At 38.4% G+C, this 72,089-nt stretch overlaps 1 protein-coding gene across 2 annotated transcripts; it reads left to right on the plus strand.

Moving 5' to 3' along the window:
• Positions 1-29,209: 29,209 nt before the first annotated feature.
• LOC117411376 (thioredoxin-related transmembrane protein 1-like) lies at positions 29,210-56,402 on the plus strand. 2 transcript variants are annotated; one of them, XM_034018781.3, is made up of 8 exons: positions 29,210-29,451; positions 32,739-32,854; positions 41,096-41,141; positions 41,779-41,907; positions 42,175-42,220; positions 49,192-49,293; positions 50,288-50,351; positions 53,499-56,402. In XM_034018781.3, exons 1-8 carry the CDS (start codon positions 29,216-29,218, stop codon positions 53,765-53,767), a joined length of 1,008 nt encoding a protein of 335 aa, XP_033874672.3. In that variant the 5' UTR covers positions 29,210-29,215; the 3' UTR covers positions 53,768-56,402. The 2 variants fall into 2 exon arrangements, with proteins under 2 accessions (XP_033874672.3, XP_033874671.3); XM_034018780.3 differs by having other exon boundaries at positions 29,211-29,451; positions 53,496-56,402.
• The last annotated feature ends 15,687 nt before the right edge of the window (positions 56,403-72,089 follow it).

A 72,089-nucleotide genomic window follows, 5' to 3' on the forward strand; every position in this document is an offset into this window, starting at 1 on the left:
TTTGTTTGTTCAATCTTTTTATTTATTATTAAACGTGCGCATCAGTGCTTCATCCTGTTGTCTCCACCTCTTCCTGGTCTGACGTCACCCACAAGCCATCTGGGTCACAGCTTCCAATACAGACCAAAAAGTTCTGGCATGGCAAATTGTATTCATAGCCTCCATAAGTGGGAATAGGACTCAAATCAGTGTACAATCTGTTAATTTTTTCAAAACAAAATCCCTTAACACATAATAGCATATTATGATGTTTTAAAAACTATACTTTTACAGACCAAAAGCTCTTACAGACTCATTGTGCTTTATTACACTATGTTATGTTTTTATTATTATTATTATTATTTATTTCTTGGCAGATGCCCTTATTCAGGGCGACTTACAGTCGTAAACAAAAATACATTTCAAGAATCATTTTAGTAAGGGTATTATCATGATCATGTTTGTAGTCATTCATTTAACAACAGTTACAATTAACAGGTGATTCCAAAACGATGTCAGGAAAACACCTGGTACATCATACTCCACTGCAGAAATTAAACATGACTTGTTAAATGTCATAAATCGCATAAGATTTTTGCCACATTCAGAAGTGCTTCTTGGACTGTCATTCTTATTGTCTTGCTGCTGGAGAGTCATGGGTTTTGCAAGAGCAAATAATAATAATAATAATAATAATAATAATAATAATAATAATAATAATAATAATAATAATAATATAAGTACTACAACAACTATGACTATTAAGACTAATATAACTACGACAACTACGACTAGTAATAATAACAAATAAATAATAATAATAGTATTACTATGACTAATATATATTTTTAAATAATAATAATAATAATAATAATAATAATAATAATAATAATAATAATAATAATAATTCCAAAGTAGCCAGCATTATGATTGCAGTATTCACATTCAAAGTTTCAATTTTCATTAAAAGTTAATAGAAATAGTTTGTATGATTGAAAAGCAGCATACAAGATTTAACTTGCAAGATTTATATTGTATATTGATATAAGACCTCTTTGAAGCACCTTATTAAATTCAGTGCACAAAGTAAAATATCTTTATATCATTCCTATATATATATATAATTTATTTATTTCAATGTATGCATGGATTGTATGTTAATTAGGCTGGGTCTGTTTAGAGGGTTTTTGTCCGAGTTTGATTAGCTTACGAAACCTCAATGTGAACTACTGCTGGAATCGGTCAGGTTACCTTGTACAGTTCATAGGAAATGGACTATACAAGCTAACCTGATTCGAAAGTAAACATTTTGCATGTAGTTTAGTTCATATTATGAGGAAACAAATAGAGCAAAAAACTAGATGTCTCCATGAACTAGGAAAATATACTTTTCTCAAATTACAGTAGGAGAACAGTGCAGTGCTGTGTAACTGAAGACTGCACTATTCTGTAGGCATTCAACAAATATATCAATTAAATTAGCAAAGTGCTCCCCCAGTGCTTTCTTCCACAGCAACATGTAAGAATCTAAAACATGCTATTAAAAACCAGAGCAATACATCAAAGCTGCCAACTTTCAAGATACCAAGATGGCTTGCAGGAAATTGTAAACATCTGGTTCACAAGCTATAAATGAACCAAGTGAACTTTCAAACTACATTGTGAACACAAATGAAAAAAAAAATGGAAAAGGAACAAAAAAGTAAAACTTTAGCTTGGATCCAGTGAACTCAGTGCTTTTGCTCACAGATAAGTGTGAACCGCAAGCAAATTGATACATTGTTTCAAAATGACCCAGACTGAGTTTGTTTGAAACAGACCCAGTGTGAACGCAGCCTTAGAGTCTTGAAGGACTTTTTAAACAAGGATAAGGCTTCTATTTTGGCACAATGTAGCACATAACTCCTGTAAAAAAGAAAGTACTTTAAAAGATAATGTTACGTTCAAATTTCAAAAAAATATTTTCTTCAACCTGAATGAGATTTATACCCAGTACTTATCATTTGTATTGATTATTGTTGCCTATTGTGCTGTGGTTTTCTTCCACATTGTAGGTTTCTACACCTAATACTAAGAAAGTTATAACCATTTTTGCCGTGGCAGGGAAAAGTGCTGTGTGGACACCATATCCCAGTATATATACTGGTTTCCTGTGTCCTGAGGCTTGGCCAACCTAGAAATGTTCTTGATGGTCTATAGATATACAAAAGGGGCTAACCTTTGACAGCATGGCCAGCACCCTGGACCCCCAAAACAGACCCAAGTAATATGCAGCTGTCGCCGGTGTAATCTTTTTCGCTGTTTCTGCGTTGTGTTCTTTTTAGTTTCCTTCTGCTCCTGCTCCTCCCTCTCTCCTGCATCACACAAGAACTGACAAACACTGGGAATCCGCGGGTTCTTGAATAGCCAGTTTATTGATGGCAGTAACTCTGCAAAAATCGTGCAGCCCTTCCCAATCGTGCAGTAACTGTAAAATACACCATTCAAATGGCTTCAGCCAGCTTCGTATATCTCTCCTTCCCAATCATGCAGCAGCTGGGGTATACAAAATACAATTGTATTTAGACATAGCATGTTGAAATAAAATACATTTCTTAAAAAATAAAATACATCATTGCATGTTTTATCACGCCATTTATATTGAACCCTTTTCTATTTTCTAACAGTCTCATAAAACATTTAACACAAAAACTCCATTAACATAAATAAAAATAAATGGGAGAACAACATACCTGTAAAATAAACCATTAAAATGGCTTCAGACAGCTTTGTGTATTATTTCCTATCTCCTATACAGAAAATATAAAGTAATGAGTATACTAGCCGAGCAACTTTCAATTAAGTTAGGCCAAAATCTACACATTAGCAACCAGTTGTCGAGATCCAATAATCATAAATGAACAAGAATATATATTTAAAACTGTGTGCACTCATAGAAGTAAAACATTAACGTAAACAGTTATTATACAGGAATATCTTAAGTGTCAATAATGATTTAGCACTTTGACGTTAGTAACATTAAATTATATTGATAGGGAGAAAGACACAAAGCTTACTGCTTCCCAATCATGTAGCAATTGGGAAGAGGTGACCCGGAACAGGAATTATTATAGGTGCAGATTTAGGTGTTACTCCCGATATAGACCACTAGGTGTCAGCAAAGATGACCCTTAATAGGGTCAATAATAACCGTTACACAGGAGTTTGTTAGTGGCTCCAGCAAGCTCTGCTGTTGTTCGAGGAAAACAAAATAAAAGAAAAAAAAGGATTTTTCAAATTGTTGTAATACTGGTAAAAAAAAGTTACACTGATACTATTAGAGACTTAAACGATAACAACCTTATTTTTAAATAAAATAAATAAACAGTATGGGGCAGGAGAGTACTGTAACGGACATGTTGGTCTAAGTAGCCACAGCATTTAGGGCCAAGTCATACCCCTTCTGCTTTCCCTTTTCCCAATGAAAACAGCATTTCTGCACCATCCAAACAGACACATTTTCTATAATTCTGAAATTCATACAGGCACAAATGAGACAACGCTTAACACCTTTACCACCAGGATGTGTCAAAAAAGCTTCCAAGCTGTTACTGCTGCACCACAGCCTTCAAATTGCTCCTCAGAGAAACCCAGTCTTGCTGCCTTAAGAAGTCCTTACTGGTTTACCTAGACGACGCCAACTATACTTCCGAAATGCCAAGCAAGTATTACATAAGATGAATACTTATTAAGGTTACCTAAAAAGAGAGGTGAAGCATAATATATAGAGGTAAAATCTATGTGTGCATGTGATTAGATCACAGATATCTTACAGTATAAATGCTAGTTTAAAAGGTGTTCATTTTAGAGAATGTCTTCTAGTAATACTATAGGAGTTACTTGCTACATGTGATAGTACTGAAAAATATCTTAAATGGGACACTACGAAAGAGTTACCATTTAATTGGTGTTACTTAAGATATCTGTGGTTAAGTAATTTTTAGAGAATGTGTTGTATGTGATATTTTAGAAGTTACTTTTATATCTTATTTTATATTTCAGGAATGCTTTTTAAGAACAATAACTTAATGTTTGTTTGTTTTTTTTCTTGTTTGTTTTTGTTCATGGGGAACTAGAGACCTCATTGTAATTGCATGCAACTTTACAGTTACATTTTTAATCTAAGTGATTTTGAGAGAATCTCTGCTATTTAATTATATAGAAGTTACTTACTTGAATGTTATTATTGATTGTTTTGTCATGTACGAATTATTATTGTTTAAACAAACTAAACAGTCTCAATTGCAAACTTGCTTATATATTTATCAACCTCAGGCCAGAACTTGAATCTATGGGGAATTAATAACCTACTATTTGTTATAGCACATACATCTGATGTTATTTTCAGAGGATGACAGCACAAAGGATTTATATAAGATAATAAATACTTATTGTTAACTTAAATGTAGCCTTATGCTACCCCCCTTACAACAGACTGCTCTATGCATATTTAGAATCCCTTTTTTTCAAAAGGTTTGGATATGGCAAGTAACGAGTATAAACTGGTATTCGTATCGATTATAGAGAATTTTCTGATATACATATAATACACAGGTACATAGCACATTACCTTATTAAGTGCACATCAGTATTTAGCCCTGTCCACAGTGGGAAAGTAAAATACACAGTAGGTCTTCAAAACAATTGAAATCACTGTCAAATAATACTGTGTTTTAATACATGTGCTGTTTTACAAGTACCTGTATGAGTATGACATTTTTTGCAAATCAACTTCCCAAGAAGGTCAGTTGAAATGTATCTACAGCCTTACTCCACCTGGCTGAGTGCACTAGAACTCATGGGTAGGATTTTCAAAAAACAGAGTTATTGTATCGAACTCGCGGTATAGCAACAACAGCTTTAGTAGCAAGTCATTGTCAAACGAATCGTGTTAATAAAATGAATCTGTTAACCCTTTAAGGACCGGGATCGTGTTAACATGATCATACTGAAGTGGGTTTCTAGGACCACAATCGTGTAAATACGATAAAAAGCATGTTGTTTTGATGACTTACAGGGCCATCGTACTTTGCAGTACAGGCTTGAAACACACATCAATGGATAGGGGAGGGACTGACATTCACTTACTGATAGTTTTTTTTGTGTGATGTCACTGAGAGGGGCATTTGGTGTCTAATGGGTGGAGATAGTTTACAGAGAGACATAAGCATAAACAAAACATCACAGGAACTTGTTTAGAGCTAATAAAAAAGGGGAAACACTGTAAATCTGATGTATTTGACTTATAATTAGAACATTTATTCTGTCTCGTGTTTTAATATATATGTTTTTACAACATTTACAAATATCAAGAAACGAGTGGATATAAGCATATACTATTTCATGAACTAAATGTATCAGGTACGCTTTGTTTTTCCTTATTACTGATAATAATGAAATGAGTAACTATTGTTTTATTTATAAATATTTATTTTGAGAAAATTAACTGAGAGTAGTGTCCATTATTGCTTATAAAGACCCTGAGAACAAACATATATTCTTTCAATCGCTCAGGTGAAACAATGTCTTGTAATCAGCCCAAACATCAATATTTTACAAGAAAACTTTCAGAAAGTATTGTAAGGTCCCTCAGGTCACAGAATAACACATTTGTATACACGTATCGCTGAGCAGAATACATAATAAAATTATTAAACTTATTATTGTGTTAAAAAAAGTGAAAAGTTTATATGGATTGTGAAGTACTATAAAATGTTCCCCAGAGTATTCTGAAAAAAGGACACCATTTGCAAGATGCTACTGTAAAAAATAGATTTTTAGTGAATTTTTATAGGAAGAGAGTCAACTATAGTCAACTGCCTTTTTCTGATCACAAACTGAAACTCAGAGCAGCTGATTCAAATTCAGCACCGTTCTGAGACAAGTGGAAGGGGCGGAGCAACCAGCACAACAGAACAAAACAAAACGAGGCAGTTCTTCCAACGACAGCGTGGGAGTGACATTGTGTGCGAAGTGCATTGTTTTAAAAGTGCAGAGCAGGTAGAAGCAGTTTCAAAGCAGATTGACAGCTGCAGAAACTAAACTTAAACTGACAATAATAATAATAATAATAATAATAATAATAATAATAATAATAATAATAACATGGCTTTCAAGCCAGTAGTCTGTGACACCTGCATGTTGTGGAAAATCCGAGAAAACCCAGCAAATGTGTGTAAAGTGCTGCATGATCCAGGATTTGCTTAAACTAGTAAGTATGCTAGATTTGTAGCTGCAAGAAATGAGACAGCAACAGAAGCTTGAGGAGCTGGCACACCCACAATTCTTGGAAGTCTGCACCCCTAACAGACTGAAAGCCACCAGGGAGATGGAAGAGAGACAAAACAGCTGGGTTCAGATAAGCAGAAGCAGGGAAAAAAAGCAACTTCGTCAAACACAACCACCAGAAATCAAAACATCCAACAAATTTGAGCCACTTCAAAATTTAGATGATCAAAACCAACATCAAGAGAACGAAAGGAACAACATCCAGGACCCTATTAACAGTGGTGGCCAGACAGCAAAAAGAAGGGAGGTCATGATTGTTGGGGACTCCATATTGAGAAACATAGCAAATTCAGTTCGCAGTCTGGACCCCCTTACTACAACAGTGTGCTGCCTTCCAGGATCCTTTCTCACACACATCACTGAGAACATGGACAGGCTCCTAGAACGAACAGGAGACAGCCCAGTAGTATTTGTCCACATTGGTACAAACAACATTGGAAGAGACAGGCCAAAATCCCTGCATTTATAATTTATTGGCAGTAACATTACACTGGGTGCAAATAACTGTATATAATTTTAGAAACACAACAAATGTTCTGTAAGGTTACAAATGGTTAAAATAAGTGAATAAATCTCATTAATAACCACAACTATAGAAAAGGCTATAAAATGTAATAACTTCAAATATTTAAACTCTGGTCCTATACACTCTCTCTCTCTCTGTTTCGTCGGCATCACAGCCGCAGTCTGTTAAATTTCTGTTTCGAGGTGAGTTATATACTCTTTTGTTAATTAAAACCCTTGTTTTACAAGTGCAAATTAACTCCTGATAAATTTTGACAATTAACACAGATTTAGTTTTAAATTCCCACACAAACAAAATAAATAGTCGCAAGAAGCACGGCTTGTTAAGATATTAACATTATTTCGTAAATCAATAGAATTTCTGAAATCACATTAGCACGGTTATTTAATAAAGAAATAGGCATAACGACCTCTTGAAAATGCCAAAATCAATGCTACGTACCGATTTGTTAATTGACACTGGAGTTATCATTTACAACCTTTTGAAAATCCTGCCCTATGTTTCCTATACATTTGCTGTACTGTTGCTTCTGTTGTTTCTCTATTGCTATTCTTCTGTTTCATCTCCAATGGTCCCACTGCTCAGCCAAATTAAAGATGCCCTGCCCCATTGCTCCTATTGACAGGTACATTGTACATTTGACCAGTACACTGAAGGACCACAGCATTCCCATTAAAGATTATTTGATTTATTGATTAGAGAATGTGTAGTGGGGTTCCGAAAATTATAGTTACATGTCCCCACGTGTTGCTACAACTGTTTATACTTAAAACTTTAACGTCTGTGTGGAAGGGTGGTGGACAATTCACTGGCATTTGTAACGCCGCTCAGGTGCACTGTTTTATTTTAGCCCGCAGAGGGCGCTGTTGTCCTTGGCCTGAATACCGGCAACGGTAGTCAGGTCCATGGGAATACCAACACAGGTAAACAGTTCACAAAAATCTGAAAATAATAATAATGAATGACAAAAGGTGAAAAAAAGGGAAAATAAAACACGGTGTGACAAAGAGAGAGTGAACTCTTGTTTTAGATCTCCCTCCTAACCGGTGAGGACGCTGGGGAGGAGGAGCAGGCGGAGCCGCGGTGTGCAACGTCACAGACCCGGTCGGGAAGCGCGGTGGCAATCACGCATTGGTTGACGGCGGTTGCCCTCGCTGACCAATGGGGACGGGACGGGGCGTACAAAAGGGGGCGTGGCCCAGGGTTCTGTTCCTTCTGGCAAGGTACCGTGCGTGTGTGAGAGAGAGAGAAAACAAACAGACAGAGAAACAGCGGAAGGGAGTTGGGAGACGGTTCGTCTTTTCGTTTGTGGATTACTGTGCTAACCCTTCCACTTTTTGTATTCTAGAGCACTAACAGGACGCTCCAGGATTTCGTCGGAGGAGTGACAAACCCGGAAGTGCTGGGTTTTATTGCCCCGCGTGTTTTCCCGGATTGTATAAAAGGAAGACGTTTTGTTTTGTTGTTTGTTTATTTTTGGGACTGCAACCCCATTTTTCATTACGTTGTCGGGTTACACATTGTTGTGTACCCCGGCTTCCCTATTGTTTATTCTTATTATTATTTTGAGTGTGTACTGGCAAAGCAATAAAAACCCAGACGCTAAATTAAAAGGACTGGAGTCGATTATTTTACATCACATTCCGCCATCCTGGTCACACGTGGTGTCATCGTGGGATGGACCCAACTTTGTCGACGATCCTGGGGGCGTTGGACAGCCGGAGGGAGGCTGAGGAACGGTGGAGAGAGGCTGAGGAACGGTGGAGGTCAGCGGCGACGGGGCCCGTGCCGGTTGCCCCGATGGCCCGGGCCCAGAAAATGACGGCGGAGCATGACCCAGAGGCCTATCTTGTAGCCTTTGAACGGTTGGCTACCACCGCAGCATGGCCCCGGGAGTACTGGGCGAGCCAACTTGGCCCCTGCTTGATTGGGGAAGCACAAGCAGCGTACCGGGCCATGACTGATGAAGATGCCGCCCAGTATGACCTCATTAAGCAGGCTATCCTCCGCCATCTCAATATCATGGGGGAGACTCACCACGTCAGATTCTGGGAGTTCCGGCGACCCCCGAACACCCGGCCCAGGGTGGTAGCCCAGCGATTATGCGACCACATGGCGCAGTGGCTAAACCCCAGCCAGTAAACTGGGATTCAGATGGGGGAAGTCATTGTGATGGAACAATTCTGCCATGTGGTCGGGGCTGAGACGCAGACGTGGGTACGCCGACATAACCCCACTACGCTGGAGCAGGCCGTGGCGTTAGCCGAAAATTTCGAGGACTCCCTGGTGTCTGCCCAAACCACCCTGCTGGACTGCCCCCCTCCCTCCGCTGCCAAAGGACCGCCATCGAACCTTTCCCCCGGACCCAGGCCCCGTCGGGCCATCCGGCCCCCTTATCATGGAGGCAGAGGTTGGCCCCCAGCTGGGGTAGAATGGTTCCCCCTGCCCCGCTGTCATACCAGCAGTGGGACAAATATGTACTGCCCTTACCCTCTGCCCCACCCGTCTGTTTCAGATGCCAGCAGCCGGGACACATTGCCAGATACTGCCCGGCGGCCATGGAGTGCGACGTGGCTGCGTGTCATCTGGCGTCTGAGACAGGTAGGAAATGGGGAAATGGTCGGGAGGGCCCGTGTATGGTTGATGTTGTATTGGGGAATGTGAACACAGGGTGTGAGCAAACTTTAATTCGAACAGCTCTCCTTGGCGGTATGTTGTGGCAGCCACAAGGCCAGGTGGCAATCTCCTGTATCTAAGGGGATACGGCGACATACCCCACTCTAAAAGTGTATTTATCGGTAGGCCTGATAAAGCTCCACCTAGTAGTGGGAGTGGCCGAAAAGTTACCACATCCAGTTATTCTGGGTTGAGACTGGCCGCAATATAAGGATTTAATAAAAGTATCGGCAGCCTCGACCACACGTGTAGACACGGCAGACCCCCGGGGAAGGGAAGTTATTGGTACTGTTTTTCCTTTCCATACAGAGCTGTTTTCTCCACTTTTTCGTCCTAGAAAAACACGTAAGGAGAGACGGAAGGAAAAGTGGGAAGGCGCATCGATAAGACACGGTTGGGGTCTGGCGGGAGAAGGTTCTGATGGTCCCAAACGTCAATCGAAGGGAGTCGGAACGCAGTGTGACCGGGCGGGCGAGGTTACTGGACCCTCGAGGGTAGAGACTGCTCCAGCCCCTGTCAATATCCCGGACGTGTGGGCCTCAAGCGCGGACCTAGTGTGGGAGCAGAACAACGACCCCACACTGGTGCACGCTTGGGAACAGGTCCGGTCTATTGAGGGTAAGGATGTTGACGGCATTGGGACGCTGGTATATCCCCATTTCATGGTAGAGGGGCACTTGCTATATAGAGTAAACCCAGCCCTGGGCACACAGGACAGCCTGTCAAACAGTTGATGGTTCCCCCGTCCTGTCGACCAGAGGTCATGAGGCTGGTGCATGATGTCCCCTTTGCAGGACATCTTGGTGTGGACAAGACGAGGGACCGAATACTGGCTCGATTTTATTGGGCAGGGCTCTACACCGAAGTGGTGAAATATATAGCTACCTGCCTGGAATGTCAGAGAGTAGCACCGGGTCGAGTGCGCCCCGCCCCTCTGGTCCCACTGCCTATTGTCTCCACTCCCTTTGAACGCATTGTAATGGACATAGTTGGGCCAGTGCTGCCTTCTGATTCCGGGTACACGCACATATTAGTGATGGTGGATTATGCAACACGGTACCCGGAAGCAGTTCTGTTGCGGTCCACTAGTGCCACTGCAATTGCGAAAGAGTTGAGTCAGATTATGGCTAGGGTAGGGATCCCAAAAGAAATATTGACTGATCATGGAACGAACTTCTTGTCGAAAACGCTACAGCAGGTGTACAAAATTCTAAAAATACGTCCCATTAGGACGTCCGTTTATCATCCCCAAACGGATGGGCTGGTGGAACGTTTCAACCAAACATTGAAGCAAATGTTGAAATGGTTTGTGAGTCAGGAGCAGAAACATTGGACTACCCTTCTTCCTTACCTACTCTTCGCAGTGAGAGAGATGCCTCAGAGCTCAACGGGATTTTCCCCCTTTGAGCTATTATATGGCCGGCAGCCACGGGGCATCCTCGACCTGTTGAGAGAAGGTTGGGAAGAACACAAGGGCTCCTCTAAAAATGTAGTGCAGCATGTGCTCCTACTGCGTGATCGCCTTGATTTAATTGGTCGACTGGCTCAAGACAATCTTAGATCGGCTCAACATCGGCAACAGCGGCATTACAATACCAATGCACGAATTTGAACCTTTCGGCCAGGAGATAAAGTAATGCTGCTTCTTCCATCATTGGAGTCGAAACTGTGTGCTAAATGGGAGGGGCCATATGAGGTGATACGGGCCATAGGATTAGTGAATTATGAAATTAGACAGCCTGATCGCCGAAATAAAACAGAAATTTATCATGTCAATTTGTTAAAGCCCTGGAAGGCAAGGGAGGTCTTATTCATAGCCCCAGGCGAGATGGAGGATGACTTAGGACCCTGTGCAGAGACCCCTAGCCCCAGCCAGATTTCAATGGGGAAACAGTTACTTCCAGATCAGCAAGTAGAATTGCGTGAGTTGATTGGGAAATTTGGGGATGTGTTTTCTGACGTGCCCGGCAGGACTAACCTTACCAAATATGCTGTTATTACTCCGCCAGGGGTCACTGGCCCTACCGGATCCCAGAAAGCCGGCGGAGTGGCGTCTAGAACGAGGTGAGGGCGATGCTTGAACTTGGGGTCATTGAGCCTTCCAGAAGCGAGTGGTGCAGTCTCATTGTTATAGTGGCCAAGAAGGACGGCACTAATCGCTTCTGTGTTGATTTTCGAAAGGTCAATGCTATCGCCAAGTTCGACGCCTACCCCATGCCTCGGATCGACGAACTCCTCGACCGACTGGGGACGGCCGGGTTTATCTCAACTCTGGACCTGACGAAGGGATATTGGCAGATCCCTTTGACCTGCGATTCATGTGAAAAAATTGCATTTTCAACTCCAGATGGTCTGTTCCATTTTAAAACCATGCCGTTTGGGCTACATGGTGTGCCCGTCACCTTTCAGAGACTGATGGATAAGGTGTTACATCCCCATCGTGAGTATGCAGCAGCGTATATTAACGATGTGGTGATATATAGCTCCACCTGGAGAGCGCATGTAATTCGACTTGCAGCCATCCTTCAGTCTCTAAGGGCTGCCCGGCTGACAGCCAACCTAAAAAAATGTGCGTTTGCTAAATCTGAAACTCAGTATTTAGGATTTATCATGGGAAACGGACAGGTGAAACCCGTAGCCACCAAAGTCCAGGCTTTGGTGGACGCGGCGGTCCCCAAAACTAAATCCCAGGTGAGGTCACTGTTAGGATTGGCAGGTTATTACCGCCGTTTTATCCCCGAGTATGCCACCGTGGTCGATCCTTTGGTGAACCTCACTAAGAAAAGTGCGCCAAATTTAGTCAGGTGGTCAGAAGAGTGTCAGGGAGCGTTTGAGACCATTAAGCACAAACTGTGCCAGGCTCCTGCGCTAATGTTACCAGACTTTAGCAAGAGATTCCTCCTCCATACTGACGCGGTCTTGTCCCAGAGGGTTAACGGGGTGGAGCACCCCATTCTTTACATCAGCAAAAAAATGCTTCCTAGTGAGCGCAATTACTCAGTTGTAGAGAAGGAGTGCTTGGCCATTAAATGGGCGACTCACTCCCTCAGATATTACTTACTGGGACATTCATTTGATCTAGTCACGGACCACGCCCCACTCAGATGGTTAAGCACTATGAAGGATAGCAATGCTCGGATAACTCGGTGGTATTTGGCATTGCAGCCTTACATGTATCGTATTGTACATCATGCAAGGAAAGATCACCAAAATGCGGATTATTTTTCCCGGGAGGGGGGAGTAATGGGGTTGGTAGGTTTGGCCGAGTGTTCCTTCGGCTCCACTCTGAGCGGTGGGATATGTGACAAAGAGAGAGTGAACTCTTGTTTTAGATCTCCCTCCCGACCGGTGAGGACGCTGGGGAGGAGGAGCAGGCGGAGCCGCGGTGCGCAACGTCACAGACCCGGTCGGGAAGCGCGGTGGCAATCACGCATTGGTTGACGGCGGTTGCCCTCGCTGACCAATGGGGACGGGACGGGGGTGTACAAAAGGGGGCGTGGCCCAGGGTTCTGTTCCTTCTGGCAAGGTACCGTGCATGTGTGAGAGAGAGAGAAAACAAACAGACAGAGAAACAGCGGAAGGGAGTTGGGAGACAGTTCGTCTTTTCGTTTGTTGTGTACCCCGGCTTTCCTATTGTTTATTCTTATTATTATTTTGAGTGCGTGCTGGCAAAGCAATAAAAACCCAGACGCTAAATTAAAAGGACTGGAGTCGATTATTTTACATCACATTCCGCCATCCTGGTCACACACGGTAATAAAACTACAAAATAATAGGTGCTGCACTCTGCAGCTTCACCCCGACCGCATGGCCCAGGTCTACCCGCATGGCCCAGGTCTCCGTCCTACGCTCACTTGTTCCCTCAGTAACTAGGTGGATACTCTCCGGGGTTCTGCCCAAGTCTTTTCCCCGCTACTAAAAATAATATTTCTTTCTTTCTTTTTATTTTAATTTTGGTCCTCTCCGGCTGTGCTTGGTCCGGCAGCAGCACTTCCGCTGGCTCGTTTCTCGTCTTAGAGGGGCAAATCTGAGGGAACAACAGAGAGTTATTTAAAGGTTCAGCAATCCCCCAAGGCCCGCCTCTCAGCCACTCAGAGAGAGGGAAATCCAACACACCCTCTTCCCCACCTCTCCGTGTCATCGCCATGACTGACAGGCGGATCTTACGAGGCTGCTGCCCTCTTCCTGCAGCACCATGCATACAGCAGACAGTCCGTACAGCTCTCCCCTGTTACAGTCTGTTTCAAAGCTCTTTTCAAAATGGCCACTCTAGTGCACTGATAGTGTCAGGATTATTGCCCACATTGTCAAACAGATAACACAGCAATAATGACCCATGATGTGGTACAGAACAGAAAAGCCAGAGCACTTGTTGTTACATTTTTAGTTTTTTAATCACTCTTCCTGCAGTAATTTAGAGGACAGATCTCAAACCCTAGAGCACTAGAGCGGTCATTTTGAAAAGAGTTTGAAACAGATTTTAAAGGTATAAGTGTAAAAAGTTGTCAGGATGTTAACAATAAAAAGAAAAATGACAAGTACGTTATTTTAACAGTTGTAGCAACATGTGGGGAAGTATAACGCTATATTTTTTGTAACCTCGCTACTTACTCTTTAAACTCAATAATGATTACTAGCATTACAGAAGTTGGGATTGAATTTACAGCTGGGAGCGTGCTTCAGTTTACATTTAATCTGGTCTAGCCCCTATTGGCTTGATTGATACTGTTCTCCAGGGGCACTGATGACAAGACAACACTAGACCATTTTAAAAGAAGATAGACACATATTGTTGCCTTGCCTTCCTCACACTCTAGCCTAAATCCACAAAGGAATTGATAAATATGTATACTTTATGAAAAGAAAACTCTGCTTGAAGCCATTTTTAAAAATGATAAAGCCAGCTCTTCTTCCTGTCAGGTTTCATCAAGGCAAGGCAACGTCTGACAGGACAGAGCACCAGTGTTTCGTTCTTAAAATAATCTCCCACAGGGTCTTGTCATTTCTTTTATATTCTACTTGTAAGGCTTATCGGATTTCTGAAGGCAACGCTTCTTTGCTGAAGTAGTTTTCCTTTTGCAGTGCATAACATCTCTGGTTTTCATTTTCTGGTATATTTAATATGTTTGGATGCATGATTCTGTTTGTTTTATCCCCTTGTCATATAGAAAGCATGTTATTGAATCTCTCCACATTCTCTGAATGCGGTACAAATAAATTAAGTAAAGTGTACTGTCACATTCCCAAAGCGCAGCCCGACAACACCTTTAATGCGGTCTGCAGTGTCTCTCCAATTGAACCTTATATGAACTTTGGTGTACAAGCAACGGAAGCAGCGTGAAAAAAACAAGAAGTGCAAGAAGAGTTTCGAACATTTCAAAAACCAGTGGACAGAAAAAATATTTTGTAATTGAGAAGGAGGGCAAACCTCTCTGTCTTCTGTGCAAACAGTCCATTGGAGTCATGAAAGACTATAATGTTAAACAACATATAGCATATGATCAATACGTGGGTAAGCAGAGGAAAGGCGGGCGGAGAGTCTGCAAAGAATTAACACAGCAATATTTTTTGTAAAATAATGACATAATTTACTATCCTTTAAAGTTTAAGATACAATTGATTATTGTTGAGGTGGTGGGTGGTGGGGCATTGTTTATTTGCAATAACTCAACGCTAGCCAGAGACAACTTACTTGACTGGAAATGTAGATACCCATCGCCTCAATAGTAATCGATTGTAGATTAAAGGAGCTTAAAAATCTTTTTTTTTAGTCGAGCCCACATACCGTGCACACAGATGGTAATCATATTCTTCAGAATTTATTGAATAGCTTGTTGTAGTCACTGACAACATGAATAAATGCTAATGATTTAATTTTACAGTTTAGTCAATTGGCTGTTACTGTTACGGGCATTAGCATTGTTAATAAATGCCAATAATTATTTTTTTATGTATTAACTTGACTTAACAATAGTTATATAATAAATGATTGGATACGTTTCATTTATTGAATTGAGTGTAATTGTCACTGGCAACAGGAATACATTCTAATGCCATGGGTTAATGTTTTTACAAGTTATGACAGGGAGAGTAAATACTAAAATTGTTTACATTTATTAAGTTTGTAATTTATTAAACTGAAATATTGAAATGGCTGCAACACAAATAAATGCACTTGAAAAAGGTATTTTAAATTTGGAATCCATGCAATTTAGTCACATTGCAGCCCACGGTCCCACAGTAGCCATGCTATGCAGCCTCTGCTCTGTAAACTTTGGGCATCCCTCTAGGAGAATCAGGGGAGGTTATACAGGAGGACATAAGATTAAATAAACTCCTACAGTGATTTGTTTGTGTACTGGCTTACAGATTTTCACATACTCAGGCAACATTTAATCATGAATCCTATAGCATCATGCTTCAATATAGGTGAGATATATTTTCAAGATCATGCTTACCCTCCGCAGAGAAGCATGTCTTAAAATATAAAACAGAACAAAGAAAGGACAGTTGTCCAAACCAGAGGCTCTTAATACAACACCGACAGTCACCTTCATAAAGAGGTCTTCAAAAGATGGATTCCAAGGTTATTGAATCATGTCAGTGTTTTATGGTTCACTAAACACATCACTAAGCTAACACAGAGTTCTTTGCAATAATATTCTTGCCTTCAACACTTACTCTTTTTCCAGTATCCAGTTCTCTTCCCAGATGTTGGCCTGCTCCCAGCAGGGCTGAAAATCCTTATCCAGCTCTGCTCTCAGAGATTCCCTAAAAGTGACCACAGGGCCCAGGATCCATCGCTGTGCATCGCAAGTGTGTGTTACAGTGTCACATACTTCGTACCTGCGGAATACTTGAACTCTGGTAGCAGGTTTCCTATCTTTGCATTCTAGTTTTCCCAGGTGAGCCCACTTTACTGGATGAGTTACATTACATCCCATACATTAATGTATCCTTACATTGTCTGATTTAATAACATTTAAATGAAAAAAGGGATAAGCCTTGTGGATCATTATACATTTAAACATTATTCTACAATGCTTTACCATATGGGAACATGCAAGACACGATTTTGGTTCTGCATGTGGCAGCCCAGTTCTACACTTTTGATATCTGGGCTCATGTAAGTATGTCCCCTTTTCAGAGAGAGTTTCTCACAGGATGTAATGGTTCTGGACTGATAACTATTTCGTTTACTGAGAGGAACAGTAGTTCGTCGCGCCAAGTTATCAGCAAAGTGCGAGAACTCTCTATACAGCAAGGATAGTTTATGTGTTTTCAGGGTATTGGCGCAGCAAAAGTAAATCAGCCAAAAGCACATTTCACTTTTAATTTGTAGTTCCCAACACTCTTAGGTGAAATTTAGAAAAAAAGTCAGTAAAAGAAAAGTCATATAGTAAGAGAAATAAGTCGCCAAAAAATGTCCTTCTTTTTCTCCAAAATTATTTTTTGCAGACCCCATGCACTTTTATCCACGCATATGTATATTTTGACATCTGTATCATTTATATTAAATGATTTATTTATATTTTAAAATGGACTAGTCGCACATGCACAGTACGCAATTTTTTTTTTAAAGACCCCAGGGAGCTTTATCCATGCATATGTACATTACAGGACATCCGAGTTTTATTGACACTTAACTTGTTTTGTCAACATGGAAACATACTAGGGAACGCACTTATTGTGATGTCAATATCATTTATATTAAATTGTTTATTTCTGCTTTAAAATAGAACATTTGCCTGCAAAAAATATCTTTTATATAAATATAAAAAAGGTCTGGCATGCGTGGTATTTGATGAATTACTGTCAATGCTACATGATTAGTTGAGACAAGCAGTATTTTGAAAGATGAAATCAGCCAGCTGAGAATTCTTGGGACTTTGTTGTATTTTGGAAATTTTTTCGAGTCATCATCATCATCATTCTGAGATTCTGATCTTGAGCTCTGAAAAATGTTGGTTTCCTGTCAGTGTAATGCTCATTGTGGTCCTGTGATAGAGAGAGAAAGGATCGATGCTGTAAATCTCCCTCCCGATTAGAAAAGGTGCTGTGTAAGGGGGAAGGTATGCTGCCTCCGAGATCTACCACCTCGGTGGCCTCGGGAGTGGTGGGCTACCCAGTTGGGCCCCAATTTGATCGGAGAGGCCCAGGCAGCCTACCAAGCCCTGACACATGAGCAAGCCCTGGTGTACGACCAGGTGAAGCAGGCCATTCTCCAGCGGCTTGACATCACAGAGGAGACACACCGCCGCCGGTTCCGGGAGTACCAGCGCCCCCCAGGACTGCGACCCCGCGTGGTGGCCCAGCAACTAGTGGATCATGTGACCCGGTGGCTCTGCCCCGGCATCACCGATGCCGAGAAGATCACCGAGCTGATTGCTATAGAGCAGTTTGTGAAGGTGCTGGGGCCGGACACCCAGAACTGGGTCACCAGGCATCGACCCACCATGCTAGAGGCAGCAGTCCGATTGGCTGAGGGGTATGAGGATGCCTTGGCATCAGCTCCCGTGGTCGTTACCCCCGTTCCTCCCTCCAACTGACCCCGGACAGGACCAACTCCAAGGACAGGACCCCCACAGCACTTCACCCCCTCCCCCCACGGTGCTACTTCTCATCGATACCCCACGAGCGGCCTTCCTCCACCGCAATGGAGGGTGAGGTCGACCCCCAGCGGGGTGAGAGCAGAGAACCCCTCCCCACTGCCGAACCGGCAGCGGGACATACAAACTCCGTGGGCGCCCTTTCACCCCACGTGTTACCAGTGCCATGAGGTCGGCCACCTCGCGCGGAATTGTCCAGCAGTGATGGAATGTGGTGCGGCCTCCCATTACTTATCAACAGAACCAGGTAAGTCCAGGGGTAATGATTGGGAGAGGTCTTGCATTGTTGATGTACGGGTTGGTGATGTGAGTACCCACGCGTTAGTGGACTCAGGATGTGGGCAGACTTTAATTGAAGAAGCTCTGTTGGCGGGGGTACCTTGGTGGTCACGCGGGGTAGTGGTCATTTCCTGTATTCATGGGGATAACAAGGACTACACCCTCACTAAATTAGATGTGACGATTGGATGTCATACCCGCCGCGTAATCGTGGCAGTGGCTGCAAAGTTGCCATATCCAGTTATTTTAGGTCGAGACTGGCCATATTTTGAAACAAGGATTAATAAAACGGTAACGCCAGTCTCTGGTAAGACCATGGGAGCGTCGGGGGAAACTATTGGGAAAACATTCCAGCTGCAAGCTGATTTGTTCCATTCCTGATTTCGCCCGAAAAAAACAAAAAAAGAGCGAAGGGTCAAAAAATGGGAAGGAATGTCAATGAGACAAGGCTGGGGTTTGGTGGGGGAAACTTCAGAGTCTGTTAAATGTAAGGGAAAGGGGATTGGGACTCAGTGTGACCTGCGGGGGAGGGTTACTGGGGCCCCCAGTGCTGAAGCTACTGTAGCTCCGCTCGATATCCCGAAGTTCTGGGACCGAGATGTGGACCTAGCGTTGGAACAAAAAAATGATCCTTCGCTGGCATACATCTGGGGGCAGGTTCGGTCTATCGAGGGGAAGGATGTAGAGGGTAACTGGCCGCTTACATATCCTCACCACATTATTGTCGGGCATTTGCTGTATAGGGTATCCCAAGCCACGAGCACAAGCCAGATTGTAACACAATTACTCGTTCCTCAGTCTTTTCGACGTGAGATCATGCGGTTGGCTCACGACGTCCCATGTTCGGGCCATTTAGGTAGCGATAAGACTCGTGAACGAATATTGGCTCGATTTTATTGGATGGGACTCTATAGTGAGGTGACGCGATATGTAGCGGAGTGTCCGGAATGTCAGCAAGTAGCGCCGGGGCGGGTTCGCCCGGCCCCGCTGGTCCCACTGCCCCTGATCTCAGTTCCCTTTGAACGCACTGCTATGGACATAGTGGGTCCATTGAGCCAGTCTGACTCTGGATACACGCACATTTTGGTAGTGGTGGACTACACGACCAGATATCCAGAGGCAGTACCATTGAGATCCACTAGTGCCGCAGCAGTTGCTCGAGAGTTAGTACAGATTATAACGAGAGTATAAACAGTGTTTGAAAGAATTGTATAAATTGTTGCAAATTAAGTCCATTCGAACCTCTGTTTATCACCCACAGACGGATGGTTTGGTCGAACGTTTTAATCAGACTTTAAAACAGATGCTGAAGCGGTTTGTCACCCAAGAGCAGAAACATTGGGCTAAACTCCTCCCCTACCTGATGTTTGCAGTGAGAGAGGTGCCTCAGAGCTCGACCGGGTTTTCTCCCTTTGAGCTGCTGTATGGGAGGCAACCATGGGGCATTCTTGATCTTGTGAAAGAAGGGTGGGAGGAGCAAACAAAAAGTAAACAAAAACGGGACTTTGTCCGTCCCCACGTTCTCCGTGCACGCAGTGCTCTCGGTCCTGAGAAGCGTGGTGCCGTGAGTGGTGCGGTGCAGTGCTGTGCTGTGCTGTGCAGTGCAGGGATGTGCTCTATATATTGCCGGTCCACTGCTCACTCATCCTCTGCAACACAAAATACATGTAATCCAAAAACCATAAAACAATACAGGCTCCGGCCGTCTGTTTTACATTCTCAGCGCAAGGGGAGGTTTTGACGTAGTTGCTTCCCCTTTGTACCCAGCAAACTCCTCCCTGCAGTCAACGCGTCGCCATGGTTTCTCCAATAGAGGGCTGCCCCGCAGCTGACTGCAATGGAATCGTCCTGAGTACTTGCAGCTACGCGCCCCTCCTAATATGGTCACCTTCCGGTTTCCACCTACCACCGAGGTGGTAGATCTCGGAGGCAGCATACCTTCCCCCTTACACAGCGCCTTTTCTAATCGGGAGGGAGATTTACAGCATCGATCCTTTCTCTCTCTATCACAGGTCCCTATTGGCGCAAGGAAGTATGGTTCCTCTCGATACTGGTTGATGAGAGTAACGCTATTTGTGGTCCCCAATGGACAAAAAGGAACTAGCTATGCTGAAGGATAGTCTATATATTTGGTAAAAGTAAAACATTAATAAATATTGAAATAAATGAATACATACAGTGCCTTGGACTTTTCCACATTTTGTAGTGTTACAACCTGGAATTAAAATGGATTTAATTGGGATTTTTACCATTTGATTTACACAACATACTTAACACTTTGAAGGTGCAAAATATTTTTTATTGTGACACAAAAGTTAATTAAACAAAAAAAAAAAGACATTTGTTGGTTGCATAAGTATTCATCCCCCTGAGTCAATACTTGGTAGAAGCACCTTTGGCAGCAATTACAGCAGTGAGTCTTTTTGGGTAAGTCTCTACCAGCTTTGCACATCTGGATCCTGCAATCTTTGCCCATTCTTCTTGGCAAAATTGCTCGAGCGTAGTCAAGTTGGATGGGGACCGTTGGTGAACAGCAATTTTCAAGTCTTACCACAGATTCTCAATCGGATTGAGGTCTGGGTTTTGACTGGGCCATTCTAAGACATTCAGGTTCTTGTTTTTAAACCACTCCAGTGTAGCTTTGGCTGTGTGTTTAGGGTCATTGTCCTGCTGGAAGGTGAACCTCCGCCCCAGTCCCAGGTCTCTTGCAGACTGAAACAGGTTTTCCTCTAGAATTTCCCTGTATTTGGCTCCATCCATCTTGCCCTCAATCCTAACCAGTTTCCCAGTCCTTACCGATGAAAAGCATCCCCATAACATGATGCTGCCACCACCATGCTTCACTGTGGAGATGGTGTTCTCAGGGTGATGAGCAGTGTTGGCTTTGTGCCACACATAGCGTTTTGTGCTAAGGCCAAAAAGTTCAATTTTGGTCTCATCAGACCAGAGAACCTTTTTCCACGTTTGCTGTGTCTCCCACATGCCTTTTGGCAAAATCCAAATGGGATTTGTTATGGGGTTTTTTTCAGCAATGGCTTTCTTCTCGTCACTCTTCCATAAAGCCCAGCTTTGTGGAGCGTCCAGGTTATAGTTGTCCCATGGACAGTTTCTCCCATCAGCTGTGGATCTCTCCAGCTCCTTCAGAGTTACCATTGGCCTCTTGGTTGCTTCTCTGACTAATGCCCTCCTTACCTGGTCACTGAGTTTTGGTGGACGGCCTTTTCTAGGCAGAGTCGCGGTTGTGCCATATTCTTTCCATTTTTTAATAATGGATTTAACGGTGCTCTGGGGGATGTTCAAAGTTTGGGATATGTTTTTATAACCCTACCCTGATTGGTGCTTCTCCAGAACTTTATCCTGGACTTGTTTTGATAGCTCCTTGGTCTTCATGATGCTGTTTGTTTAGATATGCTCTCTAACAAACTCTGGGGCCTTCCAGAAACAGGTGTATTTAATCTGAGATCATGTGACACTTTAATTGCACACAGGTGGACTCCATTCAACTAATTATGTGACTTCTGAAGGCAATTGGTTGCACCAGAGCTTATTTAGGGGTGTCACAGCAAAGGGGGTGAATACTTATGCAATCAAGACTTTTCAGTTTTTTATTTGTAAATCATTTTGAAAAATATGTAGATTTTTTTCCCCACTTCGACATTATGGACTATTTTGTGTAGATCAGTGACAAAAAATCCTAATTAAATCCATTTTAATTCCAGGTTGTAACACTACAAAATGTGGAAAAGTCCAAGGGGGGTGAATACTTATGCAAGGCACTGTATGTATCCGAAGAAGGGCTTACATTGTACTGAATATAGTAAAAAAAAGAAACAGTTAGAATACAAAAAACAGTTAGACTATGCGACCAGTGCAGTAATTTTTGTCAAAAAGGTGGATATTCCACACTGGAGGAAAACAGTGTCATTATTAATGTTCCCTTTGTTGTTGTCCTGAAGATCTTTGCTTGTACAGTATGTTTACTTTAATTGAGGATACTTCAACATTTGTGTGCTAAAATAAATAATATGTAACAAATGAACTAAAATGTACAACTTCTACTTTTGTGCTAACCAATAATGTCGATTTTTTCTTGATTTTAAAACATATTCAACCTTCTAATAATGTAATGTAAAATGGTCAAATAAAACAGGCCTTGTTGTGTATATTCCAGATAACAGGCCACACTCTGTATGTTTTGATAGATAATATTCAAATGTCATGCAAAAAGCTTCACATGGCATTCTTATCAAACTAGTTTCATAGATAAATTGTTATGGGAACTATGCCTAGAAACACCCCAGTCCCAACTTGTATGAGCGATTAAAAAAAAAAAAGTTTAAAAAAAAATTAATTGTGAAATCCAATGCATCAACTTGACACTTGGATTCAAATAACACATGTTGAATTTGACAAAGTTTAACAATCTAATTGAATCAATGGCCAAATGAAAATGTTTAACAAAGAAATCATCAGGTTTGAAATTATACCAAAGAGTTGGTGATTTAAGCATGAATAAAAAAAAATTAAAAAGGTATATTTGCAATTATATATATATAAAAAAAAAACAGTACTGGCATATTTGTACAATCATTTCTTGCAAAATCTCTAAAGTGTGCACCCAACTACCGACTGGTCATGTATAATTGAATCGCCCAGCGTGAGGCCCGAGCCAAGGTGGAAATTGAAAGAACTTCACATGAATAGAATGATCAGTGTTGATCAATGAATAGTAGAAGTGGGAAGATGGTGAGTTTGAAATGTGAATTGTTATTAATTTCTTGAAGATGTCATATTGCCATTTACATTTTTAATTTAATTAACCTGCTGAACTATTTCAATTTGGCATACATTAATTTGAGTGTTGAGATATACTGTTGATGATGGATGCACTAGCTTTCACAATTTATTTTTTGTCACTTCCACCTCTCATGAACTTGAGGCTTTGTGCTGTTTTATGAATCAGTTTAGTAAATAGTTATATTTTATTTATACGCTGTAAGTTCAAGCTATCCAAGTGATATATATTTTTTAATATTGTAGCGGTCCAGACAACAGTGGAGTTCAAAAAGCAGTGAGAAGTGCTATCTTATTGCCCGTTCTGCAGTGCAAAATGGATGCTCTTTTCTCAATGGATTTAACTATTTCAGACTCCTTACACTCAACAGAGAAACAGTAGCAAAGCACACTCCCTTATAGGCGTAACTCGGCCTATTCTTTCACCCCATCATAACTCGGTACTCCATTTGCTATGCAGGCACCCACTCGCTCTCCATCCATGATACTCTGTGGCGGAGTGTCCCACCCCTATTTATTATTATTTGTATTATTTTGCATTTGTATTAGTTTGCAGCGCGGATAACAGCGCCGAGTATTTCTTATTATTTATAATTTAAAACCTGTGAGGATGCGTGACTGATCAGCTACTGATTATTTAACTAGCTGACAGTCACGCATCCTTACCAAACGCGTGCAGACTGTGGCCGAGGGGTAATAAGATAATTAGCAGCTAGTTAACCCCTCGGCCAGAGTATAAGAACCTAGCTGTCCATGCTGCGGGGGAGAGTGTACAGAGGAGTATGGGAGAACACGGGAGAGCGAGCGAAAGAGAGAGAGAACAAACAATTGCTGTATTTAAAAATATACTTGTTTCTATTTGTTTGGCCATCGCGCCTTTTTGTTTTGTGTTTTGTTATTGTTTAAATCTTTTGTTTTGTTTATTTGATTTATTAAATACGCTGACCGCCGTTGCGTTCAGCTTCACCCGCCCATCCATTGTTTTGATTCAGTTATTTCCTGGTCCGTGACGTCACCACACCTCACCACTGCGAGCCAGCCTGCCACATGCTCACAGACTGCCACATACACAGACACAGGCAGCCCGCAAGCAGGCTAAGAAACAGGGAATAGATGAAAGACAGCCAGTAGAACTCGCTGGTAAGGAACACAACAAGTACAATATAAACATGATCACAGGTAGAAAAGTCCCATCACCTTCCCCAGTCCATAACACAGTCCATAGCACGGCTAATTTTACACAGGTCTCTCGTAGCAGCTGCCCCAGCAATACACTGCCCTCCTCTTAAACACTTGCCTGGGAAGAATGTACCTGGGTTTGAAAGCGAAGGGGCAACTGGATCTGGCAATGTGGTCTCACTCTCGTTGCCAGAGTTGGGTGGTCATGGAGGTGTGGGCAATGATGTCCAGGCGGAGGCGTCACCTACAATGTCGTTCAGGCGAGGGAAGGTGAAGGTGAGGGTGAAGGCAAAGGTAAAGCGGTGGTCGTTGGGTGCTGTGCAAAAGGTTGTAGCTCCCCAGGAGCACTGTTACCTTGGTATGGGGCGAGACAATCTCAATGTAGCAAAAACTGTCGGCCGCTGGGGGGAAACTTCACCCAGTACACTACCTCTCCAAACAGCAGGTCTGCGGGCAGGCCCGGATGAACCTATTCTGAGGCCCTGTGACTCCATAAATGGGGCTCTGTGCCCAGGGTTGCCTGATCTGTATGACGTTTGTAGCCAAAAGCTCAACCAAAATCTGTGAAATATAGCCAAAAGCTGATTAAAAAATAGCCCAAAAATAGCCCTTTTTCTTTTCTTTTTTTTTTTTTTTACTACATTTTACACACTATTAAATTAACGAATTTGCCTTAAACGGTACTAATTTAGGACATATACAAGTATTTTAAATGAATAGTAATAAAGAACAAAATTAAGTAGATCATAAATAACATTTTTTTTAAAGACTTAAATGCTTACTTTACATTCTTGGTGAGATTTGAGAGAAGCTGGCTGGCTGAAGAAGCTGGCTGACTGGAGAAGTTGGCTGGCTGACTGGAGAAGCTGGTTGGCTGACTGACTGGAAGCTGGCTGGCTTGACTGGAAGCTGGCTGACTGGAGAGGCTGGCTAACTGTTTACTTAAAGGGGACATCCACTGGTTTTTGTGTGTGTGTGTGTTACAGGAACATGTAACACACACAAACACAGAAAAATAAGTGGATGTTCCCTTTAAGTGCCATGTATCTGCTGAAACAAACATACTATTTACTTGTTTATCTGTTACTTGCCTGCCTATAGTGTAAAATATCTTACATCCTGCCTGGACCAGGACAGAAACTGAATAAATACTAATGATAATGATAGTGATAATGATAACTAATGATATCATTTTATACAACAAATTCAAATTAGAAAACGATTCAGTACTGTCAGCCAATCAAATTTAAAATCAATCCGCTTGTATACCGTTTTTAAGAGTATGGGGTTGAAAAGCTAAACAGAAAGGTAAAACAAAAATGATTTTGTCAATAAAAACACATTTGTTTTTCTCTTTATATGTGATTCATCTTTGTTTTTTAATCAAAACATATTCAGGACTATTTTCTTAGAATGTCGTTACTCTGTGGAAGGGTACCCAACGAATCAGTACAAGCCCAAGGTAAATCACGGTGAAAATGTTTCAAGGTCAGTGTCTTTTACCGGTTGACTAAAAAATACGCCCAGTTTAGGCATTTTGCTGAGCAGCTCTTTGCCCCTCTGTTGCTTTTCTTTCATTAATTTTCTTTTGGCAGAACTGCTTTCGCATTTTCGTGCAGCAGACATTGTAAAATAAAATATTAATATAGGTTAAAGCAATGCCCATACAACCTGCCAGCCAATATCTGGGTCATAATAATAATAATAATAATAATAATAATAATAATAATAATAATAATAGTAGCTAGGACAACCCCAAAAAATCGAATGTCTTCATTTTATGAAATTTTACAATATTAAAGTCATACCGTAAACTAATCATCATACAGTAAACTAAAGTACACTGCCTTGCTCAAGGGTACAGCAGCAGTGTCCCACTAATCTTGCACTACCTGATGTTAATGTATGTAAACTAGTACATAGTACTAAAAAAGGCATTGAGTAAATTAATGCATAATGCTCTTATTACTAAAATTAATCTTCACACTACAAATGTGTTACAATATTGTGCTTATAATTTTTTATAATTAGTTATAATTGTGTATTACTGTAATTTATACTGCAAGTATAACTATGTTTACCATGAATAAAATGTTCGCTGCAAATGGTTCTTGAGTCTGGTGGAAGCCTGGGCTTAAATGCCTCTTCGGAAGTTAAAAAAATGAAAGCCGCTTGTCTTTCATGTAGTCATGGTTGCGGCATCCAACAAACACACAACTCTCGGCATTGTATTAAAAGTAGGTGGTAACAAGTCTTCAATTAATAAAGGAAACAGTGTCTGTCTTGGTTTGTTTTCAGCGGCTCCGAAGTTGCTATGCGGTTACTATGTGCGTGCGCACCAAATTGTCCGGATGTCCGCGCAAACCTATACTGTGTAAGTGCCTGTTTTTATTTTCACGCACGTAACTAAAATACGGCAGCAGGCCCAGAGGGACAAATGGAAATGTGCCTGAATGCGTATTGTGTTTTTTTTTTTTCCATTATCAGTGACCGGGGCCACCTTTGAGCAGGAGGCCCTGTGCAAGTGCACATAGTGCACATTGTTTAATCCGGGCTTGTCAGCGGGGGTCTGGAGCTCTCTCCCCATCATCAACAGGGCCGGCGTGCAGCTTGTTGACTCCTACACTGCTGTCCGGTAAGCCAGAAGGATGAGAGGCAGCTGAAGGTTCCAGTCCCGCTGGTGGTGGCTGGTAGTGATGGCTAGTTGGGTGGAAAGTGTGCAGTTAAAGTGTTCCACTGTCCTGTCGCTGTGTGGGTGAAGGGGGGTGGTACATGTTTTCTTGATCCCTAATCGGCAGCAGACCTCAGCAAGCATCCGGGACTCGAAGTTCCTCCCTTGGTCAGAGTGTAGCTCCTGAGGGGCTCCGAAACAAGGGATGAACCTTTCAATCAGGGCATCTGCAACGGTGCCCGCCTCCTGGTTCGGTAGAGCGTACGCCTCGGGCCATGGAGAAGTCGTTCATCACTACTAAGACAAACCTGTTGCTGCCGTCTGACATGAGGAAGGGCCCAAGGATGTTTACCCCTACTCTCTCCATAGGTGACCCTACCGCGAATTGTTGGAGCGGGGTGTGGAATTGCCCAGGGAGTCCCTTGGAAGCTGTACAGTCATTGCATCTCTGGCAGTGGTCCTCCACGTTTCTCTGGCAGCAGCTCAAGTAGTTAAACTGTTTCAGGCGTTGCAGTCTTGGCTCCTCCAAAGTGTCTGGTACCGTCCCATTGCGTCCATAGCCATTTGGTGGTAGGGGAGCAGGCTGCCATGAACGCACACGTATACCGCATACCTTTTGCCAGCCACCAAAAGACATACATCAGGGTCCTGTTCTTGCTGCTGTAAGGATTTTCGTACTATTGCCTAATGTTGCCCTGATCTTGTAGCTCTTTAGCTTTGTACGTAGCCCGAGCTACACCCATGCTTAGGAATCATGATAACTCAGAGTACAGCTGTGACCTCTGATGGATGATAACACCTCTGGTTTTTGCATAAGTTGTTTTTCCTTAAAGACCTGTTTTGAGCATATGTACAAACCACAATTAAACCAGCTAAAATTGGCTCTAAAACCACTTACTTCTGCTAAAAGTGATGCACTATGATTTTAGGTAAGCGTCACACACCTACTAACACGCCTCCAGTAAAGGGGGGGCCACCTCTGTTAATTGGTGGAAGTAGGTAATTTCCACTCCTTCTAGATGGAGTTCCACTCCTAGTGGGCAGGCACTTGTTTGGTACATTAGAGATTATAACAGGTTTTTACTGGAGGGAAGAAGAGGCAGACAACAGCGTGAAGTTAAAAAAGCAGTGAGAACTGCTGTTTTTATTGCCCGTTGTCCGTGGCAAAATGGATGCGCTTTTCTCAATGGATTTAACTATTTAAGACGCCTTGCCACAGAGAAATGCCACACCCACACTTTCGCCCATTGGCTCAATCATAACGTGGTACTCACTTGGCTGTGCAGGTACCCAGTTGCTCTCTGTGGTAGAAATAACTTGCATTCACTTGCTGGTAAGGAACACAACAAGTACAATTTGACCACAGGTAGCAGAGTCCCAACCCCTTCCCCAGTCCATTTTACACAGGTCCCTGGTAGCAGCTGCCCCAGTGCTACAATATATTACAATTATGTTCCAAATGTATACCCCAAATCTTTTTGCTCGGAAGAGCCTCCTAAAATATTTAATACTTAATATTTGACAGTTAATGTACTCATTACAGGGGGGCAATAATAACTTGAAATTAAAATGTATGAGAGACAGTACATTTACATTCTTATGGAAGTAACAGCACAGCATGGCATATATATATATATATATATATATATATATATATATATATATATATTTACAATGTGTAGCGCTTTGAAACTAGCATGATTGTTCACTCTGTTTTAATCATCTAGAACTTCAACTATTTCTCAGGTAAAAATACATTTCTAATGGGGTGCAAGCCCAGAGAATGAACTATAGTAATAATAAAATAATAAATAACTAGAATCACAGGTTTTTTTTGTTTTTGTTTTAAACATTGGCAGATGGACTGTAGCGGAAATATATTACATCTTGAAAAATATGCTAAAAGGCAGATCATTTTCGACTTAACCACAATAACTCCCAAACTTGCCAAGTTGCTATCTTTCGGCTGTGAAGTTCCTCTGTTTAGTTGAAATATCTTTTTGTATCCTTTAAATCATATATACAATGGTATTATTAACAATAATTTGCCTGGAGCCGTTATGCATTCTGACCTAGGGGTTTTTAGAAATATTTCCATTGGAAAACCCCTGCTATGTGCAATATATCGTGTACTGTAATTGCAATTGCCCTGGTCCACCTTAAAACGCTGTCAGCATGATATCACTTCCTGGTTTGTTGCTAGTACCGTTGCAGCAGAGTGTAAACATGGCGGGGGGAACGGTGGTGAAAGCATTGCAATTCATTGTAACAAACATGTACTACCATAAACTTGTAATTTCTTTATTAATTAGTACTGTAAGCGGTGCAAACTCGGGATCAGACGGCCAGGTATTGTCTGTCGCTGACGCCAACTGGACGCTGATTCTTCAGGGAGAATGGATGTTGAAATTGTGAGTACTTTAATTTATGAGGAAGTAGGCGGGCTCGACTATATACACTAACAATAAGACCATCATTGAAAAGAAACAAAATGTAATTACTTATTGCATGCATTGTTAATCTTATGAGTTGCCGCTGTAGGCTAGATCGATCCCCCATCTTGTTCAATTATATCGTTGTATTCTCAGGCTAGGCACCAATTGGCTGAAATAAAAATACTTACTCCACCTATACTAGGGCTCTGTTATCAACGTGCTGCTGGATTACCAGACTGCAGTGCATGATCAAAAAAAAAAAAAAAAAAAAACTGTGCATACTGTGCAGTGTAGAACGTTCGTAAATTTCCCCAGAAAAAAGGGTCAACAATATTACACCATTTTATTGGTGTCTAATGGGCACATTTCTAGAGTATAGACTATAAAATCCATTAATAAAATCAGGGACTCCAGGGGCATGGCAATTTGGGATTTCATTAATTTACCTGACATAAAGAAACCAGCAGTATATATAAAAAAAAAAAAAAACATTGTACATATATTACATTATTTGACATGCCTTGCTCTGCCAAAGTACAGAATGTGATATTCAAATGAAAATAAATGAAATATGCTTCCAATACATGGTAGAATGAAATGCCCGTGTGCAGGATTTGGCACTGAACCGTGGTTCGACTTCCTAGTCTTTCATGTTTGTGTTCAAATATCTTAATTTGGAGTACACACCTACAAAAAGACCAATCACCAACCCTCCAAATATGTTAACTTGGTGGCCTCTTTCCAATTTGAAAAGCCTTTTTGTACAAAATGTTTCCTCTGTGGACTAGGCCAATATACAAACTTGGTATGCTGTAATGCCTAACTAACATGCTTTTAAATCCTACCAATGTCTTTTTGGTTGGCACTCGGTATATTTAATGTAATTTACATTTCCACCCATTAAATGTAACATTTGATACATAAACACATTGGCATTGGTTAAATGCAAGTTAACGACGCACACATCAATATAAATGTAATGCTTTTTTATTGTGATACAAATAATGGACCTTGTTTTAAAAGGGCAGTACAAGTACAGTATGCTTTGGTAAATTAAATGAAGTTCTATGGCAGGGGTACTCAATTACATTCTCTGGTGGGCCAGATAAGGCAATGTCAAATCATTTTGGGGGGGCACAGGGCGCTCAAGATGTGAGTACTGGTGGTTGGTTGTTTAAATGGTCATGAAAATCTGACTATCGAATCGTACTTTACATACAGTAATAGAACGTTGCAGCACTACACTTGCACCAATCAACTAATACATGTCAGAAATAACTACTTACAATGATACAATGTCTGATTGCCATTTAATAATAAAAATAGAAAGCAAATATATTTTTTCCTGATATTTTTCTGATAATATTCAAACGACATCTTGCAAACAAATAAGTATACATATCCCACTGTAATACTATTAAAACAGCATGTTATTCATTTTAATTTTATTAAAACTAGAAAATGTTCTGAAAATGACTGCGCAGCAAGCATTCAAGTTAACTAATGAAAGCATGTCAATTAGTGATCGCTTTATTTATGTTTTATAAGCATCTCATTAAGCACCTGATTGAAAGTGTAGCGCTGTGTCTAAATATGCATGTTCTAACTCCAGTGTGTTTAAATGTAAATGAAAAGTTTCTAAATTAAATACACAGCATGACAGTAAACAGAGGGGAAAATAAACTTAAGTGCATATCCAACTTGCCATCTTTGAGAGGCGTGCCGAAGGTACATTTCTTACTGTTGCCAAAAGATCTTTGACAGGCTCGGTTTCTAATGCTAATTTCCTGTGCCTGAACACTTGCTGGTGGCTGCATTGCTATTTTTTCCTAAAAATACTCCTAAAGTTTATCATATGAAAAGTAAAGAACATATAGACATGCACAAAGTTTTTCATGTATTTCTATAATAAAGTCAAACATACAGCAGCCCCTCTCAACTTCCCAAGCCTTTCTATAATAAACTGGAGACAAAAATCTGGTGTTTTGCAAGATTAAAAAAAATGCACTGACACCAGGTCAAATGTAATAGGTTAATCAGTCATATAACTTAATACAATACCTAAGCTGAAGTACATTGCTAACGTATTTAAATTAAATGACTACAAAAACTACTTTCACTTTCTGTTCCAATCACATGCTGCACAATTCCCAGCTAAATCTAGCAAAATTAAAGTGATTTCCAATACTATTTATCCTAAAACTATATGTAAAACTGTAATATTCCAGAATAGGTTGTGAAGGCTTTATTTTGCTCCACTGAATTAACTATATTAGCAGAGGATGTCAAAACTTAAAATTATACACTTTTTCATGTGTGTATTTCAGGCAGAAAATGTTTTTTCTTTCTTTTTATCCCTGCCATTGTAGTTTCTTCACAATAAACAAAGTGGCAAATGACACATTTTCATAAAGTTATACCGTTACTGTTTTTTTTTTTTTTTTTTTTTAAGCTGTGCACACAAGTGAAAACTGTCAAATTTAACTTTAAATAAACTCGTTGCACAAAGAAAAAAAAAACACCATTTTTGTTTTCGTTTATTACTCTCCTCATAACAGAAAATAGGATCACAACAAAACAAAACCTCGATCACTATGTGTAACATTTACCTTGGCCAGTGTCTGGAAAGTGTGAAGCAATTTCGAGTGATGTGCATTACCTGCATCTGTATCCCCCGACTCTCTTGCCAAATCTGAAGCGTCACTTTGTTGATGTTGTGTTAATACCACACATTTGACAGAACGAAATTTATTGAAACGTTTTGCCAAACAAAGTTACAGGACTCAGGCTACTTAAATAATGCACCTTAAAATCAACTGAAAGATAAATTAATTGTCAAATGTAGCCTAATTCTTCCACACAAAAGCCTTCATACCAATTTGGATTGTAAACAACATGTGAAATGCAAGGAAAGATGGAGATATAAAATATATATCTAGATAACTAATCAAACTTGCTGAGGACATTATTTGAGTGTATAAAGTAAAAAGAGACTGTATGTGGCACTTACATTTATGATGAAACTTGAAAAGGGCATTCATTAGCACAATTTATCAAGAGCACCAGAATCTTGAGGTACAAGTTTGTCTCACCGTAAGTCAAGTCTGCACATAAGGTGGATATAGCTAGATCATCAACTTTTCATGTTACCCATGGCTCTAATGTTGAATTTACACTGTCATGCTTGTTCTAGTTCCCCAAAAATTCAACACAGTTTTTGTTAGGTTTTTGGAAGAATATTTACTCTGTGTTTTCACATACAGCTATGCTCCATGGTGCCCAGCTTGTCAACAGATACAGCCTGAATGGGAGAACTTTGCAAAGGAGAGTAAAGCTCTTGGTATCAGTGTGGGAAAGGTCAACGTTACACAGGAGCCAGGTATTGTACTGCTCATGATGCTAATACAAATTTCAAATCACTCTTTATATTGACTGTAGTATGTGTGTGTGTTTGTCATCATTAAGCATCCTCATGAGAAGGGCTTGTATGAGTTTAAAAATCCTCTGCCGCAATGACTACAACGTATTTCATAAACTGTCAGCTAGCAACTTCATATTTTCAGACCTATTGTAACGCCTTGGTCAGAATCTAACAGCACCCTTAATTTGCTCTGTGACCTAAAATGTTCACCATATTAGTCATGTGACCTTTTATATTCTGGAAACCCAACACTTTGAGATACTGGTTTCATTCTCAAGTTTTTGCAGTATAGAGATAGTAATAATGTCTTTATAGTTTGTACAGTGCTGTATTCAATAATTCTTTCAATAAAGTTCCATTACAGGTGGTGTGCAGTAGAAATGAACCATTTCACTGCCATATTGTTTTAACATCTGGACATATACATATCAATACAGATCTTTTTCACGCATCCATTTTACTTCAAGTTTTCCCCTATCACTATGCCCCCAGGGATGTTTTTATAGGGTTTATGTTAGTCTAGTTTAACTATTACTTTGTCACAAAAAAATAGGACCTTTTGAAATGTATCATAATTTTCAAAGATGTTTCCTAAATGTAAAATTAAATATTGTTGTGAATGCTCATATAAAACAAGAGGCATTTTAGGTATATTGTAGCAGACAGAATAGTTTTAAGAATGATATAGGATCAATAATATTTGCAAATGTAAAAGAAAACCAATATAATTAATGTAGAAAACCGTTTTCCCATTATTATTATTATTATTATTATTTATTTCTTAGCAGACGCCCTTATCCAGGGCGACTTACAATCGCAAGCAAATACAAATACATTCAAGTGTTACAATATAAGTCATACAATAAGAACAAGAAATACAATAATTCTCAAGTGTGACAAACCACAATTCAATAATACAGCAGATAATAGTGAAAGTTACATCAGGATATGATTAAATAGTGATAGTTACATCAGGATATGATTAAGTACAAAATACTACAGATTAAACACTTGGCAGATTACAATATTCTGAGGTACAGGATTAAATGCAGTAAAATAGGGGGCAGATACATTTTGATTTGGTCACCAAAATCATTTCTTTGGTATTTATACCTTTTGTATTTCTTCCACTTGTTACTTTTCTAAATGGGGTACAAAGTGCTGACCTCACTTCTTTCTATGCAATGATCTCACCCTTTTGAATGAAACATGGCCCAATTTGTTCACAGACCTTTCACATGTGGTTCGATTGAAGGCTTTAGTGCGACCTCAGATTGGCCACAGATGGTGGTCTGGGTTGATATGACAAGCAAATCGATCTCACTGTACAGCTGTGTGAAACATAAGGAGTTATTCTCTATTGAAACCGCACCAGGAATCAAACTCACGGACGAAAGCAGCAAAAGATGCACACATATTCTAAAGTGTAAGAATCATGTATCCATAATTCTTAAACAAAACGACATCTATACAGTAGGTGTTCCTTATACATGAACAAGTGTACTATAAAATGGTAAGTTTTTAAAAATGATATGTTTAATACAATTAGCCTACATAATCCTGCTTTGAAATGAGATACAGGAGTTTGTTTTTATTTCTTTGTTTTGCTACATTTCGTTGACGGACATTTCTTCACAGGCAATCACAACCATCATTTGCATTGCAGTCAGTGTCCTCAGTTGTCTCCTGCAAATCTCCCTACTATGCATTTTTTAAATAAATGCGACAGTGTTAAAAAAAAAAAAAAAAAACTAATAAAATGACATAAATAATAGCTTTGGGAAAATTGTGGATATTAAACTCAAACACAAGGATTTACTGTTCAAAAGGGAAAGATAAACAAAAGAGAAAGCTGAAATCAAGTGAATAATGTACAGGAAATAAGGCACTGGGCAGCATGCAGGTGAAAAGACCATGGAAGCACAAGACTGCTTGGGGGGAAAAAAAGCTGGCAAACATTTCAACAGCTTGAGTTCCTTAGTATCTTAAAAATGAAAATACATGTTTGCCAGAACGTGTCTGTCAATATTATACATGTGAGACCTATTGTATAGTTAATGGGAGAGCACTACAGTATATTTTAGCCATGCACAGTATGTTTTTGAATTATTATTTTTTTTGTTTGGATTTATTTCAAGTTTGCCTTTAGAGATAAGTTACATTGTGTAATATAGTACTTTTTATCAGGCCAACACTTGCTTTCATCATCATGCAGAGCCCTTCCTCTGCTTTGCCTTTTTAGAAAAAAAATCACATTTAGTTAGATGTAATGCAGCATTTATAAAGATACTCGATAGAGGTAGAATAATGATACTTGTAGTGATAATTTCTGTTTGTGCTGTTGTATAATGCAGTACCTTTAGTCTACTCAACTTCAATTACCGAAACCACTATCAACCATTTCATTCTCAATAGCATTTTTGTCATTTATAATTTAAATGACAAGTTCATTAAATAGAACAGCTGCAATGGGAAAGATAATGGATTTCAGAAGATTCAGAAAGCTTTTTGTAGAACATTTACATTTTTTTATCCAGAGTAATATAAAATCAGTTTTAATGAAATTACAGCAAAAGCATATGGAATGAGTCATAATTCTAATTTCAGCAGTTTAAAATGTAAAGGCTGGAACTATATAGTCACCGGGTCATCTTGATGAACAACCTTGTAAAAACAGCTTTTTGTTCTGCTTTTATTAGTTTCCTGTATGTGAAAATGTCCTTTATAGTTTACTTTACTGGTGGATATTACCTGATTCAGATAATTCTATTTAAATATATACTAAACCAAAGCACCACCAGTCGATTTCTGGAAAAAAAGAAATATTTTGACATGAATTTCATATTTTAAGAATGGTAACCCATTGGGTCACTAAATACTGAATATTACAATGCTGAGACATAAATTATAGAAGCATAGATAGTCTACACATTTAGTTATATCATCCTGGGGCAGGTAAAAATGTATTGTAGATCATTTAAACTTGACATTTTCAAAGGGCACATTTTCCAGTTCATCCCAGGCAGCACTAGTTTATAATGCTCAAAGGCTATGATTATATTAAATTAAACCACACAAGCAGAAAGGTGTTTATGTGCATTGCCCTTTCATCCCTAATCTCTGAAGTAAAGGATTGATTTATATTAGGATACTGTGGGAACAGAAAACAGAGTCAGTGGGCATGGATGAAAAATTACACACACCTATCACAGTGTTCGCGCTAGGCCGCGCCATTGCGCCAATGCCCCCCTGAAATATAAAATGTCCCGCTGAAATTCTCCTAACGCGCCTGTGTGTCCCTTCCCAGACCAGACGCAATACCAATACGCAGTAAATTAATGCACTTTGTATTACCATGACATGTCTGACGACAGCTTAATATTTTTTACTTGTTTGTTTACACTTGCGTTTTCATAATTAAACTCCTGTGCTTTTATTCCCCAGTCCAGTAGAATGCGCTCACACCCTCCCTGGTTACAGTCAGTTTCACAGTAAAGCCTGGACAACATCAGGCTTGTTAACAACGTGGCCCGGCGCAAATAGTATCCCTGTTACACCCGACCATTACTTCTGGAAGAATAAGTAATCACCTTCGGCAGTGACTTTTGAAATGCAGGCTATTATATTTGTGCTTAAAAATACTGTGTGCAGTAGATTTGCGAAACAAAAACCACATCATTGACTAAAAAAAAAAAAGTAGCCTACGGTAACGTTATAAAATATGTGAAATTTGTAATATATATATATATATATATATATATATATATATATATATATATATATATATATATATATATATACAGTGTATATGATTTTATACAGCACTGTATATTTGCCTACAATACAGCTTGCATTGAGAAAACCCCACTGGAATCGGAATAAAGGAAATTATTATGTAATACAGTTCATGTGCAGTCACGGTTTTGGTAAGTAGCATTTTCAAAATCACATATTGCTATGCGCAGTATTAAAATAAGTTAAAAAAAAATATATATAGCAAATCCACAAAACCAACGAAATACATATTGTATATTTGACATTTTATTTTTAGTGTTCTGTGTAACACGGGCCATTGTTTAACCTTGAAAAAAATGTAATACAGAGTACCTGAAGCAGATATACACGTTTATCATATCAACAACACCAACGTGTGTTGTAAAAATAAAGCAACAATTGTTTTGAAAACTGTCCAAAATATTTACTTGGGGGCTAAGAATGAAAAATTTCAAGAAAAAAAATGCAGTTTTTTATATGGAAATTGTCAAAATAAAGGGGAAGCTGGAAGGTAAGAATTTACCAGTCAGGACAATGGCATTTAAATGCTACTACTATTAAACTGTATCTGTTGGTAATGTGGTTTCTTCTAGCAGTTTTCAAACTGGGGTACGCGAGAAAAATTCTGAAATGGCAGACAATGCATTTTATTTAGTACCACTTGCCTAGCTATTACCACTTGCCTTCTTTGCCTTCTTTTCTGTAATTTTATTATCAATAAAAATACATGATTGCCATTTGCTATCATGGAATAGTCCTATTGAGGCTTCGTTGATTTTAATTAATTAATATTTACAATAAAATGATGATGTTTCCAACAACTAGAAACCTGTTTGAGGGACTACTTTTAGCCAAAAGGAAATATAATATATATTTTTTTATTTTATAATACTGTAACTTTTATAATTGTTTCCATCACACACTCCAAGGCTTGTGCGTTTTGTTGTATCATGTTATTGTACAGACCTTTTTTCTGTTTTCATTTTATGACTATCTCAGATGGGGGGATGCGGTGGACTACATTTTTTGGAAACGGGTACGCAGCTTAAAAAGATTGAACACCCCTGTTTTAATGTGATTTGGTACAATGAATATCCTCTTCTCAGTGATACACCAACATCACTGTGACACATTTCCCAATATTTTCCCCAACAGTGACAGTGAGTATTGTAGAGCCACCTTGGTTGTATCTACAGCTTTACAGTTTTATTTTTTGACCGTCAGTCTGTAAGACCTGGAGCAAACACTGCTATCATAATGATGTCAGTCATGGGATGTTTATTATACTTGGGGCTTCTGTTTTTTTTTTATTTATTATTTTTTTAGCTATTTTCAAGTTTTATGTAGATACCCTGACATTTTTTTTGTTCTTTCGGACTTGTTCTTATTGATATTTCTGTCTGGGAATGAATATTACTAACATACTTGTTACCAGTTTTGTTTAAATTCACAAAGAAAAAGTCTGTCTCAGCAAGACCTGTATTCTATCGACCTGGCTGTCCACAGGTCCAAAAAATAATTTGGGCCTAGCTTTGAAGTTATCCATTATGACTTCCATTCTATCCAGAGCTCTGAAAACAGATATAGATTCCTTTCAGGGGGACCTCAGGAGAGCTAATGTTTCTAAATAGACTCAATTGTTCAGGATGACAAGGTGGTATTTTAATATTGTCTATGAACTTGAATAACACAGATGGCAGTAAGGTAATACATTAAAGCAAGCTAGTGAAGCTCTATTTTCTGGTACAGCCAAACAGTTTTGATTATCTTTAGAACTTGGCAGGAATTGTGTTTTTAATTTTGTCCTATTAAACACCTTTGGATCACTTCCATTAGAAACTCGAGGAGAGAGGCTGATATTTAAGGCTGATATTTTGCCCTGAAGACACTGTGGTGCCATTGTCTGTTAACTTGGAGAAAACGTGTAAGCATATACAGATGTTCAAAGTATACCAACATGTGAAATCATGTGAGAAAACACAGTTAACAACCTCCATATATATAGTTTGGTGTGCTGAACAAAAATCTGGTAATATATTCAATACTAGAAGGTCATATGTTGTGATATATTATTATTATTATTTGTTTCTTAGCAGACGCCCTTATCCAGGGCGACTTACAATTGTTACAAGATATCACATTATTTTTACATACAAGTACCCATTTATACAGTTGGGTTTTTACTAGAGCAATCTAGGTAAAGTACCTTGCTCAAGGGTACAGCAGCAGTGTCCCCCACCTGGGATTGAACCCACGACCCTCCGGTCAAGAGTCCAAAGCCCTAACCACTACTCCACACTGCTGCCTATACAGTTGTCCCGCGTTATATCGCCCCCCTTTATAACGCCACCCTCGCATACCGCCCGCTATTCTCTCTGAACAAATGTCACCAATACAAAAACAGTGCTATTTGTACCCATTATATCGCCACCCCGCTGTCCGCCATCCACCAACTTCCCAAGCCAAGCAAACGTAAATATAAGCATTGTAGTTTCCCTCATTGTAGCGCCAGCGAAATAATCTTGGCCAAGTAAAACAACAAAGTTATACAGTTAACCTATGATTCGCTTTCTTAATTCGTTGTTAACTGAACTGTCATACCAATGTCATCAACACTCCCGCTCCCAAAGCAAAACAGAAAGTACAAAATGGCGAGTCGACCCTACATTTAACACCAGAGCAAAATAAAAAAATCTGCATGTATGCATCTGAAAATAAGAAAGCAAGTCATTGCAAATGTTCTCTCGTCTAAGTGAGGCATACTGTTAATCAAAGGACAATTAGAGAGATTGTAATGGATAAAAACAAATAACTTAACTTGATGGAATGGGTCGATTTGTTTAACCTGAAAAAGGCTTGACGCAGTCTAAAATAAGTGACTTTTTTATAAACCACAGTAAAAAAAAAAAAAAGTATGGTAAGAGGTTTGTTTGTTTACGTGCAAGTTTTGCACAAATGAAGGCTGACTTAAACTAAAGCATCAGTTTTGTAAACAACAGAATAGGTTTTTTTTTAACTTTTCGTTTAAAAAAGTGTTTGCCTGTACATATTCAACGTTTTTTTTGTTTTTTTTTAACTGCTTAAAAAAGAATGCTGTTGTGCTTAAATTGCTTTGTGAAATAAATAGATTGCATCATTCAAGGGGGTAATATTCAGCAGGCTTACAGTCGTTTCACAAACACTAAAGTTCAAATGACCAGTACAGTAAAAAAAAAAAAAAAAAAAAAAATCGTATGCTTTGTTTTTTGCCTGGATGCACCACGCTCTGCATTCCCTCTGCCTTGCGGGAGGGCCCGGTTGCTTGCTGCCATGGTGGCCTGTAGGCAGTGCCTCAGGCCACCCAGCGGAGCCATCAGGACCGGGACCGTTCTGGTAATAGTGTGTGCCTGGGGAGGTTGCCAACAGCTCAACCTGCCCTGCACCAAAGGACGGGGAGGGAGTAGGGCGGCCACTTGCTGAGACGCTTTGCGTGGGAGCACTGCAGGATCTCCTTTACAGCTGGCCCAAAGGTATGCCCTGGGGATATCGGTGTGTCTAACAGCGCTGCCTTATCTGCGACGGGGACCCACGCCTGTGACAGCCATAGCTGTCTGCAGCTTTTTCATAGCACAGTTTTTTTTTTTTTAAATACATTTTTTATATAACCTTGTCCCTTTTTTAGAATATCTTGAAACAAAACTCTCTGCCTACAGCAGTTCTGAATAGTGTAATGTTTTTTAATACTTATCATTTAAGGTTTAACTTAAGCATCACATTACAGTACATGACTGAGTGATACATGCAGAGGATACAAAGCTTTCAGTATTTCCAGCTTCCTTGTTTATGGTGAATTATATTTTATCAGTTATTTAAGGATTATTTTGTATTAATAAATGTACCAATATGTATACATTTTAAAAGTATTTATTCATTGTCACTCAAATTGTCGTAATCTTTTTAATGTTAACACCCAGCTGCGCATATGAGTACCTGCACTTTTTTGTTGAGAATTTCACCCTTGAACCATGCTATGATATTTAGCAATATTCATTTCACAGTGTTGACGTAAAGAGCTTCAACAACAGGTTTACATTTGTAGTGGAACTGCATAGTATTTAAAAATGTGGTCCTTTTTTTTATAAGTTTGTCATTGTTCAGCTGTGGCAATACTAAAAGTATACTGACAGCCAAAGCTGGCATGCAAAGAAAAAAATGCTGAAAACCTTATTGACTTAGTGCTTTTTCAGATAATAGCTCCTTTTGAATCGAACTGTAACCGCAGCTAGATTGTCTGTGCAACAACCATCATCATATTACAACTCAGCTATCAAGTAGGCCCTATACTCCCACACAGATTACATTTTATACTTTTAAAAGTAATATTGCAGGCAGGTATATGCAAAGTTTCAGATTCTACTTTTAATGTAATATTGTTTTCCTCTTCAGGTTTGAGTGGACGTTTTCTTGTCACAACACTGCCAACAATCTTTCAGTAAGTTTATGCCACAAACACCTAGAAATTGATAACTCAGTAAATATATATATTTAACCATCTATGTTAGAGTAGACTCAAAGCCCCTATGACTGCTAATATCTCATACAGTAAACCATTTGAGCCAGCAGCTTCAACTTTTCAGTGTTCTGGAACTTAACAAAATCTGACAGCACCCTTCACAATGACCTGTGACCGACTTAAGATGGCCGTCAGATTTGGGTCAAATGGATTTTTGGTTTCTGATGTAATGTAAAATGTACTTATTGTATTGGCACAGAATTCATTTTTGCTGGAACTATTTTGACATGTAGACTTCTTTAAGGAAGTACCAGCATCAAAGAAGTAACTGGGATGTCAACGCCGCTTCTTTATTCAATATACTGTACCTAATTGATAGCATTTATATATATATGACAACAATGTAGAAATAATATTGTGTTAAATATGTATTTATGTAAAGGTTATGCTATGGTACAACAGTACATATTGCACAGTTGTGTGACTTGGATTTAAAACTGCAAACAATTGTTCTAAAGCTAGTTATTTTACTATATGTGTTTATATGTTTGTTGTACATTATACAGTAACATTGATTTTAACCCTTTGGTGTTACATCTTTTTTTCTTTGTTTTAGTGCCAAGGATGGACTGTTCCGGAGATACCTTGCTTCCAGGACTGTGGAGGACCTTCAGAGTTACATTATAGAAAAGAAGTGGGAATCTGTGGAGCCTGTGCCAGCATGGAAAGCTCCATCTTCCATTGTGTAATTGACCCTTTTCTGTCAAGATTTTTTAACATTTATTACACTCATGTCTTTATCACAAGCATACATCAGAATGTATGTCTATGTGTTTATGATGTTTATTTATAGTACCTTGTCAGAGCAAGAGCCTCTTGACTCATAGTTAATCCGCTTGTCCAACTTTAATGCATTTTAGGTAGTTTCAGAAAATAATCACTTAATACACTGATTTTTGTACAATTCTGATTTATTTTTATGCCAGACACCCTCTTATTTTTTTGCTTACAGGATGATGGGAATGTCAGGTGTCTTTCAGCTATCAGTTTGGCTCAGAGTAAGTCAACATTTTACCATTATTTGCTATAGTTTCATGTTTGCTTAGAATGTTTTCAGCAGTCTCAAATGTATTTAATTTTTTTTTTTTTTTAAATAAACCATTTTGTAGTCTATTACCACCTGGGGTAATTAAAGGCATTCTCAAATATTTTAACCCTGCTGTTTATGGCTTGTGATCCTCAAGACCACCTAAAATACTGTGTAATATATCTGAAGAAAGGCTGCTATGATTAAATCAAAAATTGATTTTTCAATCGATTCCATTCCTCATTATATACATCGATATAAATACTGGATAATCATTTTAAACTGCATTTTTGTAACGCATATTAATAACATTATTTAAGTTTATCAACGAAACTGCACCGAACACTATTTATGCCTTGCTATTTACAGTATTTCTGCCAAAGACAAGCAGTGGGCATGCTCATCTTTTCCTGCTCATGTTACCTGGCATCTAATTTGCTGGTCCCATCCTACCAGCGACCAGTTTTGACACAGCCTCTGTGTATTCGATGTAAACAGAAAGCATGCTGCCTTGGATCCAGAGCAGGACGACAGGCTTGTTCCTGGGAAACAACATGTAAATAAATTGTGCACGCTGGCTTCTTTGGAGTTTCAAAGTGAACTGTTAAGCGTGGGAATAATATCGTTTTTTATGTTTTTTTACTATGTATTTTGCAAAGTGGGCTGCATTTCTTGATTGATGACCAAATCTAGTTGATGTAAGTATAATCAGTGCTGCCCACAGCTGATAAAACCTAATGATGTGCACTTGAGGAGATTTTTGGAATCGGGTCTGAACCGGGTATCTGTCACTGGAACCGGGTATTTTCAGTCCAGTTCCTAAACTATTTAGACCGTATGTCAATGTGTGAGCAGGAGGGGGTAGCATCTTATGTACATATAAACAGGCACTAGTGCTACAGTTCTACGTCGGCATAAAAAACATTAGAAAGACCTCAACAATCACAGAGCAAAAAATAAGTCGCACTAAAGCCAAGATCAGACAGTAGTCCAAAACAAGAACAACAAAACGCAAATATATAATCTAACCAAGTGTGAATGTGTCCATTATAGTTATGAAATGTATTATTGACAGAAATTAAAAGTCTTTCATAATTGTAATTGTTTTATGTTTTTTAATAATCAGTTTTATTAAAAACATAATAGTACTCACTGGAACCGGAACCGTCAGTTCCAAAGCAGGAACTGGGTACCCGGTTTCAAAGGAACCGGTTTGCACATCTCTAGATAAAAAAATAAATAAATTATGCCGGTACTCCTACAGTACCGCACGGAAAGCTATACCCCATGCATTCAATTATTGTGCACAAGCTTTTACTTAACAGCAATGATATTAAAATAATCACGTCTCGTGCCGGGTGAAAATTTATGTTGGCGGTACAATCATCAATATTTATTCGAACGATTATATTTTGTATGCCTAATAATTAATTGATTGCTGTTTAGATGCTGAATTGACAGCCCTAATCTGAACCAGCATATTTGAGACACAGGAACTGTAATAACATGTTTTTATTATAAGAATGTGAACAACGTTTGTGTTTTAAAGCACATATCTGCTTTTTCTATACCCAGATTCCAAGGAGTAAATCATAAGAATATAAATATTTCAGTGTTGTTTGATATTTAGTACTTCTTACTCAAGTGACTTTCAATAAACATACCATTTTTGAAAATGTGTGTGTAAAATATTGTGGTTTAAATAAACTGTACTGTATTACACTATTCATAAGCCAAAAACATTGGACACATTAAGGTACCAACCACTTGAAGAAAGTAAAAAGCAAGACAATAACCCAGTTATTAACAACTGAGAGCACATATCTTTATTATCAAGTGCAAAGAAAATATCAATGGGAAACCATGGATTACCTCTTGTGGAAAATACTGGCACTCCACAAGAGGTAATCCATAGCTTTCCATTGCTATTTTCTTTGCACTTGATAATAAGGATTGTGCTCTCAGGTAAGTAAGTGTAGGTCAGTTCAGGATAGATAATATTACCAAATGTATTACACAATCCTGAAATGTAGTGCAGTGGCATAGACCATTTTAGGAGTGGGAATCCCTCTCCATAGTACAACAATTTGCAATCTAGTTTATATATTAGGCTAAAAGCCCTTGTACTTTAAAACAATGGTTGAATAAAATAAACAATCTTTCATCTTAAGACATTAAGCTAAAGATAAATTAGGCTAGTCTTTAATTTAGGTTCCCTATCAAGTATGAAATGTAACCATTACCTAATGGGTTTTTAACCTGAATAAGATATATCAAAGCTGCACGTCAGAGCCTGTGACGGAGTTGTGTCCTCCCCCAAGGGCATAACTGGACTGCAGACACAGACACAGACATCGTCATCATTTATCCTTTCGACTGACCTGAGCAGGAGATACTACGAAGATACTCATATCTGCTTATTCGCTTGTGTAATTACACTATTAAATGCAATTTATTGCTACGTGCTTTAGTATTTACTACTTACATGTATTGTGCCCTCAGCCGTGGTTTTTGGTAGTCTTGTGCCCTGTGCGAAGCCGGTGGCTCCGTCGCCCCTTCCCTGGGATCGGACAACCTTAACCCTTTGCTGTCCTATGTCGGACTAGGTCCAACATTACAATTATTCCTTTCCAGTCCGATGTTGGAATCTGACCGACACCATCAAAAAGACGTCAAGTACAGGTCTCTAGTCATTTTTTTCTCCGGAAAAAAGCCGAGAAAACCTTTCAATGGCCGAGTGAGACCGATAGGAGCTGAGAGAAGCCAAAAAAAAAAAAAAAAAGGGAGGTAGATCTGAGCTGTACACATAGCCCCGGCACCACAGAGATAACACGGACATAAACAAACAAGGTAGCTGCTTCCGCATCCAGCGCTAAAGGAATATCACAGACATTTGCAGAACTAGGGCAGCAGTGTGGAGTAGAGGTTAGGGCACTGGACTCTTGACCGGAGGGTTGTGGGTTCAATCCCCAGTGGGGGACACTGCTGTTGTACCCTTGAGCAAGGTACTTTACCTAGATTGCTCCAGTAAAAACCCAACTGTATAAATGGGCAATTGTATGTAAAAATAATGTGATAACTGTATAATGTGAAATAATGTATAATGTGATATCTTGTAACAATTGTAAGTCGCCCTGGATAAGGGCGTCTGCTAAGAAATGAATAATAATAATAATAATAATAACTTTTTGAGATGTTACAGTAATAAAATAATTACTTGGATCGCATTATTGAGGAGTTTGGTGATAAAACGAGTGATCAAGAGATGATTTATCAGTATGCACGACTATGAAGAGGTATGTGAAAAATACAGTGAACAAGGGGTGGTGCTGGGCTGGAGATGCAGTACTGAGTGTCCTGTTGATATGCAGTCCCTTTTAAACCTGTTTTACTGTGAAAAAAAATACTTTTTAACAACAGCGCGTGTGAAAATAAATTGGACCTGATGTGCATGGGAGGCACTGAATAAATGGACCGCTAAGGGTTAAGTCAACTACTTGTACTTCTCTGAGGCTGCTAGCTTCGTTTTGAAGTTAAAAAATGTAAATTTGTTTTTTGTTACGAAAATTATATAAAAATAACGGTAATCGAGATTGTTACTGTTTGTGTGAGAAAATGTGTTTCTCTGTGTGCATTGTTCTGTTTTTTTCCACAGAAATACAAACGCAGCTGCTGGACTCAGCAGTCCTGCATTTGACCGACACTTGCGCTTCTGGCTAAGCTGCTTGCAGCTTCTACCACAGTGTCTCGTTGTACCGAACAGCGAGCAAGGTTACTATACCGGTACAAGTGTACCGTACTGTGCCATGTGCACTGTGCACCCTGCCGTGTGTACCGTACCATGTCTACAGTACTAGGTGCACTGCACTGTACCAAGTGTACCTCACCGTTGACACCGTGCTGCGTGTACAGCACCGCACCATGTGTACAGTGCATGTGTACCGTACGGATTATACCGTACTTTGTATACTGTACTGTTACCACACCGCACCGCACTGTGCAATACTGTACTACTGCACAGGCACCGTACAGGTTCTCAAGACAAGCGGTTCACCCTGGTTCAGGTCACCCTCTTAGGGTACTATACCTGGGGTTTTAAGGCCATGGAGCCTTACAGGTTCCATGGCCTGTAGATGACACACGGAAACACTCTCAGGTGTCTTCCCCCAGTGCACCCAGACTTTCTTTTATTGAGGTGCATTCATCCTGGTGTCATTTTGCTACAGCTCCTGCTGTTTCACATCCCATGGGGCTCGGCTGATTTTCCTCTGGTAGATGCACCAAAACTAGCGCTCCTAAATAAAGACGCTACCTGCCCGAATAGACAGTGCAGGGTTTCAGAGAGCATTCTCAAGTGGGCTTACTCAGCCAGGGTGTTTGCCGCACGGCTGGGTAATTACAACAGCATCTTGGTAGCCTACCAGAATTGCTTGTTAAAATCTCTGTCCCAGAGCCACCGACCCACACCACAACAGCTCGAGGAGCTGCGATTGGTTAATAAGAACTTGCTCCTTATCTCTAAGTTGAACAGACAGGCGGCAGGCAGGAACCTTGTTGCTTTAGTAACTGCAAGGCGCTCCGCGTGTAGAGCAGAATGCGCTCTATAGTCTGGATGTCGCCGGTTCGCTTCCAGGCTACTCCACAGCCGACTGTGGACGGGAGCTCCCAGGGGACGACGCACAATTGGCCACGCGTTGCCCGGGGGGAGGGAGGGTTAGGTCGGCCAGGGTGTCCTCGGCTCACCACACACCAGTAACCCCTGTAGTCTGGCCGGGCGCCTGCAGACTTGCCTGTAAGCTGCTCGAGAGCTGCGTTGTCCTCCGACGCTGTAGCTCTTTGGGTGGGTGCATGGTGAGTCCACAGTGTGAGAAAAAGTGGTCGGCTGACGGCACACGCTTCGTTGTTCGCCTTCGCTCTCCCGAGTCAGCGCAGGGGTGGTAGCGGTGAGCTGAGCTTAAAAAATAATTGGACATAAAGGGCAGCAGTGTGGAGTAGTGGTTAGGGCTCTGGACTCTGGCTCTGGCTCTGGACTCTTGACTAGAGGGTTGTGGGTTCAATCCCCAGTAGGGGACACTGCTGTTGTACCCTTGAGCAAGGTACTTTACCTACATTGCTCCAGTAAAAACCCAACTGTATAAATGGGGAATTGTATGTAAAAATAATGTGATATCTGTATAATGTGAAATAATGTATAATGTGATATCTTGTAACAATTGTAAGTCGCCCTGGATAAGGGCGTCTGCTAAGAAATAAATAATAATAAGTATGAAAATCTGACATTCTAAATTGGGAGAAAATAATAAAAAATAATTGGCAATTTATTAAAAATAAATAAAAAATTAGGACCATTTATTCAGCAGACTCGGGACATAGGAAATTCAGTCTGTGTGTGTTTGTAAATCAAGCTCCATTGCTAATCTGTTTCATTAAATCAAAGGTTTAGGTAACTGTGAGAGGCTATAGAGTTCACACTGACAACATATCAGATTCATTCAGCTGTGCGCAAGAGCTTTGGTTTAATATGTGGGTCATTTTTTTTATTTTTAGTTGGTCATTTAGCAGATGCTTTTACAGAGATTACGCGGTAAATTATGCATCAACAACTGCTGCTGTAGAGTCACTTACAATAGGACTTCGGTTTTACATCTGATCCAAAGGACAGAGCACAAGGAGGTGAAGTGGCTTGCTCAGGAGCACACACAGTGAGTCAGTGACTGAGCTGGGATTTTAACCATGTTTTTGCTATAGGAGTACAAAAAAAGGTCTTGTATTCAAACACGTTCTAAAAACGTTCTATGGCAAATTAAACGATCTTTAAATCAAGTCTTGAGAAGTAAAATCAACTTCAACAAGCACATTTTGAAAAATGTATTTTTATTGGTAAAAAAAAAAAGTGAAAGAGGCCATTTTATCTTTTGTCAGATCATTTCATGGTGTGACTGACGCATCTATAACTTACTAAAATTGAAATAATTCTGAACATTAATTCCATCTTTAATGTATGCATTTGTTCTCTTGGTGTTTCTTTTAATTAAGGCTGTAACGAAGGGTACATTTTGACCTGCGAAGGTTCGGAACACATTAGCGAAGGAAGGTTCGAACCTTTGATGGTACTAATTTGCATAATGTACTGGTGACGTCACCATAGCTACTAGTTTATATTTGATTGAAAATCTTATTATCTTGCAGGTAATCCGTACAAATGGAATAAAACATTCACATGTAGCAGTGCAGTAGCACGTTATTGCGGCCAATTAAAAGAACCGCCTGACGAACCTTCGAACCTTTGAACACAGCCCTAATTTTAATGCACAATCCATATACTTCTCAACAGATTTTATTTTATACTAAGTGTGTAGAGTTCTAGTTTTAAATAACTTGATTTTAATATTTTATTTCCTTTTGGAATATTTCTTGCATTCATTCATATCCAGTCAGAATGACACTGTTCCAAATTACATAGCTTTTCTTATATGATACAGAGCTGTATCACTATAATGTACGCAATATATTGTACTTGTTATATAAACAGAGTATACTTAGAATAAACAACACTGTTATATAAACAGTGTTGTTTATGTCGATCATGAGGATGGTCATTGACAACACCCTCATCCCCTTGGGGTGCTTGTCAGTTATTCATGGAATAACTGCAGTACTCCATGTGGTTAAGTAATCATAAATTCACAAATGCTTAACACTACCCCATAAAAACAAAAAACACACACTTTAGAAGTATCAGTTTGCATTGCAGCAAGAGACCACAAGCTTTTGAAGATTATTTTGTCAAGTCATAATGCAGGTTGATACAGTATTTGGTATATCAAAAGTCATCAGCTTGGTGACAGATGAATACAGATTTATAGAAAAGGGTGAGACTTTAAGTGGTTTGCATTTGTATATTTCTTGTTTGCTATTAATGTGTGTTTACTTTTTTTACAGCATATCCACAGCTACCTGACTGAGACGCTAGGGGTTCCTGTTTGGGGATCTTATGCTATCTTTGCTCTTGTAACTTTGTTAACTGGACTTTTCCTTGGCCTGGTATGTTAACACATCATTATGATTGCATTGATTGGCACTGCGTCTAGCAGAACTGATGGTGAACAAGAGTTAACAGTACAGCTGAGCTCCAGGTGTACAAGAACACGTCTAAAACAGGAAAAGACAGCTACTAAGAGCTGTGTGTCACCATGCACTTAGGCCAGCACAGTCTCTTTTTCTACCTAATAGTAAAGTCATTTTCTGTTAATGACGGTGGAGATATTTCAAAGATGGTTTACACTCCAGATGGAGAGTTATTTTTCCCTAATGGTCCTGTCCCAGAGAGATCATTACTTTAATGAATGGAAAGCTTATAGATATTTCTGTGTTTTTTGTGTGGTGAATACAATTCTATTTGGGTCTGGATTAGCTTGTCCAAGTAGTACTGTTTCTGTTCTTTAAGTCTTAAAATATCAGTCGTGTTTTACCTTTTTATCAGCATTTCATCCTTAAACAATTCACAGTTTCGTCACTAACAGATAAGCAGTCTGTAGGTTAAAGGGGTTTAATGGATCTATATACAGTTTCTAATATTTATTTCTTCTGTTTGATGTCTTATAACTGTCTATGTAAAGTATATGATTGTCCCTCCCATGAGTGACATTGATCTAGTGTAGGTGCCAGGATCTCACATTTCAGAACTGCTCATCAGATTGTGATAAAACTTGGATGGATATTTCTTAGTTTTTGAGGGTATCAGAATCTAGGTCATGCTGTCCATTTTCAAGCATGTGGGCCTATGATTGGCTGGGATAATATAGGCTGTATCTTCAGAAGTCCACATACAAATTTGATGAAGCTGGAGAGACATTTGCTACACGAATGGGTGTAGAGTAACATATTGTGTGTGTGTGTGTGTGTTTGTGTATAAATTAATAAAAGGAATCCAACAAGCACCAAGGTGCAATTTATAATTGACAGGAAAGACTGAAATGTATGATGCCTGTAAGCTTCTTGGAACCAATATAATAAACTTGCCCTTGTATTTTCACAGATGTTAGTTTTAATTGTTGACTGCCTTTGTCCATCGAAGTCTAGATACAAAGAAGTAACAACAGGTAAGTACTGTAGACTTTTTAAAAAATGTTGTTAAGAACAATACCTGGAGTTAACAATACAATACCAGGGGTTCTCCAACTGTGAGGCGTGTCTTCAGGGGTGGGGTGATGGTGGGGCACAACTGTTCAAGGGGTGGGGCAGTGCATGTCTGCAACATACTAACTTTTTAGATTAGAGCGATTCAGACAGTAAGCAGGCACCAGAGGCTAATACTTACCCAGCTGGGCGGAAACTGTGTTTTAACCCCATTGTGCAAAATGTAATGCCAAGCGGCACAGAACAGCAAGTGTTTGAAATCCCATAGGTGAAGTTTGAGTAAACGAAACCGTGAACCCTATAAAAACTCACGAGACAGAAGACTGGTACATTCCCAAAGACTACCCGAAACAAAGAACATCCTCAGAAGCAGCTACGCACGCACATGTATTTATGTCAGAGAAAGATCCTTGTTGTAGTGAAAAACAATCTTGTAATCCGTAAATAATATAACAGGAAATACACATTTATACGAGGGTTCTGTAATACATTAGTTTTCTTCAGTTTTGTCTAACGTTTGCTATACGTTACTTTGTTTCTTTAGTATTACTGAAGATTTTACTATGTGTGTTTGAAGTTATGGATGTATAATACATTCACACTTCACCGCAATAATAATATAATACAATATACAGTAAAAGGGGCAAAGGAGGTTGTCATCAAGCAGTGAGTACTTCACTAAAACGTAAGCACAGAAAATATGTTAAAGTATTTGGATATTGGATTTACTTGGCTTGGAAACCGAGATGACCCCCGACCTCGGTGTATTGTGAATGCAGAAGTGCGGCCTTGCAAACTCCGCAACTGTCTGGCATCATTTACGTTTGTGAGAGGTTTAAGAAAAACAGCACCCCTAAATATTTTCCGGTTTCCTAACCCCTTGTCAGTGGCGAAAATTGAGCTCACACAAAAGGCAGAATGGAGTACAAATGGACCCCACATACACAAAGCAGGTTAACTTATAAATTATAGAAAAAAAATCGATAACAAAACAAGTTTTTATAAATTTGTTTTAAATGAACACTTTGCTAATAATCAATCTTTATTTTATTCACAAAACGCTTTACAAGATGCAGTAAAAACAAGAGAATCCATAATATTTTAAATACAGAGAAATGCACAATACATGCTATACAGTTAAAAAAAATGCATAATATATTAAATACAGTGGAAAGTGCATAATACATGAAGTAGTACATTAAATACAGTGGAAAAGCACTTTCTAATCTTTTTGCAGTAAGTGCCACTCGCTCGCTATTGTATACAATACTAAATATTTGTATTGCACATGGTAACTTAGCAAATAAATAAACAATATATAAATAACGAAACAAAGAACTTTGTCAACAAGAAATAATTGCCAGTAATGCATGCCTCAATATGAAGGCACATTACCCAGACTCAGTATAAAACACAGATTCTGTCTTTTCAATATAAGCTGGTTAACAGCAGACATAAAACATGATGCCTAAAAATACGGTTGAGTAAAAAAACTACAAAAAACAAAACAAAAATAAAGATAGCCCTCCTTTCTTACCAGGTCGCCACCCCCACCCTCTACCCTTAGTCTCTGTCTCCTATTACATGCAGTGGATGAAATTTATATACAAATGTAGACACATGGTTTGATGCCTCAAAATAAATCAAAATAAATTAATATGTATTTTTTATGATTTTAAAATTATTGTAACTATTTTATCTTGTCTTCATACTATTATCAATACATCTTATGAGAAGCTTTTTAAACTGATTCTTACAAAGACAGTCTTATGTGGCACCTGCACCTCCACAAATATACTTAATTATATGAGTAAACATCTGCTGGTACATTACTATATAAAATCAGCTGGGGGCTGTGGTTGGTCAGATTAGAGATAATACTGGTAGGAGAAACAGGGAAGGAAAAAAGACATGGCAAGTACTGAAGTCAATTCATCTTCATTTGGAAAACCCCAGCCAAAGATATATCGGTGAATCAGAGTTATGGGGGATTTGAAGTAGCAGCTAACCACAAGCAAACTGGAGGTCTACCAGGTTTATAGTCAATGTTTTTTGAAAATAACAGCTAGGTTGTGTAGTTTGCTAGTGTCCTCGCTTCTTTGTTCTGGAGGCCTGGGTTTTAATGCAGTTTCGCAAAATCACCAAATAATTCAGCATAATTAGGCACCTTTGCTGTCAGTCACACACAGCACTGGATGGGCTGCAATTCCATAAGAGGGTCTTTTCCAACTACATTGGCTATGGCAAACATTATCTATGACATGCACCGTATGCGCTCTGGAATCAGATTGTTAGACACTACGTATTAAGGGTGTTGAACCAATGCTATATTTCTAATTTCTGTGACCCAGTCTCTTTTTTTTTTTTTTTTTTTTTTTTTTATAAATGTAGTCGTTGCCAATTATTTTTTATTATTTTCTCCCCAATTTGGAAATGGCCAATTATTTTTAGGCTAGCTCACCCCTACCATCCCTGCACATCATCCAAAGCATGTGCCGTCAGCCGACCGCTTTTTTCACACTGCGGACTCACCATGCAGCCACTCAAGAGCTACAGCGTCGGAGGACAACGCAGCTCTCGGGCAGCTTACAGGCAATCCCGCAGGCGCTCGGCCAATTGAGCACCGCCCCCTGGAAGCTCCCGTCCTCGGTCGGCAAAGGAATAGCCTGGACTCAAACTCACGACGTCCAGACTATAGAGCGCATCCTGCACTCCACGTGGAATGCTTTTACTGGATGCGCCACTCGGGAGCCCCCCCCCAGTCTCTTTTTACACCTTTCACTCCCTTTAAGGATACTGGAGGGGTTCCCATGCAAAAATGAAACAAGTATAATCAAGTGCAAGCATTGAACCACAGGTACTGTTTTCAGCACCTTTAGTGCCTAAATATAGATTCTACATTGCATACAGCAGATGTGTCGCATAACATGTTGACTGACTGCTTCTGCAACTGTAGTTCTGTCCCTGATTCATGTATACATTGGATAAATCTGTCTAGAGCACTTAAGTATTAATTCTGCCCAGCTGTTTCCTTTCATGAGCAGCAAAAAACATCACAAAACATTTTTTAAAAGATAAGTCAAATAACAGTATATCCATTTTTCCAGAAGTGTACATGAAGGAGGAGCTTTCTGATGAAGGACAGGACGGTGTTCCCACAGAAGAGAAGCAGCTGTCTGACGCTGAGGATGAAAGAGAGAGCCTGAGTGACAAGACCTCGGGGGAGGATTCAGCTGGTGATGAGGCTTCCGGTCCTGAGGAGCTGGCAGTAGATGCAATTGATGGCCTGCCCTCTGACAACACAGCCGACAGTGGAATGAGGAAACGGAAACCTCAAGTACCGGAGTCGCTGAATCTAAGCACAGGCACTTCAAGATAGGAAATGAGGACCAAAGAGAAATACCACTAAGTGGTGGATATATAAACATAATCATTTTTTATCATGTATAGTTTTATACAGGATGTAGCAAAGGGAAATGTCTCTCTTTGTATCAAGGTCTTTAAATATATATTTTTAGTGCTTGTTTCTTGCATATAAAAAAAATGACAGGGATGGACACACACTTTTTGCATTCAGTGTTTAAAAAATATAGTATTTTTATTTTATTGTTAACTTCCTACTAATTTACACAAATAATCTCACAGTTAATCTGTTTTAAAAATGTTATACTGAACAGCACAAGGTCTTAAATTGATCCCACTAAGTCCAAATGAATTATAAATCTGCACCATGGATTTTGTTGCTCCCAATTATAAAAATGAAGTCTCCATTTAGACTCTCCACTAAACTGATAAATTACACATTTTAAAGACATATTCTGTCAGCAGTTTGGCAGTGCTGTAGGTCTGGCATAAACCACTGTGGTTGAACACATTAGTAGTTTACTGTGCTCTGTATTCCAGTTCTTTTTTGAGAATCAAATAGAATACTATATATAGGATTTGAACACAGAAACTATAACCTGCCTTGACAATCAGCCATGGATTTCATATTCAGTCCACCATATTCTGTTTCCATGGCTTTTAAATAGAGTTTGATTAAGTAATGGGTGGCATTCCAACTATCCATTTTCTGTACTCCATAGGCAACATTTCAACAGGACTTCACCATAGCTTACATAGTTAAGTAACTCTACAACATGTTAGCAAAAAACATATTTTATGGCAGGTTTTTTTCTATTGCTTTTTTTGGTTTGTTTGTTTTCTGTCATATATGGCTGTATGAATGAAGAAATTACAGTCCTGTTAGCACTCATCATTTTACATGTGACCAGTTTAAATGCCAAGTAGATCATTGTGGCCAGGAAGTTAATTTTCATTCTAACAGCAGGTATGTCTTGAATATTTTACTGTAAGAAATGTAAGATTAGAGTGGAAAAATACAAGACAAATTTCATGCAACTTTATAGTTGTAGGGCAATTCTCTAGCCGTGTTCTCTATGTAAAGATTAAAAGAACAGTATTAAACAGTTGCTTCAGTAATTCCCATGAAAAGGTTGTGTTGTGTTTCAAGCACCAATTCTACGTATTCTTTAATTCTTCAATTCTTCAATTAAATGATCAAGTTAAAACTACCGTGCCGAACTGGCAATCCACCTGCGTTGCTTGAACTACTTATTTCTTGTTAGCATTAAAACAGTCTTCAGATGTGACAGTTTTTGCTGATGTTGATTTGAATATATAAAGTAGTGTGGTGTAACCCTTAAATGTGCATCCTGTTTTAAATACATGGGTTACATCCCATGTATCACATGCACATATTGTATACAACCCAAGCAAAAACACCATAGTACATGATATAGAATGCTATAACCCAAGTGTAGTGTACATTTCATATGTAATGTGCAATCATTATATTGCATGCAAAAATCTCCTAAAACGTTTTAAGCTATTGAGGAGTTGCATACAATAAATCCCATTTGCTGTGTATGTTAAATGTATGAACATGTTTAGCCAGTTTCAACCCTGAATTCCCAAGCTTGGACAAATAATCCAATTTTAGCTACAATAAGTTAAATAAAATGCTGCCTTGGTTTGACAAAAGTAAACGTTGAAGTAAAACTGAGACCCACTTATGGGTGTTTTTTTTTTAGTAAACCTCTGGATAGGAATCCCTTTGTATCTCCCTCTGGTGGTATAAAGTTGTACTGCAGAAATCAATATATTTTTCCAGATATTATACAGAATGTTGCTTTTTACTTCTGGTTAAATTAATTTAGTTACATTTTTTTTTTTTTCTGGGTATAAAGTTTATTTTGGAAATGATATATTCTTGCTATAAACAGAGTGAATGTTTTGTTAATACAATCCAAACAAATATTGCTCTACATTCACCTACTAGCCCAAAAACTCTTTTCCTCAGAAATGTTTCATGTCAAGTGCATGTATTATTATTATTATTATTATTATTATTATTATTATTATTATTATTATTATTGTTGTTGTTGTTATTAGTCGTTGTATTTTTTGTTTCAAAATTGTGTTGTTGCTAGTATATAATATACAATTGGCTAAGATAAAATGTTATCTCCATAATCCAAAGATTTAAAGAACATTTATTTTCTTTTGATTTTTTACTACTGTGACCATTTCCCAGGGCATGGTTCAATTTGGGTCAAGTGCAGTCCACTGAACAAAAGCTATTGAAGTAGTAACAGTTACTTTAAAACTGCTAACTGTTCCTAATTTATTAGCACTGACTTTATCCTTTGAAGTGTTAATTGAGATAGTATTTGTTCAAATCCCCACGCTTTCTTTGCAAAAGAATCCTATGCTCAGATGCACAACTTTTCCTAACAAATGAAGGCAGGCTTACGGTCAAAATAATTGATATTGGTAGGAAAGTGATTATGTAACGATATTTACTGTTCATGTATTTTAATATGTGTATGTTATCAAACCAACAGCACACTTCTATGTTTAAATGTGCAATTCTGCTTTTATTGTTTATTATGATTCTTGTGTATCTTGCCTTGCTACCTTACTGTCCATTTTAATAAATACAAATAAAATTACATGTTTATCTAAGCGTGTTTATATATAAACAATACAGTAGTTCTTTGAAACACATGCTGAATTCTTTTATTTTTATTTATTTATTTATTTATTTATTTAGGCAATTTAATCAATTAACCTGTGGGGAGGCCATGTAAATTACTAACATTTTACTTTAGCCATTTTTGTTAATCTGCACTAATTTTTCAAATAAAATGAGAAAATATTTTTTAAAACGTATCACAGAAATTAAACACTACAATATTGCTCTACAATTCATTTCACACCTGTATTCTGTATTTTGAAAATGATCCAATAACAAAAGACAATTTTCAGGTACATTTCTCTGGTCATATACTGTAAATTATATTACTAAACCTTCTGGTTCTAGAGGTAATGCCGTCAAATGTGTTAACTGTGGTGTGGTTATCTCCTTTGGTTAGTGGTATTAAAATGATCTTACATTTTTCCATATATCCACTTACAAAACACTGTTTTGAGGAGCTGGGGATCCAGCGATTAGTTATTGTGCTATAAGTATATAATCGGGTCAGCACCATATAGAGTGGTGACGGACATTTAAAAAAAAAAATAATTCCACGGACAAACACAATGTAAGTTCTATACAATGACATGTATATGTGTGTGTGTGTGTGTGTTTGTTAGACATATTCACTGCCACAGACTCTTGCCACGGACAAATTGCCGATTCCTGCATATAATACATCCTCCATGACACTAAACATTCATGATACTGTATCTAAGTTTACAGTCACAAACATTTTTCACAAGTGTTTGTTCTGACACTTGACAGACGACAGCTTCAGTAATGGGTCTAATAGTAAGATTGCATCTGTTATTTTACAACATCATAAAACCAGTAATTGTATGTAAAATGAAGTGTTGAAAAAAAGCTATTAACCAGTAACAAGAGGTACTAAACTGTAGCAGACCATCTGTAATGGATGTAGCCCTTTTCAGAGGGGCTAAAAGATGTGTGGGTTACAGAAATGTACAGTTATGTAAACCAACTGATCGCAAAACTGGTAAGTGGTAAAAGACTTATAAATATTAAACATAAGCGACCTACTCGCAAACGAGAATAGCAAAGTAATACAAGTGTTACATACTTCTGATATTCTATATGGATGAAGCTGGTGTTCTTGCCAGTTTGATGGTGGGGGTGGAGACCGGGGGCTAAAATACAACCAGTTAAAATCTCTTTGAATTTGTAAAAGGATTAGACTTTATCCCCGCACAAATGTACTGATGGGAGAACAACTTGTGGTGTTGCAAGCAAGCTAACCAGAAGATTTGCCTGTGGAAAACTATATTGATTAGTTAAACTGCAGTATTCTATATAGGAACTGGGCCAATCTTACAGAGTTCCAAGCAGGAAGTACCTGAGGTTATCGAACACGACCATAAAGACATGAAACATTTGCAGATTCAATACATTTAGAGTTTCCGATATGGCTATCAGTAATCTGTTTGTTAAAAGAGTACATGAATTCTAATTTCAGCCACTAATATACTACTAATCACATTACTGCAGTCATTTGAGTAAAACACTAAAGTCCAGAACCCTACTAAAAAGCAGTTCGATGCCGTGTTTCTGGTGGGTATAATGTGATGTAAAACACACACACACAAGAGTTGACATCTGTTAGTTGTTGCTGCTGTTAGAAACTCTAGATTGAATTTGGGCTCATAAATTAAACATATTTCCTGCATCTTGATATATTTTTGTGGGACTACTGCAGCTTTTACAGCATACAGAATATTATTTCATTTATATATATATACTGTATATATATATATATATATATATATATATATATATATATATATATATATATATATAGACAATTCTGTCCCTCTTCAGTGGCTTTCTGTTTTAAGAAGAAAAGGTTTACGCATTTCAGACTTATTAAACTAATTATTTTTTTTTACGTATGTTTTTTTGTCTTTTTTTTTTACTGTAATAAGTGGATTACCACTCTTAACAGTTAACTATTATCAAAAAATGAATGCATGTCTTCAAATTGCAATTACCATTAATAACGTTTTGTCTCCAGTCTATATTTGCTGTAAAACTAACTGAGGTGTTATGGAACTGATCTGTTCTGACAGAAACAGCAAATATACAAACAAACACAAGGGCTAGCTGTTGTACTGAGATTCCCTGCACCACTGTTTACTTTTGTTTGCACTTTTTAAAACTTTTTTTTTTTTTTTTACTCTGCTATTCCCACTTATAAATGATACTAGTCTTTACCATAGACAAATTCATAGTGACAGCTTGTGACAATCTACACATCATTCTGTCACCATGACTTGATGTCTCTGCAAAACAGCTTGTCAAGAATACTTTTTCTGACATATCTTAGCTTTAAAGAAATGTATACAATGTCCCCAAACAGGCTGACATAATTATCACCAATACCCCCTCCTTGTTCCCTTAAGCTGTAGGCCCTTAAGGTTTTGAAAGCACCAGAACCCTCTTCAATGCCTTGTCTTGTTCAACTTTTGATTATAATCACTAATTCTTCTTCAACATGATTTGCAACCAAATGTACTGTAGAAGCAAGTCGCCATGTGCACCTACTTGCTCTGCTAGGTTAAATAGGGCATCCCATTTCTGGTTGTGGCACTGTCTTGATAATAGTGCTTGGTCGTCCTTTATGCCTGAATTTCCAGAAGGTGAAGTAGATGTATATTATTTATTATTATTATTATTATTATTATTATTATTATTATTATTATTATTATTATTATTATTATTATAATATTATTTATTTCTTAGCAGACGCCCTTATCCAGGGCGACTTATAATTGTTACAAGATATCACATTATTTTTACATACAATTACATTCTTTTTTACACATTATCAAAAAATCAAAACTATTTGATTTAATTTCAACAAAAAATGTGGGGAGTCAGTAAGTGGGGCGTGACTATGCATAAAGAGGCAGTTCTGTACAAATTCAAACTTTTTTTTTTTTTTTTTTTTTTTAAAGGATAGAACATTTTAAATAAATACTAAATGACAGCTAATTAGTCCAAGTTATTACCTTTCAAATGAGTCGTTGATGATCACTCTAGGACTTGTAGAACCAGAGAAATTATTTTTGAAGTGACGAGTGTCAGTGAAACTGCAGTGGACAGAGACGAAATGGTGGCTTCCATGTATGGTGCACCAAGTGTAAAAAAAAAAAAAGCACAAATATTTTAACATTATTTTTCCCAGATTTAATGTAAATAGTGTATTTTTTTTCCTAGATTTAATCAAACAAAGTTCTGAGTTAACACATTCTTAAAAGTTTTGAAATGTGTACATTTTGGCATTGTAGTATGCAGAGGAGGCGGGGAAGCGGAGACATTGGCTTTCTGAATGTAAGGGCAGCTCTGCAGCACACAATGCCAAATCAAACGCTTCATGGGCTGATTTAGCTTCTGATTTAGCTGGCAAAATAAATATTTATTTTGTGAAAATCCAGATTTATTTTTTCATTGCTGAACAATAATGTTTTTCAGATTTATATGTTAGGTAAATGTTGAATTGCCAAGTGTAAAAAAATAAAATAAAATAAAAAAAGGGTTTTTTAAGTTACATGTATTTTTTTTTACTGATTTATTTGTTAGAAATATTAGCTAAATATTGACTCGCCAAGCGTAAAAAAAGATTTAAAATTCACCAATGTATTTGTTAGAAGCCCAGATTTAACGTGTCAGCTAAATGTTGACTTGCCAAGTTTAAAAAAAAAAAGATTTATAGACTGGTTTTAAATGTATGCTAAGTAAGGGGGCCGGAATATAAAAAGTTTGCACACCACTGATTTAGAGGACAGATCTCAAACCCCAGTGTGCTAGAGCAGCCATTTTGAAAATATCGTTGAAACATATTTTAAAGTGTAAAAAGTTGTCAGGATGTTAACAATGAAAATAAAAATTACAGGTACGTTATTTAAACAGTTGTAGCAACACGTGGGGATGTATAACACTATATTTTTCTGAACCCTGCTACTTTCTCCTCAATGCAATAACACTTATAAATGTTAGCTGCAGCGTCCCAGATGATCCACGATGGTACACCTCAGATCTGGTTGCTCAACTAGTGGTTCTCCATACCTGCTTTTATTGCTCTGGATTATTTTTTTTTTCCACAGCAGCAGTTTAAAATGTACAGCTGCCTTTAATTTCTAAATCAAGATAAACTTGGCATGATATTATATGGACATAAAAACTCAAAAGCAAAAATCTGTTTCAACTACGTAATGTGATTAAATCTGCGAGTACATCTTCAAAAAGCTACTTTATAAAAGGTTTATAAAGATACAGCTTCCCTTCTTGTGATAAACACTTTACAATTATACTCAAAATAAAGGCATACATAAAAGACTTGCTGCTCAGTGCTCATTAGTTTTCAGTAGAACCACTAAAATGACACTTCCCTTGCTCTCTGTTATGGAAATAACAAGTGTGCTATTAGTTCAATACGGGACCAAATACCATCTACTACATGTGTTTTAATTGGCACTTGTAATTAATTAAAACACTAAATTGTCTCCTAATGATACTTTTAGAAACCATTTCAATTTAAAACCAAACTTTGTTAATCTCTGCTGGCAAGTGACCCAGAAAATGTTGTTTGTATTGAATTTGAAAACAGCATTGCCTGGGGAAAGCACAAACTGTTCTGATTAGCTCTGGAACATGGTGTACATATTTAGAGGACATTTTTAAAAGTTGAGCAGCTGTTTTAATTTTTTTAAAATATATATGTAAATAGTTTATAGAAAACTGCTATTAACCCATTAAAGCCCAGAATGTTTTTGTAGAGAGAAATATTAAATCTTTTTCTAGATTTGGGTTCCTTAGGAGAACAGAACACATTTTTTTTTCATTCTTGATTGCTCTGGTCTTGAGACCAGAAAACTATAGTATGGGTAATGTTGATGTCCAGAATTCAAGTATAATATATTTTTTAGCATAACCTCTAGATGATCTTCAATCAGTGGTGTAGTCGAGCCGGAATGCACCGGAATGGCATTTCAGTGCTTTTTTCTATAGGCAGAACCTTGACTTAACCACTTCAACTCCAGATTTTGAAAATAATAATAATAATGTTCTCAAACCTGTAATTGCTATAAAATGTTAACATATGATGAATAAAACACAAATAAATGACCTAAACTGTTTTTCATTAACCCTTTATGCTCCTGTGTACTACATACACATATTAAAAATAGTGATAAAAACACTTTAAAAAAAAAAAAAATTAAATTTTTTTTGTTTGAAAACAACAACGCTGCTAATAACAATAATAATCAGTAAACAGCAATGTATTTCTTCACGTGTTTATTTCTTCATTTTGGCTTTTGTAGTGAGGGGTGCTCCAGAGAGACAGTTATCTCGGGTAGTGCCTGTTCACCCCATACCCTGCCTCTGACATCCTGGCCAGGAGATGAAGTGACGTAAACAAGTTGTCAAGTAGAGATTGTGACCAGGTGGTAGCTACAGGTGATTGACAAGACCAAGGACAGCATTTCCACCTTGACCAAGACCACTGTCAAGGATGCGTGTACTGGAACAAGACTATGGCTCAGCATTACAGGTAACCAATAGATGTTTTGGACTCCTGTAAGTGGATTGTTTGTGAATTTTAAGTAAACAAGAGAAATTTGTACTCCTTCGGTTTATTAAACGCTTCAAAATGGATCAAGTGGTTACAGACCTTGTCGGATCCCAGCTAATAGGCAATCTGGGCGATCCAATGCCTTTAGAAATTTAACTGCGTTAACACTTCAATGTGATTATGGTTATCACATGTTTTGCCCTTAGGCCAGACATGCAAAATGCTAAAACGCCCACCGCTAAATCCTAAAGCATCCAATACAACACTCTCTAAAGCTAAAATATAATTCCTATCCCTATAACAATGCTTTAATACAAGTGAGCTATAAATTCAAGATTATACTTACCTCCCAATATATGGAAATGTTGTGTAGAACATAAGTACAGACAACAGCTGTCTTGGAAGGCAGAGGCTTCTGAATACGACCAAACAGCAAACAGCTTTTCAGAGATCTTCAGAGAATGGACCAAACAGCTTGTGTTACCAAATTGAATGATAATTGACTGGAGTCTTGCCTCAACTTTTATAGAACTTTTCCTCCGCTTTGTGCATCAGAAGATTTAATTAAAACATTTGGTCTGTTTTGGCAGCTCTTTAAAAAGTTCCGGCAACTCCTTTAAAATTAATTGTATATGATCTCATGTCCTCTGCCTTTCTAATCTCTAAACTATGTGAGGCAATCCTTGAATAATAACATATTTTCCATAAAGAATGTTCATATTACTTATTAAAATACAAGTATATATATATATATAGAGAGAGAGAGAGAGAGAGAGAGAGAGAGAGAGAGAGAGAGAGAGAGAGAGAGAGAGAGATGTTTTTAATATGTAACACTAGCTCTGTTCAATTATTCCCGCCTTGGTCTAAAATATATTTCCTTCTTAACAGTAAAAACATACTTTTCAGCGTTTTCTCAATAGACTGGTTTTGTTTCATGTATAAATGTGTTTTAACAAACTTGGCTTCTCTCTAGTTAAAAATCCCCTGCTTCAGCAGTTCTTGACAACTTACAGATAAGGACTCGAGGGGGCCCACTTTCTAACCAGAGTTTACTTTTAATTAATAAGAAACTCTACTGTAAGCATTTTCCCAAATTCATTGCATGAAGTCATATTTTCGTTAGATTCAAGACACTACTCATAATGATATCTCTACTGATAAGAAGATGTCTACATCCCAATGCTCACTACCAAGCTCTCATTAATTTTATAGATAACATAATGAGGTAATGGACATTTAGACCATTAACTCTTTCGTTAGTGAATATACAAGATTATACAGAGCAAAAACCTTGAATTGTCTGACCAGCAAATCCCACTTTAAATGCCAAGACTCATTTCCCCTTATCTCCAGATGTCTAATGCTGCCTCGCTCTAGGCAGGCAAAAGCGATGTTATTAAATTACTTAGATTCTCTCACTTTTAAACTTAACATTTATCTTGTAATAATACTTCTGTTTTCCTATTACAGCAAAAACCTTTAAACAAGTAAGACACTTATGTTAAGTTCAAATATTCTATTTCAATTTACCCAAACATATTAATTCTCTCCAGTGATTGTTATTCTTTTTTCAATACCTAAGAGGCTATGGGCCTCATTCACTAAATGGCGGCAAATGAGCAGAATTACCGTGTGGTAGGGGGAAGCCACACCGCACGCAAAACTGAACTAGCAGTAGCTCTATTCACTAAGCTAATTATATGCACAAATAAAGCGCACTAAATGGTTCATTTGCAAGTTGTCACAACATGCGGAATTCAGCACGCAGAACTGAACATGCGGAATTAAGTATGAGGTGTCCACTCACTTATAGTACATATATAAGGGCGCTCAAAAGAAAATGTAAGTACGGTTCTGAGTTTGTTACAATGACAGCAAACAAGGAGGACAGAGTGAGGAATCTAAAGTTTACAGTCCAGGAGCTAAATGTAGCAGAAGAAGTGGTGGGGAATTATGAAAGGCTGTTTGGTGCTGAATCAGCAAGAACATTAACTTCAATTAAACATTAAGGACACAATAAATGCGCTCTGTAGGAGGAGAGCGGGGGTCTTGTCCCAAATCACAGCGTCCTGCGAGAGAGTCAAATCAGAGAAAGTAATTGTTAATGAAACATCTATGTTTAACTCTGCAAATCAAATACATATTTGTTTGTTCAACTTGATCTCCCTCTGATTTATTTTTTAATATTAATCTTAAGTCAGCAAAGCACTCGCTCAGTCAATTAAAAGTTCACTATTTACATTTCAAAAGATGCTTGGTGAAAAGTCGCTTTTTAAACATTAGATGCCATTTGATTGCTTGTATTTAACTCGCACTCTGTGTACATTCATTTATTGAACATTTACAGTTTCTTTTGTATATTTTAAAGCTATTTTAAGCATAGCCTACTTAAATATCACAAGTACATGGTGACTATATAAATATATTAACATAGCCGAAAGTGTTGCATATACACCTGCCTCGTAATCTTCATATATCCCGGATTGTCTGAGGATGTACGAGTACATTGTAACATTGGAACACAAGTCGCAATTGAAACAATCTTTAAAAATGAAACAAACTTTTGCTGGAAACAAGAGTAGTTTAAAATGATATGTGTTGGCTGCAAAAAAAAGTAACAAGCAGACAAAATACATTTTTTAAAAACAACCTTGAATGACATATTCATCAACATTTTCGAGTTTTCTAAACCTTTAAAACGTATGTTGACACATTAATTACAATGACTGTGTAATTCCCATCGACTGTTTTGCTGCCTTTAATCCCAAAATATTAAACACGGGAGAAACGTTAACTGCAAACCTGAAATGACTAAACCAAAGCTTTTGTGTTTTTCTTTATAAAAGACACTTTAGGGAGATTCTCTCGTCTGAGTGTGTCACTGTTAGGCACAGCTCCACAATTAGGGATTGTTTTCATTAAAAAGGTTGCACAAAGGCTTCCACTAATTCAAACGTGTTGACATTATGTGTTTCTCCACTTTCTGTGCTCTTTTTAAACAATCCTGTGATTGTGACTGGCTTGTTCGGTAATTGCTTAGCCTGAACTTCAAGTTAGATTTTCTTGTTTTTGTGTACTGCGCTGTCAAGATGCTTGTAAATTGTACCTTTTCTTATATTTGTCCATGTAATCCCTATATTTATTTTATATGGATTACAGACTAATGAAAATATATTGTGCACCATATATTTTCAACATATAAAATAAATATATGGATTACAGACTAAAATATATTTTAAATACATCCCATATATTTTAAATATATAAAAAAAGGGGCCAATTTCTATATATGAAAATATAAGGATCATACTTTTCTACCATATATTAAAAATATATGTTTTTTCCATAGGGGTAGAGGATCGAAAGAGACATTACAAGTTGAGCAAAACAGAATCAATCAATCAATCAATCAATCAATCAATCAATTTTTATTTTATATAGTGCCTGTCATAGTGGACCACCATCACAAAGCGCTTTACAAGATGCAGAATCTCACCATCTGCATGCAACATCCCATTTTCTTAGCTCTGAACGCGATGTTCTGTTGAAATTAATTTAGCTTTTTTTATTTGTCAGCTGTCTGTATTTTTAATGTTAATCATACACTGCAAAAAAATAAATCAACACTGTTTAAACAATCATTTTAAACTTCTTACCTCTGACTCGCATGTTACGTCATTGTACAGTATGAGGCATTTGTTCGACCATGTTGCGTTAGTAACCAAATGCACGGCATTGACGCCGGACCGTGTAGAGCAACTGTAGTGCTGCTTCTACTTGGTAAAAGTATGAAATGAGCAGAGGAGGTGAAGAGTAATGTAAAATACTGTAAGGAAAATACAATGCATATTGTTCATGGTAGGTAGGCATATTTTTCTGTGAAATTTGTGATGCCGGGGACCTACATATAAGGCTAGTATTACCCCCTTCTCACACAGCCCTAGTAACGTCTGCCTGGTCTGAAATACTCTCTCCCTGACTTCTTCTTACTCTCCTGTGCAGCTCTTCTGCTGCTTCTGTGACACTGCCTGGTTTCAATAAGCGGTACTTTTAACACATGCTGAGGCACCAAGTAAAGTTAGCGCCCTTAAGTGAATATGGTTTGCATAGCAAATACCTCCCTCGCTGTATTTTGTGGTGTGATTTGCATACATTGCCACATATTAACATTATTTATTATATTTAAATGACTCGAACGTGGTACTTTTTCCACGTGCTAGGTTGCCTGCCACTGGTCAGTGAATACAGCAGGTGCACAAAGCATGCAGTAAAGGGGCTTTCTATGTGTAAAACACGTTACTGCTGTTTAGTGCATGAGGCCCTATGTGTTTTGGCTTAAAAACTGCTTCCAAATTAGAGTTACTTTTTTCTAATAAGAAATTTCACTGTGAACACATTTTCAAGTTAATTAACAAGTTGAGATGCTCGTTTCTGCCTTTCCTTCCAAGGTCATTGGCCTTAGCACCGGCAGCTCTCAGATAAGGAAAGCTAGTACATTCCACAGGTGTTCACCAGTCAGCACGACTTCAATTCAATGAGCTCTCTTTACTCAGACTCACACAGATTCAGTAATAATTTTACTGCTATAGTGGAATATTCAAAATGAATATATGATCCTACAATATTCCCATAGGCTAATACAGAGTATATAATAAAATTATCCTGAACAATGTGCTTTAACAATTTATTTACAACATCCAGTTCATGTCAAACAGATTAGCTCGGTTCCAGCAAGATTCAAATCCCTTTTCTTGTCCAGCTCTGAGTAGCTCTCAGATAGGGGAGGCCCATGTCTCAAGTCCCATGTCTCAGTTTCCAAGGACTAATATGCACTCCTAACAAAGGCCTGCAGACAAGTGTTTTTTCCTAACATTAGATAATTGCTTGTTCTACCTTTTCTGCAATAGTTTTTTTTTTGCTGGCTTTATAGCCTTTAAAACACAGTACAGTATTACAATATTCTAATATTGTTGCAGTTTTTAACATGTTCAATTTGTATCCCAAAGATCAGTCTGCTTCCAGGAGTGACAGTCTTGGGTCAGGCTCTGCTCTCAGTGAGTCTGTCAAAGCCATCACAGGATCCTTTATCCATTTCTGTACATCACAGGTCTGGGTGGCAGTCTTTAAAAGCCTAATACCTGCAAAAAACTTAAACCTTGTTAGCTGGGCTCCCATCTTTGCATTCTCATTTCCAACATCAGTGGGAAAACTCTAAATAGATTAAGCTGGTTCTATCAAAGAGCCATGCATCTCTGCCACATACACCTTTCACTCAAAAAGGTGCTCACATCTTGTACAAGGGAGGAAGGGTTTTAGGGTCACATGTGACAACATGCAATAGACCAAAGTTTAAATCCATATCGAATTGGTGTTCCTCTAACAAACTGTTTTGATCTATGTCTTCCAAAATATGGAATCATTGACTCATCAATACTCAAATTGGTTTCTGGATAATTTTGTTTGAATGCTTCATTCAAAAGATCAAACTTAGGTCTGAGCTGGTAAAAACAATCATTATTGATGTGAAAGTTATCTGCAACATGGAAATAACAGAGAACAAACTGGTTGCATGTGAAACCAGGTAATTGTGAAGATCAGAAAACTCCAATAATGGTGACGGTATGAAAGTTGATTGTATCCTGAAACTAACAGTATTCCAATGAAAACCATCAACTCCTCTTTTATTAAGTTTAGATCAGTCCCTCTCTGTGCAGCATAGACATTGCTCTGATGAAGAATAACCTCTAATCAACTTTCAGGATACATTGCTAGAAAAACATCAAGAGAGGCTGCACATGTGCCTTGGAGGTCGTCTGAAGCTGCCGGTCTAAACATTGGTAGAGGATTTTTTGGAGTAAGCGCTGCCTTTCTCTTCACTCAACGACGTTTGACAGCCTTAGGTTGAGATCTGGATCAACCACTATCCCACATCAACCTCAGCTTGAATAATCTTGGCAGGTAGATGAGTTAAATTGCCTTCAACTTCATCATTAGACTTATCAGAATCTTCATTAGTAATTTGACTTGAATCTTCAATGGGCGGAAGAATGGCCATGTCCACAAACTCATTTTCACCATCTTCAATAAGTGCCAGTGCTTCACACAATGTATATTTGTTGGAGATGAACAGTGACCTTGCTTTTCACAAATGCATTGAGATTGTAACTCAGCACATCAAATATTCAATGTGTTGTTATGATATAAATACTGTATAGCTGGTCACTTTTGTTCCAAATTGACCATATCAAAGTAATGAGTTAATGCAACAGTGACAATAAAGTCATAACATTATTCACATATTAACTTAATGCATTAACATTACCCATGTACAGATTTTTTGGGCATTGAAGTGTTAAAAAATATGTTATTGTTTCGTTCATTTTACAAAATATGTACTTATTGCATCCCACTGGTAACTTTAGTGACCATATTAAAGTATTAGATTTTTTTGGTAGACTTAAAAATATTGTTATATGCAGTTCTTTATCCACAGTAATCCCTAGGTTGTCAATATATTAATTTAGAAAAATAAAATAAGTACATTCTGTAATTATGTGATTCTTACCTGGTTTTGTGAAAAGCATCCATTGTTGTACTGAAGTTTGAAGACAAGCATTAAAAACGGTCCATTTATTAATCGCGCGTCAGGCACGCCAGGTCTAATTAATTTTCACACGCGCAGTTAATTTTATACGCGCTGTTTAAAAGTATTTTTTTTCACAGTCAAACGGGTTTAAATGGCCCTGCATATCAACAAAGCACACACTAGGCATCTCCAGCCCCTCCCCAGCCTTTTGTTTGCTATAGCGTTCAGCTGTGTAAGAAATAAATAATAATAATAATAATAATAATAGTCGTACATACCGATCGATCATCTCCAGATCACTCGTTTTATCACCAAACTCCTCAATAATGCGATCCAAGTCATTATTTTATTACTATAACATCTGAAAAAAGCTCTGCAAATGTCCATGATAGTCTCAGTGCGCTGACGCACTTAGCCAGCTTGTTTATTATGGACGCCCATTATCTGATACCTGATACCATGTATGACTATTCATGAAATACGCCTTTTTTTTTTTTTTTTTTTTTTTTTTTCCGACTTGTCTCGGCTCCTGTCGCTACCACTCGCCAATTGAATGGTTTTCTCGGCTTTTTCCGGAGAAAAAACGACTAAACACCCGTTTATTGCGTTGCTATAATGATGTCGGACCCAGTCCGACAAAGGACATGTGAGGAATAATTGCAATGTCGGACCCAGTCCGACAATGGACCGCAAAGGGTTAATGGTTGAAATAGTCATGTGACTAAAAAGGAGGCTGTGTGGTCCAGTGGTTAAAGAAAAGGGCTTGTAACCAGGAGGTACCTGGTTTAAGTCCCGGCTCACTCATTGACTCACTGTGTGACCCTGAGCAAGTCACTTATTCTCCTTGTGCTCTGTCTTTTGGGTGAGACGTTGTTGTAAGTGACTCTGCAGCTGATGCATAGTTCACACACCCTAGTCTCTGTAAGTTGGCTTGGATAAAGGCTAAATAAACAAATAATAATAAAAAAGGGAAAGATGTTTATTATTAAAATGCAAGTGCCCTAGAACCAGCATTTTTGGTCACGTTGGCAATAAGTTAAATTGGCTTTGACATCCTGATTTAACATCTCCACTTCACAGTGCCCATAGACATGTACAGTAAATCTTTGAAATCTGTCTGCTTTGTCGAAAGTATGAAGTAATTATTCCTGACAACTTGCAAAGATATGCCTTGTGAAAACTGTTGGAAGGAAATTAGTTCATAATGAGGTCACCAAGAGGCCTGGAGATCTGAGATTGACTACAATTTAGTCCTTCTTTTATTAAACCAGTAGACTAAATTCACAATGTGGTAAAACAAGTCTGTAATTTTCATAAATTTGACTTTATGTAAACAATTAAAAAGCAAACTGAAATGAACAGATATATAAGACGTTAGTTATTGGCTTCCAGTGTAACCATTTATTTATGTCTCTATAAACAGTCAGTGCGCCCCATTTTGATGAAACTCGGTAAAACACAAATGTAAAGGCAAAGTGTTTTGCCTTTGCGCGTGACTGTGCCAGGGCCAAATACAATTTTGATAAAATAAGATGAGCTATGGAGGAGAACAGAGCAGCAAGTGACAGGTCAGTGTAGACAGACAAAGAAAGCAACGGTTCACTCCATATGAGTTGGAGATATTATTCCAGGAGGCTGAAAGGAAAAAGGAGAAACTTTATGGCACATCTAATCAGGCACCTCCTCCAAATGAGAGCACATTTGGAAAAGATTCAATGATGTGCAGCAGCGGTCCAAGGAGAAATTGACCTCTGCATGCGGGCTGCAGTATCTACAGGTGGGGCATCTTCACCAGTGCGCTTGTGGGAGATAGCGTACACAAACTGGAAATCCAAACAAAAGTAAGTGCTGTTTTAAGCCGCTTTTCTTTATTCCTGGTCTGTGACCATTTAAACAAGGGGATATTTACAGAGAAGGCCCAAATAAAAATATAAAAAACTCACTTGGCAAGTTCCGGAATGTCCCGAAGTAGGTTCCGTTTCCACAGCTATCAGTCAGGCACTATCGTTAAACCAAACAGGTTAGACTTTCCACAATATATATATATATATATATATAATGATTTTTATAGACTCTGGGCTCCTCTCCTCTAGCTTGTGCATGTTATGCCAATACTGATATATATTGTGGAGTGCTATGAGTTGATGCGGACATGTTTGGGGCTTTCTCGTTGATTTCACACAGTACATCTTCCTTTCTTGGACCTTCATGTCAGATACCGGTGTAGTTAAAAAGTGTTATGCAGCACACTAATCTAGCTTGCACATGCGTAAACAACTTCTGCTAAGAAAGCAGAGAAACCTGTTCAAAATCTGGTATGTTATGCTGCTTTCGGTCTGTTACATAGTTTAAAAATTAATTGATCACATTTTCCATCTTTTACATAGTTTTTACTGTAAATTATCTTTTTTTTCCACCATTAAGCATCTAGTATGCACATATTTATCACAGGCAATACATTGGGTCTTTTTAAAACTTGTACAACAGTTTTCTCCTGTTTTTTCATCAAAATCGGGGGCAACTGCATTTTTCTCAGGTCATCAAAATCAGGCCTAATGAGTATTACTATTGTGTCGTGTTAAATAATGCCAGGCTAAAAGAATCTGGAGATTTTAGATGAGATCCACCTAAATCCTCTTCTAATTTTTTTCTCTTCTTTTGTCTTTATTACACTAGAATTCCTTCAGCACCACACTCATTTAGTGTTCAAATACAGCAACGCGTCCAATTTATCAGTCAGGGAGTTTTTTTTTTTTTTTTTTTCTTAATTCAATTAGTGTTGATGCAGCCTCAGGGGAGCACAGGGGCTCTAATGTCATAAACCCAATTTCCTATAGATTCACAAACTTTCCAGGAGCACTTATATTAACCAGGCAAACAGATTACCAGTAAAAACGATTTTATATTAACACTAGCCTCAACTCTAAACCAAAAGTAATGAATATTAAAGGTTATTTCTGAGACATAGGCTTGGTTTACATGCAAAAATAAAAAAAAAGTCTCACCTTTTTGTCACGCCATTTAAAACGACGTCATTAATATTAAAATATGGGAGGGTATATTTAAATATTTCTGTCAGTGTTCTAATTTAGCTTTGTACAATTACTGATATCTTTTTTTTAAAAGCGAAGGAAACAAAACAAAAACCCAGACATAGTGTTACACAAATACCAAAAAAATACCAACATTCTAACCATGTACTATTTGCTAAACATCTTTTGACTGCACGTATATTTATATACATATTGTATACGTAGAAATATCATATTTACAAGGATTCCTACAGAAGGGTAGCTTCAGTAATTCTGATGCTTAAGGCAGTCTACAAACTGAGCTAAAATCCAGCACTTCAGGTTAATGATATAAAATATTTTTTTAATACAATACATTTTCAAAATACTGGTATTAAATCTACAATAGGCTAACCTACTTGCTCACATCTCTGACTACATAACGATCTAATAATAATAATAATAATAATA

Source organism: Acipenser ruthenus, chromosome 6, assembly GCF_902713425.1.
Source record: "Acipenser ruthenus chromosome 6, fAciRut3.2 maternal haplotype, whole genome shotgun sequence".
Taxonomy (NCBI): Eukaryota; Metazoa; Chordata; class Actinopteri; order Acipenseriformes; family Acipenseridae; genus Acipenser; species Acipenser ruthenus.

Excerpts from the sequence above, each read along its gene's own strand:
- LOC117411376 (XM_034018780.3), top strand. The coding sequence starts at position 29,216 with ATGATATCACTTCCTGGTTTGTTGCTAGTACCGTTGCAGCAGAGTGTA. Across the intron at positions 41,908-42,174 it reads AAAGCTCCATCTTCCATTGT|GATGATGGGAATGTCAGGTG; the intron begins GTAATTGACCCT and ends TTTTGCTTACAG. Across the intron at positions 49,294-50,287 it reads CTGGACTTTTCCTTGGCCTG|ATGTTAGTTTTAATTGTTGA; the intron begins GTATGTTAACAC and ends GTATTTTCACAG.